This window comes from Emys orbicularis, chromosome 1 (assembly GCF_028017835.1).
Source record: "Emys orbicularis isolate rEmyOrb1 chromosome 1, rEmyOrb1.hap1, whole genome shotgun sequence".
Taxonomy (NCBI): Eukaryota; Metazoa; Chordata; order Testudines; family Emydidae; genus Emys; species Emys orbicularis.
The window spans coordinates 62,609,247-62,681,335 of record NC_088683.1 but is presented as its reverse complement, the minus strand read 5'-3'; positions in this window follow the sequence as shown (position 1 = coordinate 62,681,335).

Below are 72,089 nucleotides of genomic sequence, written 5' to 3'. Positions count from 1 at the left end.
TTTCATTTGCATGATGTGCTACCTGGAACTGGTAGCTGAATAAAAGGACATTTAAGTATATGCAAAAATGTTTGTTTTTCTATTTGAACCATGACAATAAAATAATTCACTTGAAGTATGCACCAAAACTAACATAATTTGGGGCAATGACAAGGCTTTAGCATAAACAAATACAAGGAAGGAAGAATGTATGATTGTGTTTGACTTCCATAGGAGGGGAGAGGATGTTTAATTACAAACTTACTATGTACTTTGTCCAAGGGTTAATAAGCTGATGCAGTGATATATATACAAACTAACTTTAAAGGACAAGATGGTTTAATCAAATGCTAATGTGTATTTTGCCATCCATTGTAAAAAAACTGGACCTGGAGAGATCAAAAACCTCCCTTTTCTTTAATGGAGGAAGTTTTTACTAACACAGGACACATCCTCCTATGAGCATATCACATTGCTATATCTCTCACAGTCATGGAGAGGCCTGACATTTCTACAATGGTACAGACAAGATAATCTTTGGATGTTCTGTAAAAAAGTTTAGAGCCTACATAAAGATTCTTATCACGTTATTTATGTAGGCACATATCAATTTACATTCCTTTTCTATTTTTTCTTCTCCCCCCCGCCCCCTAATTTGCTATAGCCTCACGGGATGCAGAGGAAAGTGATGTAGAGAAAGTCTACATGCCATGCTAAGGTTGTGGTCTTCCTCTAAAGCAGTGCCACTGAATAGCTGAGGAGCCCAAGAAGGTCCAGATCAACCCACTAAAGTATACAAAAGGCATGTTACATAATTCCAGAGTGGGACCCTCCCAGGCCAACTCACATGCACTGAACACAATAAAGAATCTGGGCTTTAACCCCAAATCTTAAGGAAACATGCCTTTAAATTATTTACTTCACTGAATCCCCATTTTCACCCCTCAAGAGCTATTTCTACCAGGCCTGGCACTATTCAGTGATCAACCTCCAATGCCCAAAGTCCACAATAAAAACAAAGAAACAAAAATATGCATTAGTTGAAGGTATCTTTCTATATTTCAACATCATCAGAGGAAAAGCTTTATACTCCAGATTATTTTTCTGTCAAGTGTGATAACATATAACAAAACAAGTGTTTTCCATCATTATTAGAAAATATAGATCAAAACAATTCAAATCACAAAAATCCAATATAATATCTGTAATAGGAAATGAAATACATTTTGCTTTTTTTACATATAGTAAGCTTGGAGAGGACAGAAATATAAAGACACTCATAATATTTCTATTATACCAATTAGCAAAAGGACACAGTAAAAATATGTGCACAAGAAACTAGGTAAATCATGTTTACCTGGAAGCTTAATAAATCAAGAGTAAACTCTGTTGAATGTAGGACATTGAGAACATCAATCTGAACAATGACTCTCCTGTCAGTTTCAGGATAGAAGTTTAATCAGTTCAGTAGCAAAAAGTCATGAGTCATGCTTTTCTCAAGTGACATATAGATACATATAGAGAGTAGACTGCTGTCATAGAGTCTTTATAATTCCTATTGAAGGTCAGCTTATACATAAAAACAAGATTTTATCAGAATGTTTTATTATATGAAATTTTGCATAATATGCTAAAATATGCAAAATACATTATACATGTATATATCTTGTGTGTATGAACTAGAGAGATAGAGAGGCTGCAGTAGAGGTTTATAATAGAAGATCTTTTGCATTTGCAAGTACCTGACAATGCAATGCAATGCAATACAATGCTGGAATCACACTTTGAGAGCATCATTGTCCACTGAAGGTCACTCTTTCATCCCACAAAACAATAATAGATTTCTACATATACAAAAATCTCAGCTCTAGAATATGTATGTATTATTATAATCTTTATAAATATATTTTTGCCTTAAACATGCTGAAGGTTTAAACCATAATCCTGTAATGAGTGCACATGGACTCCTGCTTCCACACTCAGCCCAACTGATCTCCATGGGACTCAATGTGGGGGGGTCTGTTCATGAGCACTCATGGCTGATGGATTGAACTTTTAGTAACATCTCCTAACAGGTCCAGGTGACTTTCTCAGTCAATAGTACAGCTCCAGCTGAAATAGCAGCAACCATCTTGGATAGTAGGATGTAAGTGAACATCTCTTCCATTTCCAGTTTCTGCCACTCAGACATATTTTTTAAATTTCATGTTTACTCAGAATGCTGCTGAGTACCCATCTTGGTCTTCCTGGAGGAAGTTTACAAATATTTTAATTTCTTTTATTTTTGCATTATTTTTCTTTTCTCTTGATATTTGCTTCCTATAGCCTGAGTAACTTAAAAAAAAAAGAAGCAGAAAAGCACCACATCATCAAAGTCAGATGTGGAAAAGGGCTACTAAGTCACCACTCAATCTCCCAGCTAGTGTAGGATTCTTCCCTTGAGCACATTAATTAGTAGTTAGTCATGTTTTAGGACCCTACAGTGAGTTACGGGGCAACTCTACTGGCTCATGGCAGAAGCAGAGTCAGTGGTTTTCATTAGTGAGACAGACCAGGTGGTATTCCAGTTCAGGAGCCTAAAAGATTTTGTATGTTTCTCGGAATCACAAGGGACTTGAGTAGTTCCCAGAAGACTCCTCTCTTGCCCCTTAGTCCTTGCTGACTAAAAGAGATACACAAAACCATTTACACTCTTGGATCGGAGCTAATGAGACTCCCCTGTTCTGGCAGATGAAGATGAAATTTTTGTCTAGTGAAAAACTTTGGTGATATGTTAAACTGAACTGGTCACATGACTGGTGATTAAAGACATGATGAAACAGAAGGGCTGCTGATTCTGACCATTTATGTATGTCAAGAACACCCACAGCCTTGGATAGGCACCAATGTGTTCTAAAAGAAATTCCACACCCAACTGAAATAAATAAATAATTCCATGTAGGGTGCTAGAACTAGACATCTTATCACACACAGTTACATTGTCTAATAGCAAAGCTATCCCTGGAAACATCTGATGGGTGACCACCACTCGCTATGCGAACACAATCATTTTATAAGTCTGTGTACTGTGAGTCTGATTTGAATCTTCCACATATTGTGTGTTTAAAGTACACAAACAGCTGGGCTATTTTTACTGTGAATTCAAGTTTGAGAATATTTTCCTATTATGAACAATGATAGAATTATCTGAGGAGAATTGTGATCAGGGGGTTGTTTTGTCTAGGTTAGGGAAATAAGCTGGGATGCCAGGTCACCAGGGACTGGTGAAACTAAACCATAACAGCAAGGCCCCCGCTATCAGCCACATTATGCACACGGATTCTGATTCCATACCAATTTTACACCATTTACTTTCATGGAGTTAGTCCTGACTTACACCAGTGTAAGTGAGAGGAATATCTGATTTATAGTATATAAAGTCTGTGACTATGGTATACTATACTATATATGGTAGACTATATATGTATACATTATACTATTGCATAGCACCTATGGTCTGGGTGCTGTACTGCAGTGTACAGCATCACCTGCTGACAGCTGGGACTCCTTGTGGTGGTGAGGATGGGGCTTTTCCAGATTCTGGAAACCCCAGTGGCCACTGTACACATGGCTGTCCTGTGGGTCTGCTGGTGGGCTTGAAACTGGGGGAGCTGGGTAGTGGGGAATGCTCAGGTGGAAAGGGGAAGGCTCTGAATTAGGGGGTTTGGAGTTGATGTGGAGGGAGGTTCTGAGCTGCAGGGGATTGTTAGGAAATGGGAGTGTACTTCTCCACCTGAAGGGAAGGGGTCTGAGCTTGGGTGGCAAGGGGCTCTGAGCCTGTGGGTTACCATGGAGGGAAGAAGATTTTAACAATGGGAGTGTTGCACTTGAGGAAGGCATAGGGACTTGAAAGAGGGAGATGGGTTGGCAGATTTGAGTGTGAATGAATGAGAGTGTGACTGAAGAAACACGGGTGTGAATGAAATGATGGGAGGTGTAGTTCAAGATAGTGTGCAGAAATTGGAGGCTAGAAATCAGTATGAACAGAGACAAACTAGTTCAAAGTTTGTCATGAGGAAAACTATAATTATGCACATTATGGATAGGCTTGTCACTAGTCTCTATATGGTCGTGCAAGGTAAGGGGATATGCCGGATGCCTGTACTAAGCCTTCCCATTTATGAGTCTACTGAGATGAGGGTAAAGGGAGAAAGTGTGCAGGGAGTCTTTGTACCCACCCAGTTCTCCTGCAAAGGAGTGGGGCCATTGGTGCTGTTGTCCTCTCCAAGGCATAACAGAGATGTGGCCATGATCAAACTCCCTTGCACAACAGGAAGTGGTTGCAAGGCTGCAGTGTGTTGGAGTCAATGCTACATTTGTCATCCACTATAGCTCTGGAGGCATTATTATGCAGTATTCAATTGGCTGCAGTCTCCACCCATTATGCTTCTGAACTATTGCTGTGAGCTTTTAAAGTGTGGCATACACTTACAGTATAATTCATGTTACTACTTGTAATAATTACCTATATTACCTGTAATTACACTGAACTAATACTTTTGAATCTTCCACTGAGTAAAGGAAAACTTCTTACTCTCTATCCTAAGCAGGGTTCCCAGATAAATAATTTTGTAGACTATTTTTACATGTCTTTTTGTCTACTTTTATACTTGGTCAAATTAAAACAATCCAGAAAGTTCCCACTTAAATGCACCACTGATATATTAACTCTAAAAATAATTAAAAGATTAAAAGTATTTTCTGAATTAGTCACTGGAATGTAAAAATTGATTTCTAAGCCTATAAGAGGAGCAGTGAAGATTTAAAAATATATAAATCTGCCTTTTCAGTAAGAAACTAGAATAATTTTAAAGTAGAATGTAAAGCTCTGGTTTTGGAAGGTGACCAACTTTTGTGCACACTTAACCATCCATACAAACACCTTTTGTAACACCAATATCTGTATGTGCAAGTAATAGCTTTTAACAAATGGGGTTAGCATGTGTAAAATGTATCTCCTGTCAATTCAAGCATTACGGCACAATCCAAAGCCCACTGAAGTCAACAGGAGGGTTCCTATGGGCTTTGGATTGTGAAAAATGCACATTCAGTTGTTTAAACACCCTTTCGAGTGGGGGTGAGGCCTTCTTTGAAAATCAGGCCCTGTAATTTTAGCATTATATTATGATGTTCGCTGTCTAATATTACTGGGGTTGACTTCTGCACTCAGTTACAGTACTTGTGCCATTATACTGTGTCAATGTGGTTGCACTTGGTGCACCGGGGGACACAATATGGCCCTTAATATTAATTAAATATGTATCAACATGCCTAAGCATATCTCACATATGTTTAGGTAAGAGAGTGTGGGGAAACATATAATTACCAAAATGTGTATGTATTATATTAACCCAATTACAGCACTGTTCTATTCTGAAGAATTGTATTAGATGTAACTAATCAGCTTTTGTCTACAGCTTCTACCCTCCAGATATCCACAGTAAGAGCTTTCCTAATCTGACTTTTTTATGACCAAAACTACAATCGGTAAACAAAAACCCAACAGTCACATAATCAAAATGGCATATCTTTTCAACATTTAGTTCTGTTAGATGCGGGGGGGGGGGGGGGGGGGGGGAATCAATGAAAGTAAAACTCCTTTGAGGCATGTGGGATAAAGCTAAGTGCAAGACAAAGCTGATCACCCAAAATTTTGATAAGCTCAAGACGAAAACTAACAGGTTTGCTCACAACTTTAGGTTGTAGTATGTAGATCTCAGCAACTTTGCCATGCCACTTCATAATTAAGTATCTCTAAAACTACAATAAAAGATCTCATTATGAATACAGCATGGGAGGTGGCTCTTATAGACAAGAACTATCAGCATAACCCATTGCTATGGGCTGTTAAATTCCAGTTGGATAACCTAGGCATAAAAGGCTAAATTGATTATTACAAGAGCCTTCAGTAATCCAATCAAACTTTTCCAGTCACTCACTACAAGTTACTGTAGCCTGGATCTGATCCAGTGGTGCAAGAAGAATTCATTTCTTACCAGTATGCTGCACCAGCTAAGGGGGGAGAGGGGGCACGTGACCTCCCCATGTGACTCCTCACGTGATCCTGCGCCCAGCCCCCAGTGCAGGGCCCTGGGCTCTTCTCCCCACCCCATGATCCATCCCACGTTACCTGGGGAGGGGAGGCTCTGTCCTCCTCCCGCTGCACCAGAGACTTCTGAACCACAGGGCTCTCTGGAACTGCAGCAGCGAAAGGAGCAGAATGTGGGACCGCCGGGCGGCCCCATGCTGGCAGCTCCTCCAGCGCAGCTGCACCGCCCCCAATCCCGCCTCCAGCCCTGTCCTTGCTGTACAGACTTGGACAGGGGACGCAGGCACGCAGCTGCGTCGAAGGGTTGGGTCTGGGGGGGGGGGTACAGCCGCACCAGAGGAGCTGCATATTCTTCTTCTTTCGCTGCTGCAGCTCCCTGCAGTTCAGTGGCAAAAGGAGCAGAACATGGGGCCACCGGGCAGCCCCTCGCTAGCAGCTCCTGCGATGCAGCTGTACCTCCCCCAGCCCTGTCCTCCGGCTGGGCTGCTGTACAGACCCCGGACAGGAGATGTGGGCATGCAGATGTGTCAAAGGGCTGGGGGCGGTACAATCGCGCAGGAGAAGCTGCCAGCGTGGGGCTGCCGGGCGGCCCCACGTTCTGCTCCTCCTGTGTCTTTTCAGTACACCATACCAGCTATAAGTAGCTTACTGGTATGGCGTACTAGACCATACCGCCCTACTGCACCACTGATCTTATCTGCATTAATAGCATCTCCAAGGTTCATTATACTAGACAAATTGCTTAATATAGTTAATCAAGAATTGCTTGACTTCCTAAAAAAGCATAACAGACATGTAATTATCTGCTGATTAACATGATTCAGAAGGAAAATATGTTTATGTTCTATTAGAAGAAAAATTACCTTTAATCACTCTTGAAAACCAAAGAAACAGGAGTAGGCCTTGAGTCTCTTCTTATGAATAACATTCATGTAATCTGGAAAGAATCTTGCAAAACTATAAATACGCCCTAGCAATAGCAATGTTGTTTACTTGGACTAGACAATCTGATTGTACTTGTGCTTCCTCTATAATTAGACAGAAAAATGATAAATTATAGTTAAATAGTCCAGATACACAACATATCTAAAAGCTTTCATAACAGAGATATTTGTTTAGCTGCACGTCACTCTACGAAGACCTTTAATTTGTCTATAAGCACAGCAAAGCATCTACTGATTTGCTCTAACTGACCATGCATACTTGCTCTAATGAGAAACAGTTCTTCCATATGCTACCATGTAACAGCAAAATCATTACTGCCAATAAAGCACTTGAAATGGAGTGCCTTCTTTAAACAAAAGATAAGAAAAGATGGCTTTATGGCAGCTTTGCACCACAGGGACCCTACTACAACCACAGATGAGGACTTTATTCTTAACAGTCAGAAAGAAATATATATTCCATCCAAACAAAACAATCTTAAATTTGACCCCAAAATGGTGGCTTCTTAATAGCATTATTTTTATTATCTTAATGTTTTTATTCAAATATTTTCTTTTATGGGACACTGCTAAGTAGGTAATATCAATTAATAGATTAACTGATAATAGATTTTTGCTATTTCTTGATAATAATGCTGTTTAAATAGTTGAGTAAAAAAAAGCATATAGCACTGCTGAAGTATGTGTCTAAGGTACGCCTATGACCTTGTTACCTGAGCGCCTCACCATCATTAATGTATTAATGATGTAAGGTAGGGAAGCTCTATTTTATACAGCTGGATAAATGAGGTACAAAGAGATAATGTAATTTGGCTGAGGTCACACAGGAAGCCTGTAGTAGAACAAAGAACTGAACACAGATCTATCAAATCCTAGACCTCCACCCTAACCACAAGCCCATCCTTCCTCTCACACACATACATTTCTATATGAAGCTGATCAATGTATCACTAATGTGTACGTGTATCATTTTTCTCTTTTCACAGTCTTTTTCAAGAAGTATTTTGCATTGTGTGTATGTTTTGAGATTCCTAATGAAATAATAGTATTGATTTGAGGTCTGTGTTAATGTTGCTGTATTGTGATGAAATATGCATTTCTTTGTGTTTGATACGAATACTGTGTCTATGTTTATCCTACTGGCACATTTATGAGATCCTTAACTATGCTGCCTGCCAGGGGCCCATATCCAAGACGTTACGGAGAGATTGTCAAGGATCATCCAGCCCTCTGACTACTACCCCATGCTACTCATCCATGTGGGCACTAATGCTACTGCGAGATATGACCCTCAGCAGATCAGAAGTGACTACAGAGCTCTGGGAGTAAGGGTGAGGGAGTTGGGAGAACAGGTGGAGTTATCTTCAGCCCTTCCAGTCAAGGGTAGGGGCCTCGGCAGAGACAGATGCATCCTGGAGGTGAATGCCTGGCTGCGAGGATGGTGTCGCCAGGAGGGCTTTGGCTTCCTTGACCACGGGATGCTGTTCCAGGAAAAAGGGCTGCTAAACAGAGATGGGGTCCACCTATCAGGGAAGGGGAAGACCACATTTGGCTACAGACTTCCTAACCTAGTGAGGAGGGCTTTAAACTAGTTTTGATGGAGGAAGGTGCCCAAAGCCCACAGGTAAGTCAAAAACATGGAGACCTGGGAGAAGGGTCGGAATCTGGGGGGAACATGGGCTGTTGTAGCAGAAATAAGGGAGAGACAAGACAGAACTGGGGGGGGGGAGGAGGAAATCAAATCAGTATCTTAGATGTCTGTATACTAATGTGAGAAGTATGGGGAATAAGCAGGAAGAACTCGAAATGCTAGGAAATAAACACAACTATGACGTAGTTGGCATCATGGAGACTTGGGATAATACGCATGACTGGAATATTGGTATAGAAGGATTCAGCTTGCTCAGGAAGAACAGGCAGGGAAAAGGGGAGGAGATGTTGCCTTATATATTAAAAATGTATACACTTGGACTGAGGTTGAGATAGAAATAAGAGACAGACTTGTTGAAAGTCTCTGGGTAAGGATAAAAGGGGTAAAAACCAAGGGTGATGTCATGGTAGGGGTCTACTACAGGCCACCAAACCAGGAAGAAGGGGTGGATGAGGCTTTTTTTAAACAACTAACAAAATCATCCAAAGCACAGGACTTGGTGGTGATGGGGGACTCCAACTACCCAGATATCTGTTGGGAAAATAACACAACAGGGCACAGACTATCCAACAAGTTCTTGGAATGTATTGGAGACTATTTTTTTATTTCAGAACATGGAGAAAGCTACTAGGGGGAAGGCTGTTCTAGATTTGATTTTGACAAATAGGGAGGAACTGGTTGAGAATTTGAAAGTAGAAGGCAACTTGGGTGAAAGTGATCATGAAATGGTAGAGTTCATGATTCTAAGGAATAATAGGAGGGAGAACATCACAATGAAGACAATGGATTTCAAGAAGGCAGATTTTAGCAAACTCAGAGTTGGTAGGTAAAATCCCATGGGAAGCAAGTCTAAGGGGAAAAACAATTGAAGACAGTTGGCAGTTTTTCAAAGAGACTTATTAAGGGCACAAGAGCAAACTATCCCACTGTGTAGGAAAGATAGGAAGTATGGCAGGACACCACTCTGGCTTAACCAGGAGATGTTCAATGATCTAAAACTCAAAAAAGAGTCCTACAAAAAGTGGAAACTCGGTCAAATTACAAAGGATGAATATAAACAAATACCACAAGTATGTAGGGACAAAATTAGAAAGGCCAAGGCACAAAATGAAATCAAACTAGCTAGGGACATAAAAGGAAACAAGAAAACATTCTACAACTACATTAGAAGCAAGAGAAAGACCAAAGACAGAGTAGGCCCATTACTCAATGAGGGGGGAAAGACAATAACAGAAAATGTGGACATGGCAGAGGTGCTTAATGACTTCTTTGTTTCGGTTTTCACCAAGAAGGTTGGTGGCAATTGGACATCTAACATAGTGAATGCCAGTGAAAATGAGCTAGGATCAGAGTCTAAAATAGGGAAAGAACAAGTCAAAAATTACTTAGACAAGTTAGATATCTTCAAATCACCAGGGCCTGATGAAATGCATCCTAGAATACTCAAGGAGCTGACTGAGGAGATATCTGAGCCATTAGCAATTATCTTTAAAAAGTCATGGAAGACAGGAGACATTCCAGAAGACTGGGAAAGGGCAAATATAGTGCCCATCTATAAAAAGGGAAATAAGGACAACCCAGGGAATTACAGACCAGTCAGCTTAACTTCTGTACACAGAAAGAGAATGGAGCAAATATTAAGCAATCAATTTGCAAACACCTAGAAGATAATAAGGTGATAAATAACAGTCAGCATGGATTTGTCGAGAACAAATCGTGTCAAACCAACCTGATAGCTTTCTTTGACAGGGTAACAAACCTTGTGCATGGGGGGAAGCAGTAGATGTGGTATATCTTGACTTTAGTAAGGCTTTTGATACTGTCTCGCATGACCTTCTCATAAACAAACTAGGGAAATACAACCTAGATGGAGCTATTATAAGGTGAGTGCATAACTGGTTGGAAAATCGTTCCCAGAGAGTAGTTATCACTGGTTCACAGTCATGCTGGAAGGGCATAACGAGTGGGGTCCCGCAGGGATCAGTTCTGGATCCAGTTCTATTCAATATCTTCATCAATTACTTATATCAGGGATCGGCAACCTTTGGCACACGGCCCGTCAGGGAAATCTGCTGATGGGCCGGGACAGTTTGTTTACCTGCAGTGTCCGCAGGTTCAGCCGATCACAGCTCCCACTGGCCGCGGTTCGCCGTTCCAGGCCAATGGGGGCTGCGGGAAGTGGCATGGGCCGAGGGATGTGCTGGCCGCCGCTTCCCACAGCCCCCATTGGCCTGGAATGGTGAACCGCAGCCAGTGGGAGCTGAGATCGGCCGAACCTGTGGACGCTGCAGTTAAGCAAACCGTCCTGACCCACCAGCGGATTTCCCTGATGGGCCGTGTGCCAAAGGTAGCCAATCCCTGACTTAGATAATGGCATAGAGAGTACACTTATAAAGTTTGCAGATGATACCAAGATGGGAGGAGTTGCAAGTGCTTTGGAGGACAGGATTAAAATTCAAAATGATCTGGACAAACTGGAGAAATGGTCTGAAGTAAATAGGATGAAATTCAATAAAGACAAATGCAAAGTACTCCACTGAGGAAGGAACAATCAGTTGCACACATACAAAATGGGAAATGACTGCCTAGGAAGGAGTACTGTGGAAAGGGATCTAGGGAGTCATAGTGGATCACAAGCTAAATATGAGTCAACAGTGTAACGCTGTTGCAAAAAAAGCAAACGTCATTCTGGGATGTATTAGCAGGAGTATTGTAAACAAGACACGAGAAGTAATTCTTCTGCTCTACTCCGTGCTGATTAAGCCTCAACTGGAGTATTGTGTCCAGTTCTGGGCGCCACATTTCAGAAAAGATGTGGAGAAATTGGAGCAAGTCCAGAGAAGAGCAACAGAAATGATTAAAGGTGTAGAAAACATGACCTATGAGGGAAGATTGAAAAAATTGGGTTTGTTTAGTCGAGAAGAGAAGACTGAGAGGGGACATGATAACAGTTTTCAAGTACATAAATGGTTGTTACAAGGAGGAGGGAGAAAAATTGTTCTTCTTAACCTCTGAGGATAGGACAAGAAGCAATGGGCTTAAATTACAGCAAGGGCGGTTTAGGTTGGACATTAGGAAAAACTTCCTAGTCAGAGTGGTTAGGCACTGGAATAAATTGCTTAGGGAGGTTGTGGAATCTCCATCATTGGGGATTTTTAAGAGCAGGTTGGACAAACACCTGTCAGGGATGGTCTAGATAATACTTAGTCCTGCCTTGAGTGCAGTAGACTGGACTAGATGACCTCTCGAGGTCCCTTCCAGTTCTATGATTCTATGACTTTTAAACATTTGTGCACTTTTAAGTACTTGCAATTTGTAAGTCATGTAAGATGAAAGGGAGGTCTTGTGATTAAAGGTACTGACTTGGGACTCAGGCCATCAGGGTTCATTCCCTGGCTCTGCTACAGCCTTTCTGTGTGACCTTAAGCACGTGTTCAAGTGCTTTGGTGGGGCCATTCATGTTCACTTTAGGTTTACGTGCTTTGCAGAACTGGAGCCTTTCTGCCTAAGTCAGTCATTTGAATCATGGTGTAGTAATACTTTCTCATCATTTAGGGGGTTGTGAGGCTAAATCTATTAAAGCTCAAAGTGCTCACATACTATAAACATGGGGGTCATACGGTCATGGATGACAGTGAGCTGGCTGAAGCTCAACCCACATGAGACTGAGGTGATGGGGGAGGGGTGGGGCAAGCAGCCCGAGGAAATGATGGTGGTAATATCAGCCCCTTTGATTGAGAGTGTGTTTGCCATCAGTTACTAGGTTTCAAACTTAGGGATCACTAAACTGCCCACTAGTCTCCAGTGAAATTCAAGGTGTTGGTTATGACCTATATAACCCTAAAGGGCCTGGGATTGCCTTATGTGAGGGATTGCCTCTCTTCCCGTGTCATACTGCCACAGCTACAGTCAGCAGGAATGATCAAGATGGATCCTCCTTGTTATAAAAGAGAGGAAGTGGCTGGCAGGGCATTCTGTGTGAGAGCTCTGAAACCCTGGAATTTTCTCCTCTCATCTGAAATAGTGCAAATGTGGTGACCTTGCAGGCATGCTCCAAAAAGAAACTTGAGATGGGTTCTGGAGAGTGCTGAAGGTATGTATCCCATATTGATGAACAGGTGTAAAGGAGCTTCTGTAGCTGGCTGAAGTCCTGTTGAATTGATTGTTTTAATTCTGTTGAGATTTAAGTATGATATTAATATATAGTATTAGTGTCCTGTGGGCCTTGAATAGGCATCTTTAGAGTTATTGTTTAAATCTAAATAAATAAAAGTCCATAGATAACTGAGTTTATTGTAATCATCTAGCAACATTAACTAGGTTTTTTAAACAAAGTTTTGGGATCATTTTGATTGTTTCTGAATTCCCCAGGGCTGTTTTTGTCAGTGTCTATTACATAGGTAAATGAAGATAAAGTTATTTGATATGTTATGAATAGGGGGTCACCCTATCTTTAAATTAAAGGGATGAGCTGAGCTGACCAAACTAATAATGGCTATAAAACAAAATCCATATTCCCCTAGCTATTTGGAAATTGTAGAAAGAATCTGTCACTAAAAATGCACTGTCTACAAGGAAAATATCACCCCAGCATTTTTAAAGGGTCATGAAAAGCTCTCGAAGAGAATGCATTTTATATAAGCACCAACTCTGGTATCTTTGTTTTGGCCACTGAAATAAATCACTGATGAGGGGGGCTATTGTGGAATATATTCTCTATTGGCTTTTTCTTTTCTCTATCAGTTTTCAGTGATGGAGAATTGTGTCTAGTTTTTCAATAGAAAATCCTTAAACGTTTTATTATTTCTGCCCTTGAAAATTGCGTCTTGCACAAGCCAATGTCAAAATCTATCTAATCTATCTGCATTTTGAAAGTGCTTATCACTCTTGTACTGTATAAAGATTAAAAAGCGACAGTAAGGCTGCCTGGGGATAGTCAGTAAAATCTATTTATGTTTTGAGTGTGGTGAGATAATGGTGTTTCACTGGGCTGGTAAAGGGACACAAGAAAGCCTCGGCACTACACAAAACTTTCCAAGAGTTATTTTGAAGGCTCCATTTGAAAAGAAGTATTTGGTTTATTCAGTGTCTTCAGAACAAATTTAATATGACTTAAACCTAGAAATGAGAAGACATCAAATCGTAGTTGTTTTATGCTGGGGCCTCAAAAACTGAGACTAAAAAACTGAGCTCATGTTTTTGAAAGTTTAGGCCATAGTGTCCAAGACTTCTCTCACTAAAGTAAATGGCAAAAAACTCCCACTGAAATCAGTTGGAACAGGATTGAAACTAAAACTATCCAAAGGAAATTAAACGAATAACTTGGTTTAATTGTAATTAATTTTCTTCGTTTTTGATCCAGCACACAAGTTTTCAAGATGTATGTATGTGGAAATTTCAAAGGGGGAACAGTAACAAGCCATTTTGAGCTACAGAACGAGACAAACACTAGGCAAAGTCAACATTTCAGATCATGAGAATTTTTAACGATCTAGCTCATAAATGATTAAAGCAAATTCTTAAGGCTTTGCAAAAATATTCTCCTGTGTCTTCAAAATAAATCTGACAATTTCCAGGATAATTAAATTTTCCAAACCAAAGTGGAGGGCAGCCTAGTAGCAACCTTGATAATGGGAAGCAACCACCTCTGTAAAATTCATCCCACTGTATTTCCCTAATGGAAGTCAACAGATGAGCTTTCCATTATAGTCTGAAGGTCAACAAATTAGGTATTCAAGAGACCAACAAGAAAGCAGATTCCAATGCCAAGGGCCTTGTACCAAGAATGCCCTGCATCTAGTCCCCCAGAGTTCCAGTCCAGGATACAGACGTAGCTCAGCTGATTTTAAGTGCTGCAAATTACCAGAAACAGAGAGGTGGACTGTAATTCAGCCAAGGCTCAGGACCCAAATCAGGTAGGGCTTTACACATGAAATCAAAGCCAGTGACACATCTGGAGAAGTAGTATTGTGTTTTACATTGCCTAGCAGAGATAAACAACAAAAAGCATTCTGCACAAGCCCAATTAATGTCTGTCTATATTTTGCAGTATATATATATGCCTGTTAAATAGAAAGAGGAAGAGGAAGGGAATTAGGCCTATTTTTAGTGTTAAAGCAGAATTTGTTCATAATGAAAAAATCAGAAGAGTTGCAACAGACAATACAGGAAAGCAATACATTTATTTCACTGATACATCAGAATGCTGTGTGCATAAACATTTCTTGAAGCTCTGATTGCATTTTGTCATTCACTCAGTCCACTGAACTTGTCACACACTTCTTATTTAACCGGTGTCCTTCATGTTTCCAATATTTTAATATCTATGCTAGCTCTCTCAAGGATACAGCTGGAGGACTCGATTGAGGATTCAGATAAAATATCTGACATCATAGTAGAACAAAGTCACCTCTGTATCCTTGTGACCAGAGCCTTGGTTCACCCTCATTGACTCTGCATGCACTTATGTTCTGTGTTAAATCAAGCAAGGGTAGGGGAAGGAGAGTTGTTTATGCAAGACAGTCTAGGCTGATTCAGGTTAAACCATGTACACTTGTTACAAAATAGGCAATCAACTTTCACCTCTCTGATTTTTACTTCTCACTTAGCTTATGGCTTCTTTGGCTTTTGTTGTTTGTTCACTTTTGTTCACTCAGAGAAAGCCTAATTCTATATTTTTTTACAGAAATCAGTGAAGCCAGGGTAGGCTTGTTTGTTAGTGTACAATATATAGCATTCAGAGAATTAAAAAAAAAAACTTTCATAACTAGTCCTCAGCATGATAATAATAATCTGTGACAAGCAACCAGAAATCCTTGAAAACTTTAACAGTTCCACAGGAAATGTTCTGAGTCTTTCAAGGAATAATAGATAGTGTTATTCATTTTTCATGAAGCTGAAAAGGTGGGGGGAAGACCCAAATGCTATTTTGAAATTTGCTGAAAATAGATGTTTTTTCCATGTATTTCAGGAAGAAACTTTTGACCTGTTCAGATTGGGTGCAGCCTATTGAGCCTCATCCAATGCACATTGAAATCAATGGAAGTACTTTCATTAACTTTAGGGAGAGTCGGAAAGGTCCAATAGAATATGCAGTTGCAAGTATGGAACTGTAGTATAAAATTGTCTTTTTTATTCTATTATTTGTTAAAGCTCTGTATGGATATAGATGGGGTCATCCCTCAGTTCTTCCAATTTCCATTCTCTCCTCAAACTAAGCAGTGCAGAGTGCAAAATGTTTCTGGAAAAGAACTGGAGCATATAACAATTTTCAACTGTGAAATCATCCAACAAATTTTGGAAAGGGCAATAAATAGTTCTGGGACAAACTGCTGGGTTTTATTTTATAGCTCTTCATCAATAAAGAATTGCTCAGAAATTTCACCTTAGAAGCAGAGCTTTTATTCTCTTGTAGGGTTATGATTCTTGAAAACTTTTACATCATTTAAATTCCCTTTCACAGCCTCCCAAACCTTTAACTTCTTGTCTGGGTATTCAGCACACACCAAGAGCTATGATCCCCTCATTGCTACAGTGAGATTCACTGTTTCCTGCAAAATATGCAGTCTTATGGGCTTGGTCTCACACAAGTTTCCCCTTACTATAAATATAACTAGAAAGTAAGATCATTGTAGATACTATAGGGATCAGAAACAACGCAGAAAACTGAGCAGCCAAAAGAGCTTTTATCCTATAGCAACAGCTCACCTTCTGGATCAAATTCCTTAGGACGGGCAAAAAAGCTATTTATATGTATCACTCAAGGGGCTGCATAATCTCCCCCAAACTTTATTTCCCCTCTCTAATTTAAAGTAGTCCAGGTTCCAAAGGTAGAAAAATCAAGGGTTCTTGATTGCTGACAAACTATACAAAACTATTCATAGATCTTCTTAGTTGGAGTTACAAGCAGCTAGAGTTTTAGCATGACTCACAGGCCCAACGTTATATGAAATGTTAATGATAACATGACAATAATGGAAGAAGATATGGTGGATGGAGGTAGGTGAATTAACAACTGCTTAGGTAATGGATAGAGGAAATGGAGTCTTAAAAAACCACAATGGATGAATTTTCAAAACACTACATTTCATGCCCAATTTTTGAGTAATATCATAAAAATAAAGAGGAGGATTGGTCTAGAAAGGAAGAATATTCTTGTTGTTTAAACCAGGACTCACAGGCCATGATTTTCAAAACTGATTACTGATATTTCAAAATTCTGTTTTTGTGAAATCAACTTGAAATACCTTAAAGGGGCTTATTTTCAGAAAATGTTGGGCATCTATGCTCTGACTCTGACCTGCTCTGCATTCATTTTGCACATCAGGCCTTGTGTGTGCAAGACAGTGAACAAAAACTGAACATACAAAGTTGCACACACAGAAATGGAGACTGGATTAAAAACCTTTTGAAAATGTGGCACTTGGAGTTTAAGTCTCCATCTATTTATATTGGAAGCACAGACCAGAACAGAGACACTCTTATTTTATGTTTGTACAGCTCCCAGCACCTTGGACTCCTGATTCTAACTGTGGCCCTTGGGTGTTGCCGTGGTATAACTAATAAATAACATCTTGTGCTACTGAGTAACATTTTGAAGATAAACCAATTCAAACTATTTGTAGTTTTCTTAATTGATGAGGCTGGAGGCTTTCATTTGGTAGTTATAAATTAACAAAGCAGCAATGGAAGCATTCTTTCACAGATATTTCAAAACCTAGTGGTACTGTAAAGTTTTATTCTTGGAATGTGTTACATTTGTTTCTTAATTAAAATTTTAAATTTTTAGGTACCACTAAAAATGCAAAACAATTTTCTTCCCTTAATGATTCTTTCTAGCCTGTGAATAAATGAATATCCAAATACCTGAAGAAAAATGTGCTTTTACAAAGGTATTTAAAGAAAGTGCTAGATGTGCCAACAGTGATACAGAACAGTGTCTGATCACTAACAATAATCAGTTGGCTCAGCCTAGAGAAATGAAGAAAACAAAACTTTAAATATTTAGCACATATAAATCTTCCTAGTCTATGGGTCCAGTCCAGTTCCCATTGAAGCCAAAGGAAAAATTCCATTGACTTAAACTGCAGCAGGAGCAGACTCTTTGTTAATAACATCAACAATGATGTCAAGAAAAGGTTTAATATTTTTACAGAGAAATATATCAGAGCTCAATCAGTGTTACAAACTACATAAATATGCACCCAAACTATTTGTTAGCCAGCATAATGAATTACATTTTACAATTTGAAAATTTTTCCTTTAAACTCAAATTACCAGCTTTGGAGGAATTCTGAAAACTCCTGTAATGTTTCGTACATATTGCATAACATGTTTTGAAAGATGACCCAACAACAAAGATAGTACTAAACTACAGTGACAAACATTAGAAATGAAGCCAAAAAAGAATTTTAAAAACATCTACACCCTCATTTTAATTTATTGTCCATTGTAAATAATCCCATACCTTACACAATTAGTTCCTCCCGTAATCAAACTGCAAAGCACTTTGCTACTACTTAAAATTAATGACTAATGGTCCACAAAGCCAACAAGGAAGTAAATTTATGCCAGCCGAGTAACAGGCTAAACCACTCTTAGCCAGTTACATCCAGATAAATTAAGAATGTCATGTGATACTATGTTAACGCTAACGTATAATTTTCCTACTTCCATTCAGGTGGTATGCATGTGACAAATACAACTTTAAGTTTCCAACAACAGATGTTGTTATAGCAACTGAATAGGGCACTCAAAGATACTGTGTGAAAGTCACAGATGACAAAAGTTATAAGGAAAGTCTTGATTTATAATTGTTTCACTGAACTTTAACTCTTGGAGTTTTGTAAAATGATTTCTATTACAGTTTCTGAAACTGCCAGGGAACATTAAAACTCCTACTGTAAAGTAAATACAATAAATGTAAATTTTCAGTCAGTGGGAAGGTGTCAGAAAAGGAGGCTAGCACTTTAATATAGGTTTTGAAAAACAAGGTTTGGACTAGAATGGAATATAGACCTTATTCTTATCTCATATTATTGTAATTCCATTGTCTTCAGTGTAGTTCCTCCTGCTTTACAGTGATATAAGAGTGATTGGAATCTGACCCTCCATGCACAAAGATTTTAGGATTGGTGGGAGGGAGTCAAAGGTGGATGTCTCCTGAAATTTCCATGAAGCAAAAATATTTTCATGTCTGGAGCTGTGTTCCTTCTAATTTTCCCCACACATGTGTGGAATGAATTTTGTTATGTGCACCAATATGCAAGTGATGTGCGACATATCACATTCATATTGGTTCACATAACAAAATTCATCTGGGGTGGGGGTGGGGCCGAGGGTTTGGGAGTGTGGGAGGGTGCAGGGGTGTGAGGGCTCTGGCCGGGATGTGGGCTCTGGGGTGGGGCTGGGGATGAGGGGTTTGGGGTGCAGGAGGGTGCTCCGGGGCTACAGCAGGGAGAGAGGACTCCCCCAGCTCTCTCTCCCCCAGCTCTCCTCCCCCCTGGGCTGGGGGGGGAAGGGGTTCCTCTCTCCACCGTGGCAGCTCCAGGGCTGGGGCTGTGGGATAGGCGCCCCTCCCCTGGTCACGGCAGGTTGGGGGCTGGGCTGGGGCCGGGGAAGGGGTGCCCCTCCCCCAGCCATGGCAGGTCCCAGCTGGGCAGGTTCCCTGAGCGCCTGCGCGGCGCTAAATAGGCTGCTGTGCAGCCACGCAGCTTACAGGGCACTTAGGTCTGGAGCCATATATGTGTTTAAATAAGTACTGTGATTTTAGTTATGAATGGGAAGGAGCATGTGCTCGCGGGAGAGGGAGAAATGAAGAAAATAATAAAGGAATATTGGAAGGCATAGAAGTTTAACATGCTGAACTCAGCAAAGAAATTCTGGGAGAGCAGAAGGAGTTAAAAAACAATAAGGACCTTCGAAAGTAATATGAAAATAAGTTAAAATATTTTTGTTACAAAAAATGAAAATGGATGGTCAGAGCTTTAGATTCTTCAAGCTGCTGAGCATTCCTATGACACAATGAGTGGCCTCAACTTCATTTGTCAGAGATGTTGGCATCCTTTTATCTGCGAGAGACAGTGGAAATTGCAGCCTATGATGTAGATGGTTTGCAATGTCTCATGTGACTGAATAGTCCAATCTGAGATTTGCATGACCTTTGGCAGTTGTTGCAAATGTATGTATCATAAAACCCTCTCCAGAGGTGCCCAATTACTTTTGTAGTATCACATTCTACATGACTCCACTCTCACACTTCTAACCCCATTGTAGTTCATGGAGTTACACCACTGTAAAATCGGTGTGAGAGCAGAATCAGGGGCCTTGTGTTTAATGCCTGCAATAAGGCATGCTGGCTGCTTAAGACAGGCTCCTAGCCCAGGAAAGCTCTATTCCCAGTTCAACCCAGAACAAAGGCATTCTGGAGGTTGTAGTTCCCAAAGGGACCATGAACATTGTAGGCAATAGCCAGGAATTCTGGAAAAAAAGGAGATAGGAATATAATTAAACTCTGTGCCCAGATAAGTAATGAGAGACCAGGGAGGGAGTAAGGCCTCATGTAGACATCTCTGCTAAGAGTGGCAGAGGCTCTGTCTCTCTCTAGTACAATGACCTGGAAAGAGGGCCTAAAAAGACAGCCAAGTGGCTGGGTAAAATACTCTGAGAGGGAGGGATTTTATTTTGGCTGGAGAGCCAGAAAAGGCCAAGTCCGAGAGGAGAATTAAAGGATTGTAGCAGAGTCAAAGGAATTAGCTCTAGGGGAAGAGAAGTTGGGGAGAGCTGGTGGTCTCACAGCTGTAATTTGTGCTTGTGAGCTCCTTTCTGATTCTGAGGGCCACCGGCGGATGTTGGTGTGGTATTTTGGATGGGTGGAAGATTTCAGTGAGGGATGTGACCCAGAGAGAGAAAGAGAGAATGAGTGGATGAGATGCAGTTATACCTGGAGAAGAAAGAAAACTGATAGGCTTTTGATGAGGGGCTGTTGCCCAGGGATAAGACAGGGTAGAAGTTTTAGATTTTTGTTACCCTGGAAGAGGAAACTCTTGGTGTAGCTGCAAAACTAAATTAGTCTATTAAGAGTGGGAAACTGAGGCATACCTACTTTTGTTTGATGGAAGGGTTGCAATGCCTTTCAGGGATTTCTCTTTCTTTCTTTAACCTTAGCCCTCCTACAGAGAAGGTACCAAACTGTCACTCCATATTGTAGGTTGCAGTGCAAATTAACCCTTCTCTTTAGATCCAATTCTGTGAATTGGCTGATGGGACTGTAATAGAAAGAGAGAGCCTGAGACAAGGGGCCTGGTGTAAGGCCTCAGGCCTGAACTAAAGTCAAGCCCTGCTGACATAAAGCAAAGCTAGCAAAAGTCAGGTCAAGTCAGGCCCTGCCCTGTTACACAGCAGATTCCTGCTTGCAGAATCACTGTCCAATACATGAACTTGGCAAGAACAGGGCTGGTGTTGCAAAAACACACCCACATTCCTAAGAAGTACTAAGCACAGGACACTTGTGCACACACATTCCAGAAGGGTTTACCAAATCACGCTCCCCAAAGATAAGGAGAACAGACTGATCCCTCCTAAAGACAAGGTCAGGATGACAGTGTGATGAATAGAGATGTTTTGATCAAACCAACATGTACAAGGTAATGGATGGTAACAAACCATGTCAGGGGGCAATAATTAACTACGTCAGCGGGGCAATATGTAACTTGTATATAAAGTGGTGTCTGAGAGGGAGTGTCTTTGGCCAGCCTTAGGGGGCAGTGGCTGATCCACTGACTGAGCTGTGTCCCTTGTCATGAGCATACATGTGCTAGTGTAACTGCAGACATTGATTTGGGGAGCTAAGACCGTGCTTCCTTGGCAATAAACCAGTCCTGGTGCCTTCACTGAAAACCGAGTCTGTGGATTTATTGGGCAGTCTAATTGAGGTCTGCTGTACGCGCTGTCTGCACAGAGCTGGGATGGCACACTGAGAAAACACACACACACACAGCCAAACCTCTGACCACAGGAAACATCATCTCTCCTGTTGAGACTGTACTTTGTGACATCTATGATACTCACAGCAAAGAGGGCTTTGCCTCTGTAATTTCCTCTCCATGCAATACAGACCACTGTGACTACTAGCAATGTCCAGCATTCCAACTGACCAGTGATAGCAGTATGTTCCTCAGTTTATATCCACTTCTTGAATTGCTGTAACTTTTATTACGAAGCTAATTACATTTTCCTACATTAATGTCTCAGACTGACTGCTTTTTCAGTCTGCTTAACCAGCTGAGCCTACAATTATGTACACTGCCATTTTCATCACATGCTGCTATTGCACAAGGAGTTCAGCCAGATGTTCATAGAATTATAGAATATTAGGATTGGAAGGGACCCCTCAGGAGATCATCTAGACCAACCTGCTGCTCAAAGCAGGACCAATCCCCAGACAGATTTTTTTTTTTTTACCCCAGTTCCCTAAATGGCCCCCTCAAGGATTGAACTCACAATGCTGGGTTTAGCAGTCCAATGTTCAAACCACTGAGCTATCTCCCCCCTGCTGTTAGTACATGCTACTAGTACATGCTGCTGATTTAAAACATCCATGCCAAGTTAGACATGAATAACATGAGATCATTGTGGACAAATATACTACTTACCAAGAAACAAAATATAATGCATTTTACATGAGAGGTAAAACACATCCTACAAGGCTTTTTTCATATAGTGTAATAAACCCCTTAACATTTTCACACAATGCTGCAACCCTTCATCAAGGATCAGAGGTGAGGTATTAAGTAATATAAGGTTAAACACTATGAGAGTTTAGTTATGCTAAAAGACATAATATACAGCATTTGATCAACTGATTGGTTGTTACAAATGAATTTCAGAATAATATCTGGGCTATTTATTTTACTTATTGCAGAAATTCCTTATTGAAAAAGCTACATTTATGTTTTATTATTATTCCCATATTTTAAAAAATCTACATTAAACTGGAGTTAAAATTAAGGTTGAGTATGTATCAGTTATTTCATGGTAAAAACATTTCAGAGATAATGTAATTATCCCTAAAACAAGTTTTACAGCTCCAGGAAATTCAAAGTTGAAGATAACATTAAAAGAAATCCAAACCTACTAAGGTAAGGAAATGCACGTAAGGCACCCAAACACCTTTAACTCCTGTATTGATGCTATGAAATGACAGTACAATTATGATTAATGCATAATCGTGTTTGTAGTCCCAGAGTAAATTAAAATAATTTGTAACGTCTCTTTTTCCCCCCCATTTTTCCTCCTTATTTTGTCACTATATGTATTTGGGTCAGGCTGGTGGGCAGCTGCATAACAATAAAAATGGTTTGTCCCTGAGACCATATTTACTCTTAAGATTCAAAAAGACATCAGTTTGTCCTCATCAAACAGATCTTTAAAGACACCTGCTTTCAGGGGTGGATATTAAGGCTCTCTGGGGATTTGGATGTATCCACGCTGCTCCACACTTCTCAGGTGAGATATTTCCACCTCTCCACCAGTTTAGACAAGATATCTAAACTTAGACAGTCCAATCCCATGTAGCCAAGCCTATCATGAACAGATTGGTCCTCGTTCTCTTACAGTGAACCAGTACTGGCCTCATCAAGCTTCTCTCTGCCCAGCCAGCATCAGAAAGTTTTAGAAAACTGACTTGTGGCTGTAGGAATTCTTACCTCCCACTTTCATGGTGTGTGCCCTTCCCCATGCTGTAATAATCAGCTGTCATCTTCATTCTAGACATTTTCTCAGTCCTCCTCCCTTCCTACAACATGTCATAGCAATCACTGACACACACCAGGACAGCATATTTCTAATTCCCACCCCCCACCCCTCACCCCCCCAACACTTTCCCTTTGGTAATGTAACATGACATTGTGACAGGGCATGAGGGCCATTAGGGGACTTCACGCCTCCATAGTAACTCTTCTGTTCTGGCTTTCCTAGTTCCTCCTCTGGATTCTCACCTCATGCCCCTTTCCCTCAGGTTACAATATGATCTAACATTGTATATGCATCTTCTTAAGAACATAAGAAACAGCCATGCTGGGTCAGACCAATGGTCTATCTAGCTCAGTATCCTATCTTCCAACAGTGGCCAATGCCAGGTGCTTCAGAGGGAATGAACAGAACATGTAATCATCAAGTGATCCATCCCCAGTCAACCATTCCCAACTTCTGGCAAGCTTCTTCTCTACTGAGTTTTAATTTTGGTCTCTTGGAAGCACAAGACCAGCCAGCAGCAATCATTCATGAGAGGTACCTCCTACTGTTGCTTCTCTGTTCTGCTATGACTCACTACTTGTTGCTGTGTCCCACTGATCCTTGGGCTCACACCAAATGCTGGCCTGAATTCTAATGGTGCATGATTTGTCCTCCCTGCCTGCTTTGCCCAGTAAAGGCAAACAGTAAATCAGATATGAAAACTAAGTCCAGAAACGTGGGCTGAATGCTCTCAGTATTCAGGCAGTAACATGAACTGTTTATAATTATTATTGTTATTCTGTGAACTCCTCTTATCCAGAATGCATCATTCTCTGACTTTGCAAATACCTGTGGTTTTGTGGCAACCCAGGGCACTGTTGATGTCACAGAATGATGCATTCTTGAATATTTTAACAAAGCTAGAAGTCTCAGAGAAAAACGAATTAGCAGTGAAACTAGAATACTAACTGATTCAGAGCTGCACTCATGTATTCCTGTTAAATTCTGTTAAAAAGCTTAAAGGGATGCATTAAGGATGTCAGTATTGTTCCTATTATAACATTTCCTGGGTCAAGTCTTAAAGGAAGGATATTCGCCTACATTTTTTACTCTACACTGATAAGTCTGTACTTTCCCCAACACTTGTAAGTCTGCAGTTTTCCCACTGAAATTATCATGGTTTTGGCAAAGATGCCATTTAACATAATCAATTTTGTGTAAATTTTAAATATAATAATGAACCTTCTGGCTCAATACTGGGTACCCTTGCTCGTTTGGAATGACCCAAAGGAAAAGCGTTGGGTTATTATAAATCATTCTAGGATGGGTAGGACTCAGGCTAGCATCTAGCCAGCAGAAAGAACTGTATGATCCAGAGTTACTGGGAAGAGCAAATAAAGGCACTATAAGGATTTTGGAGCAAGCACTGTGTCCAGAACAGCATATGGACCTACTGTGCAGCAATGTGGCAGGGAAGGATCCTCAGTGTGACAGTCAGAAGATGCCTAGAACACCAGAGACTGAAGAAGACTAGGCCTGTGAGACTGAAGGCCTAGGACTCTATCTCCTCACAGAGAGGTGCACATAATAAAGCTACTTGGATCTTAGACCCAGGGAACTCTGAGAGGTTAGCTTGTACTCCTTATTTGGATGTCCCCTAGTCTACATCTACACTACAAACCACTGGTAGCAGCTAGGGTGACCAGATGTCCCAATTTTATAGGGACAGTCCCGATTTTTGGGTCTTTTTCTTATATAGGCTCCTATTACCCCCCACCCCCGTCCCGATTTTTCACACTTGCTGTCTGGTCACCCTAGTAGCAGCACGGAGTGTATATGTAGCTACACTCTGAAGTGAAAAGCAGGCAGGGCCCACTTTGTTGTGGGTAGCTACAGATATCAGTGAAACACTCTGACAGAAGGGTGGTAGCGGGGAATGGTTTCAACAGCTCCCTGCTGCCAGAGCCTTTCACTGCAGCAAGGAAAGGCTCTGGTTCAGCCCTCCCCTGCTGCCTCCCTCCTGCCAGAGCCTTTTTCCCACTGCCTTTTCCCCACTTTTATGTTTCTCCCTGCTGTGAGGAAAGGCTCCAGCAATGGGGGGCTGACAGAGCCTTTTCCCACAGCTGGAGTCTTTTACTGTGGCAGGGAAGGGCTCCAGCAGCAGAGAGCTGCTTTCCCCACCGCCTTCCTTGCTGCTAGACCCTTTCCTCCCTGCCAGAGCCTTTTCCTGTGGTAGGGGTAGGCTCCAACAGTAGGGATTTGATGGAGCCTTTCCTTGCTATCAACTCTCCCCCGGAGTGTGCATGTGAGTACATACCCATACCCTTCAAGCATGTCTTTACTCTATTTGTCTCCTAAGCCATATCTTACTGGCTACACTGCTAATTACACCCGGGCTGGGGGGCTATGTGGGTATGTCCTCTACACGCTGCTGAAAGAAGTGTGCAGTGTAGACATACTTATTGTGGTGTAGTTTGGATATTATCTACTTTCCTTTTACAGCTAATGTGTGAGAATCCTACTTAATAAGTTTGCTTTCTTTCTTATCAACTGTAGTAAAGATTCCTTTTACTTTATAGTAGGACTCCACCAACGGACAGAGTCTGTAGAGTCCAGTGCTTGGCATGCCCGTAGTGCTTGTCACCAGCCTGTGGTACACAAAGCACCCTAACAAATAACTAGAAGCAATTGTGTACCACAGCAGTGAAAATGACACCGTGCAGTGGGCTCAGCAGAGGATCCTCTGCTCCTATTTTATTACAATGACTTTTATTATTTATACAGATGTCTTACAGACAAATGAAAACCACAGCCCTTGCCCTGAAGAATTTACAATCTCATGAGTACAATCTTGAATTTACAATCAAATGACCTAAAGATAATGTACAGCAGAGAAGAGGGGCAGGTGAGGGAGCTTCTAGGTTTGCATTAAATATGATCATGTGCTCTCTTGTGTTTACAGTGAATATATGTATCATGCTAGTTACACTTTTATTCATAGCTTTTTTATATATGTTGTTTTTATTATTAATTTGATGCAGGAGCATCAGTCTGCATTGTGAAGATGAGAGAACTGAAAGAAGTAATATTTCAGAAGGAACTTGTAGAAGGAGAGCATAGTTGCACAGTGTGCAAGACGACATGTAGAGGGCAGTGCAGGAAAAAGTACAGAGGAACTTATATTAAAAGGATGTAAAGGAAGCATAAAGGGAAATAGAACAGAACTGGAAGACAGCAGGGCATGAGGGGGTGGCGTGGTAGAAGATCCCCAGACATATGAAGGTGAGATCCCTAGACATATGAAGGAGTTCGCTTTTGATGTAGGAAGAGAAGACCCAGTGGAAAAGGTAGTGTTTGGAGTGGGGGAGGGGGTGGAGAGAAGCAATTAGAGAATGAGTAGATGATAAGGTTAGCAGTGGCATTTTTCAGAGACAAGAGGATGCAAGGTGAGAGTCAAGTAGGTCAAAGAATAAGAGGTTGGGGCAGTATAGGCAGGAGATTACAAGGTAACAGACAGAAGTGTTTGCATGAGGGACAGAATTACTTTTTTAAAAACTATGTATATTTGTATATGTAAATCAGGCATACACGCAGTTGCTTGATTTGCATGTACAAATCTAAGATGTGCGGGGCAGGCTGAGGAGTTCTCTTTTCATAATGTTGAGCTTGAAGTATCAAACAAACATCCAGGAATTGATATCTTAGAGCTTTGAAACTGGAAGAGGAGGAAAAGCCAAGATAAAGATGTTGATTTGGGAGTCATCAGTGCACATATGGTATGTGTAGATAAAATACTCTTATAAGCACTAGACTGATCCCAAGAACGGATAAAAATCACCCAGGAATAAGATGTAATATTAAGAATAAGGGGCTAAGTACAGAAATAGAGGCACACTGGTGGAGTGGGAGGGAGAAGAAACCAACAAAGGAGACACTAAAGGATTCGTTAGAGAGTTCTCAGAAAGAGAACCAAGATAGAGTGGTTGACTATGTAAAAGAGCAGAGTGATTGAGGAAGTTAAAGATCATCCAGCTGGTAGGAATGGAAGGGAGCAAAGAATAGAAAAATAGGGCTTTAAAAACTCAAAGTGGGGGAAGCAGCACTCCCACAACATGCTCCTCCCCTTCTTGAAAGCATTCAGAAGCCTCTGGACTGCAACTTCACAGGGTCAAGACTTTGTGGTTTAGTGAATAGTGGTGGTGGAGCAAGTGAACAATAATGTAATCCCAAGAGTGTAGTGGATATCTGCATTAGAGCTAATGTTGCTTTGTGCAACACATACTTTTGCTCCATATTTGCACCCCCTTGTTTTTACACAGCTGGAACCTGAACGCCACAGCCCATGCCTTCTCCTTAATCCTCAAACCTTTGACCCTGAGGGAATAGACATTTTCTGGGCTTTCTGTTCATCTTCAATAGGTTTATCTGTAGAAAGATATAGTACGGCTATGACGCTCCCCATGGGGACTCAGGGCTGTCAGATATCTCCCCACAACCTCTTAGTGTGAAGCAGCCTTGTCTGTGCCTGCTGTGGATCAGCTCCCTGATTACACCAGCCTCTGGCAACACAAGCACTGCCTTCCAGGCCTCGCTCTCTCTGTACAGATAGCAATAGGCACACGCCATCCCCTGAGTCCTCCAAGCATTCCCTGCCATGTCCAGACCCTTATCCACTGAACACTCACTGAATGACTGAGACATCAATGTGATGCAACCATGAAAAAGGTTAATGCATTCCTAGGTTGCATCAGGCGAATTTTTTCAGGTAGAGACAGGGAAGTGTTAGTACTGTTATACAAGGCTCTCGTGAGACCTCATCTGGAACACTGTGTGCAGTTCTGGTCTCACACATTTAAGTAAGATGAATTCAGACTGGAACAGGTGCAGAGAAGGGCTACTAGGATGATCCAAGGAACAGAAAACCTACCTTATGAGAGAAGACAAAGAGCTTGGTTTGTTAAGCCTAACCAAAAGAAGGCTGAGGGAGAGAAATGACTGCTCTCTATAAATATATCAGAGGGATAAATACCAGGGAGGGAAAGGAGTTATTTAAGTTAAGCACCAATGTGAACACAAGAACAAATGGATATAAACTGGCCATCAATGAATTTAGCCACAAAATTAGCGGAAGGTTTCTAACCATCAGAGGAGTGAAGTTCTGGAACAGCCTTCTAAGAGGAGCAGTGGGGGCAAAAAACCTAACTGGCTTCAAGACTAAGCTTGATAAATTTATGGAGGGGGTGGTATGATGGGACTGCCTAGGATGACATGTGGCCCATCGGCAACTGTCAGGAGCAAAAATCCCCAATGGCTGGAGATGGGACACTAGATGGGGAGGGCTCTGAGTTACTACAGAGAATTCTTTCCCAGGTATCTGCCTGGTGGGTCTTGTTCACATGCTCAGGATTTAACTGATCACCATATTTGGGGTCAGGAAGGAATTTCCCCCCAGGTCAGATTGGCAGAGACTCTGGGGGGCTTTCACCTTCCTCTGCAGCATGGGGCACAGGTCACTTGCAGGTTTAAACTAGTGTAAATTATGAATTCTCTGTAACTTGAAGTCTTTAAACCATGATTTGAGGACTTCAGTAACTCTGCCAGAGATTAGGGGTCTATTTAAGGAATGTGTGGATGGGGTTCTGTGGTCTGCAATGTGCAGGAGGTCAGACTAGATGATCACGATGGTCCCTTCTGACCTTAAAGTCCATGAGTCTATGAATTACTACATCTGCTGTTCCCAAAGGAACAGTACATACCAGCTTGTAAGATTCAGTTCAGGACCACCACCTTGCTTAACACCACAGCATTAGGAAATATTTATGGTGAAAACAAGTTTATTATAACAAATTTCAAGATTCAAGTTAGAGTGAATAAGACTCTTGGAAACAAATGGTTACATGTAAATCAAAATCTTGACACATTTTCTAGAGAGTAAACTTAACTAACAAATTACTCTCTTGTCTAAAGAAGTTCTCGCTCACCCAAAGTTCTCTTCACTGTTTTCAGCCAAGCCTGGCTCAGACCCCTTTTTCATGATGCAAACTTGCTGTCCTTTTGCTTCCTCAGTGAAGGATGCCTTGGTGTCTTCTTTGACCTCCCTCAACTATAGTCAAACAAACCTTTGAAGTGCTCCTACCAGACAGCATTCCCTTCCCCCTGCTGTTCTTCTCATCCTGTTAGATCTTTCTGAAGTCCCCACAATCCTTCATTTGCATTCAGTTTAGACTATTGATAGGAAGCCCATTGTAAATGAGATAATACTCTATTTACATGTCAACAGGTAGATGAATGAACCGCTCCTGTATGACAGAAATCCTGTTTTTCACCTTTGGTGGTGATCAATACCTACAGACTTTAAGACCATATTTTCAGTGTACATACATAATCATAGAATATCAGGGTTGGAAGAGACCTCAGGAGGTCATCTGCTCCAACCCTCTGCTCAAAGCAGGACCAATCCCCAACTAAATCATCCCAGCCAGGGCTTTGTCAAGCCTGACCTTAAAAACCTCTAAGGAAGGAGATTCCACCACCTCCCTAGGTAACCCATTCCAGTGCTTCACCACCCTCCTAGTGAAAAAGTTTTTCCTAATATCCAACCTAAACTTCCCCCACTGCAACTTGAGACCATTACTCCTTGTTCTGTCATCTGGTACCACTGAGAACAGTCTAGATCCATCCTCTTTGGAACCCCCTTTCAGGTAGTTCAAAGCAGCTATCAAATCCCCCCCATTCTTCTCTTCTGCTGACTAAATAATCCCAGTACCCATAACCTCTCCTCAGAAGGCATGTGCTCTAGCCCCCTAATCATTTTTGTTGCCCTCCACTGGACTCTTTCCAATTTTTCCACATCCTTCTTGTAGTATGGGGCCCAAAACTGGACATAGTACTCCAAATGAGGTCTCACCAATGCCGAATAGAAGGGAATGATCACTTCCCTCGATCTGCTGGCAATGTTCCTACTTATACAGCCCAAAATGCCATTAGCCTTCTTGGCAACAAGGGCACACTGTTGACTCATATCCAGCTTCTCTTCCACTGTAACCCCTAGATCCTTTTCTGCAGAACTGCTGCCTAGCCACTTGGTCCCTAGTCTGTAGCAGTGCATGGGATTCTTCCGTCCTAAGAGCAGGACTCTGCACTTGTCCTTGTTGAACCGCATCAGATTTCTTTTGGCCCAATCCTCTAATTTGTCTCCTTTCATAGCATTTGTACATACATTTTACAATGATACTGATGACCAGTGTGACACCAGCTTTTATTTAAGACTTCACATGACCTTCTTTGGTGAACCAGAAGGCACATACCAGAATCAGGAGATTTCTGGAGTCACTCTACACCCCTTTGTCAGTTGGCATTAAGAGGTTCTTGGGTCACAATGACCCTTCATACTCTTGCACCTGTGTCAGAGGTCCTCAACATTTTATTTTTAATATGATACAAAATTTACCAGCTAATAAAGGAGAAATTATTTATTATTCCCAAATATAAAAGATTAGGTAATACGTATTTCCTTGACTCAAGACAACTGTAAACTTCATCAAATGTAAAATATTTCTATAAGCTGTATATTGTAAAATGATAGTTAAGTTAATAGATAAAAAGATAAAAAATAAAAAATGGTCAAATAAGAAATACTATTTAAAAAAAAAAATCCACCCCATTATTAGCTACACTGAATAAAAATGAGCTAGCTATGGGCAATCAGGCTGGGAGCAAAGTTCTTCAGTGACTCAATGCTTCTAGGTATAATAACGGTTCAGTGTAGAGTCCTCCTGAACTTCAGCATGTGTTTAAGTGCTTTGCTGGATCATAGCCAGACTTCTCAGCACCTTATAAAATGGGACTCTAGGGGTGCAATATGGCTGGGTTGAAGATTGCATCCTCCCTTTGTTCTCCTGTGTACAGACCAGCCACATTGTGGCTGGTGAACACTGCTTTTGACACAAGCAATGCCTGTCTCCCCAAAAGAAGCAAGGCGGTGGTACAGGTGGCCAGTGACAGAAGGAAACATATGCTGTTCCCTCTCCCAGGGTAGAAGAGCTGCTGCAGCAGCACATGCTGCCCAGGAGGAATTCTAAGTCAATGCAGCCCCTCCAGTGGGGCCTGGCCCCTGGCTTTAAGCCACAAACTAGTCCTAGAGTTATAAATGTTTCTTAAGTAGATTACCTATTCCTTAAATAGCTCTGTTGCCTATAGTTTAGATCAGTTTGTGCAGGAAATTAACTAGCCAGTTCTTGAAATGCCTTTCTGTTTTAGTAGTAGGGGAAGGAGTGCCTGTTGACACCATAACACCATGGTGTTATGAACAGAACCTGAAACAACTGCTGATAGCTTCTCTCAAACTTCTTGCCCTTGAAGGAGAAAGTACTTTGTATTTATAATCACATGATAAAATGCAAAAAGGCCTCCATTACAATACCACTGAGGGTATTGCTCTTAATTATTCTACATTCCTGTGACAGTGGCTTTGACCATCAATTGACTTCTGAAAAGGCCAAGCTATTTCAAATTTAAAGGTTTATTATTAGGAGAAATTGGCAATAAATAGTATTTCCGGTATAACTGAAATATATGCTTTTCCATTTTTAATTAAAGGAATAATTATGTTAAAAGGGTTTCTGTTTCATAGATATATAGCATGCTCTTTGTTTTATTCCTAATCTATTGCTCTTAATAGTGTTGAAAGGCATAAACCTTCCCACCCCACTCATGGGGCCTCCAAAAAATTATTTTTACTGTAACTCCCTAATTAAAGGGATGCTCTCTGGTCAAATTTGACCCACAATTTACTATTTGTAAATGGACTTTTACAAAACCAAAAAACTAGGAGAAATGCTGCCTGGCACTTTCTCCCATAATGGAAATGTTTTAAAATACACTATTAAAGATCTATTCCCCTGTGGTATTTGCCACCCAACTTTGTAAAAGCAAAAAAGGGGAAAAAGCTTATGTGATCTGACAGAGCTCACTTTTGTTCACTCCACAGCCTGCTATAAGGGGCCTGTGTTCTCTTGGGCTTTCTCAGGGTGGCTTGACACATCTTGGGGTGGCCAGTTGCAGGCTGTTAATTTTTGAAGGGTTCTTAATTGTCAAGTTGGCAGTTTGTGATATTAATGGGCTATATTATGAAATGCCTTTCAGCAGAAAAATCTTTTGTCTTGATATTAGTTACAGCTAGTCAATTTTTTACAAGATATTTTGAAAAAAATTGTTTTCGTTTCCTTTGAAAATTTCCCCCCATTTTTGAAAGAAAATAAATCTAAACAAAGTTTTTCTAAATGAAATATTTTGAAAAAAAAAATCATTTTGAATTTTTAGGGTTTTTTCCCCCTCTCACCATTATTCCTTCCCCCCATTTTCCACTGGAAAAGTGAGGGAAAAGGGTATATATATTTTTTATGTTGGGTTTTACTTTTTTCACACTTTTGCAGTGGAAAAAAAATTAAAACTATGCAAAAGTGTCTTTTCCTTAATTTCACTTTTTACAAGATTTTCCAGTGAGGGAAGTTAAGAGGGGAAAACAAACAAACAAAAAAACAGGTCTGTAACCTTATTATTTACATCCCGCATCCCTCTTTAACTTTTTACCAGCCCTAATATTTATTTTAGTTTTGCACAGAAACTTGGAATTTTGATTGCTGCTCTCAATACACCTAATTAAATTAAATAATACATGAGAACCAAAAAGTAACATGGATTTGAAAATGTCTCTAAATAAAAATGAAACTGACCAATTCATTTTGATTGTCCAAGCAGAGAGAAACAAGTAAATTAAACAATTCCCTACCCCCTAGTTCTCATTATTAAAGTGTTTGAGCCCAGTCCTGGGGTCCTTACTCAGCCCTGGTCCATACTACGAACTTATGTCGGAATAAGTACGTCACTCAAAGGTGTGAAAAATCCACACCCCTGAGTGATGCAGTTATAACAACCGAACTCCCAGTGTAGACACTGCTGTCAATGGGAGGGCTTCTCCCGTCAACATAGCTACTGTTTCTCAGGAAGGTGGAGAACTTATGCCAATGGAAGAAACTTTCCATCAACATAGATAGTGTCTTCACTAAATGCTAAGCGTCACAGCTGCACCAGTGCAGCTGGGGCACTGCAGCACTGCAAGTATAGACAAGTCCTCAGACAAACTCTGACTTCAATAGTAATTTTACCTGAAAAGGACTGGAAGAGTCAGACCCTATATTTAAAACAAAGATATTCAGGTGACACCGTCACAGGACGTAATCACATGATATATGCCATCATGTTCCAGCAATGCCCCTCTGCTATGTACATTGGCCAAACCGGACAGTCTCTACGCAAAAGAATAAATGGACACAAATCTGACATCAGGAATCATAACATTCAAAAACCAGTAGGAGAACACTTCAACCTCTCTGGTCACTCAGTAACAGACTTAAAGGTGGCAATTTTGCAACAGAAAAGCTTCAAAAACAGACTCCAATGAGAAACTGCTGAACTAGAATTAATTTGCAAACTAGATACCATTAACTTGGGCTTGACTAGAGACTGGGAGTGGCTGGATCATTACACAAATTGAATCTATTTCCCCATGTTAAGTATCTTCACACCTTCTTGTCAACTGTCTGGAATGGGCCATCTTGATTATCACTACAAAAGTTTTTTTTCTCCTGCTGATAATCTTAATTAATTAGCCTCTTAGAGTTGGTATGACAACTTCCACATTTTCATGTTCTCTGTATGTATATATATCTTCTTACTATATGGTCCATTCTATGCATCTGATGAAGTGGGCTGTAGCCCACAAAAGCTTATGCTCAAATAAATTTGTTAGTCTCTAAGGTGCCACAAGTACTCCTGTTACTATGAATATAGTTATCTATACCATGCCAATTAATGTAGTATTTGAGTACTGTATGCCAAATATAATTATGAAGTTAAAAGGGGATTACAAAAGTGGATTGAACAGAAAATTCTACTGAGTTTTAAGTTGCAATATTGTCAGTGTCACTTTGGAGCTGTGCAAAAAAAACAAAACCAAAAAACAAAGCTGCAACTGAACAGTGCTGTAATTTTGCAGTGTATTTGTAGCCATGTCGGTCCCAGAATATTATAGAGACCAGGTGGGAGAAGTAACATCTCTTTTTGGACCAACTCCTGTTGGAGACACAGACAAATTGTCTAGCCACACCCCATTGCTCTTCAAGTCTGGGAAAGGTACTCCCAGATTCACAACAAAATGCAAGGTGGAACAAATTTGTTTAGTATAAGTAGTTATCACATATTGTAAGGGACCATGAAAGGTAGAATGGCCCATTAACACCTTTGCAGTCATAGGACAAGGGGGAGGGGAGGTTAGTGGGTTACAGAGAGTTGTAATAAGCAATAAATCCAGTCTCTCTGTTCAGGTTTCAGAGTTGTAGCCGTGTTAGTCTGTATCAGCAAAAACAACGAGGAGTCCTTGTGACACCTTAGAGACTAACAAATTTATTTGGGCATAAACTTTCATGAGCTAAAACCCACTTCATCAGATGCATGGAGTGAAAAATACAGTAAGCAGTATAAATATTACAGCACATGAAAAGATGGGAGTTGCCTTACCAAGTGGGGGATCAGTGCTAACGTAGGGTGACCAGACGTCCCGATATTATCGAAACAGTCCCGATTTTAACACATTTGTCCCGCGTCCCGACCGCACATTGGTCGGGACGCAATTTGTCCCGATATCAGGGACCGCTCACCATCACCGCCAGAGTCCAGGGGCTGGCGTGGCGGTGCTTCCTGGGGCAGCTCCCGGTGGCGCGCCCGCCCGCCGGCAGGAGCCTGCAGTGCTGGTGGCCCTAGGCACAGAGGTGGAGGGGGTCTCTACGTGCTGCACCGGCTCCCTCCTGCCCAATCAGAGCTGCAGGGGCAGGGCTTGCAGGCGTCAGCAACGGGCAGAGAGCCCTCTACCCAACCACCCGACCCTAGGAGCCAGAGGGACCTGCCGGATGCTTCCCGGGAGCCACCCCAGGTAAGCACCACTGGGACTCCCCACCTTGCCCCCCAGCAGGTCCCTCTGGCTCTTAGGGTTGGGGCCCCATTCGCAGCGCAGAGCACTGGAGAGCACCGCCCCGGGCTCCCGCCATCCCGGGAAGCGCAGCGAGCCGGCGTGGCTGCAAGCTGGGGGAGAAGCTTGCCCTGAAGTGGTGGTGCAATGCCACTGGGGGAGCCGCTGCCTCCTGGCTCCGGGCGGCTGGAGGGGGCCCCAGCCCCGCCCCGCCCCGCAGACCACATAGCTCCACTCCCCACTCACCGCGCAGACAGCTCCCTGTGGCGCGTGGGCTCCGTTCAGTGCTGGGCGCCGCATGCACCAATGAGGTAAATAGCTCCCTGGCCCCCGCCACGCCACCCCCATGCAGCCGCCCTGCCCGGGCCGCTGCCCGCCAACAGACGTGACCCAACGAGGGCGTTTGGCCGGGGATTGCAGCCTGCAGCAGCCGGAGGCGGGGAGGGCACCAAGGGGTCCGCGGCAGAGAGCAGGGGCAGGTGGTGCCTCGATGTGGGGCAGTTTCCCATGTGCCCCCCCCCCAACTATCTCCCGCAGTGGGGGTGGGGGTGATTATAAAGCCAGGTGGGAGAGTCAGTGGCCACTCTGGGTGAGTCTGCACCACAGTTTAAGTGCAGGGTTAGTGGGACTTGAGTCAGGTCCCAATATTAGAGGCTTTGTCTTATATAGGCAATTATTCCCCTCCACCCCGAAGAAAAAGTGTTCCGATTTTTTACACTTGCTATCTGGTCACCTTAGTGCTAACAAGACCAATTCGATTAAGGTGGAAGTGGCCTATTCTCAACAGTTGACAAGAAGGGGTGAATATCAAGAGAGGGGAAATTATTTGTGTAGTGCTAACAAGGCCAATGCAATCAAGGTGGATGTCAGCCATTTCCAGCAGTTGACAAGAAGGCGTGAGTATCAGCAGAGGGAAAATTACTTTTTGTAGTGACCCATCCACTCCCACTCTTTATTCAGGCCTAATTTGATGGTATCCAGTTTTCAAATTAATTCCAGATCTGCAGTTTCTCATTGAAGTTGAGTTTTGAAGTTTTTTTGTTGAAGAATTGCCACTTTTAAGTCTGTTATTGAGTGTCCAGGGAGACTGAAGTGTTCTCTCTGTTCAGTCCATGATTGTGTCTAGCAGAGTAAAGAATTTAAGTTCCTAGGCTCATCTTTTGAATGTGATGGTTTCCTTTGAGAACCTATCAATCCCCTTTTAACTTCATAATTATATTTTGCATATTCACACCCTTGGCTAAGTTCATAGTAGTTTATGCTGGCATCCTGCAGTGTAAACCCTGGCATAGGAAATGTCTACACTATGCAGCTTTTAGTGACACGGCTGTGCCACTACAGCCATGCCACTAAAAGGCGTGCAGTGTAGCCGCTGTTTGTCAGCACCAACAAAAAACGTCCACCCCCAATGAGCGGCATCAGCGTTGTCAGCAGGAGAGCACTCCTGCTGACAAAGCGCTGTTCACACCAGCGCTTGCCATTGACAAAACTTTTGTCTTTTGGGGGCATGTGTTTTTTTAACCTCTGAATGACAAAAGTTATGTCTTTCACTTGCCCATGTAGACAAAGCCATAGATTCATTAGGGGAAGAGGTTATAGTTAGGGCCCTGCCAAATTCACAGCTGTGAAATCTGATCTCTCTCGTGATATCTGGCTATTGTAGGGGAAGAGAGTCTGACCTCCCCTGTGCTGCTCGGGGTGCCCCTGCCAGGGGCTCCTACTGTGTGTCGGGCTCCAGCTTCTAGTTCTGGCCTGGTTGGGGAAGGACAGGAATTCCTCTTCCCCTGCAGGGGCCGCTCCTCTGGCCAGGTCAGACCCACCTCTGGGAACCTCCCCTGGCTGCAAGAAGCTCTGTGGCTGCGCTGCCTTCAGAGCCCAGCTCAACTCAGCTCTGAAGGCAGAACTCCCACCAGCAGCAGCACAGAAGTAAAGGTGGCAACCCTGTGACCCCCATGCAATAGCTTTGAATCACAGAATATCAGGGTTGGAAGGGACCTCAGAAGGTCATCTAGTCCAACCCCCTGCTCAAAGCAGGACTAATCCCCAGACTGATTTTTGCCCCAAATCCCTAAATGGCTCCCTCAAGGATTGAACTCACAACCCTGGGTTTAGCAGGCCAATGCTCAAACCACTGAGCTATCCTTCCCCGCCTTCCTCCCTCTTTTGGGTCCGGATATGGTTACAACACCGTGCCACTTCAGCTGTAAACATCTGAAACCATGAAATTTACTATTTTTAAAATTCTATGAGCATAAAATTTACCAAAATGGACCGTGATTTTGGTAGAATCCTAGTTACAGTAAAAAGAACAGGAGTACTTGTGGCACCTTAGAGACTAACAAATTTATTAGAGCATAAGCTATCGTGGGCTACAACCCACTTCTTCGGATGCATGGACAACTCCCACCTGTTCATGCTCTCTGTATGTGTGTGTATATATATCTCCTCAATATATGTTTCACTCTATATGCATCCGAAGAAGTGGGTTGTAGCCCACGAAAGCTTATGCTCTAATAAATTTGTTAGTCTCTAAGGTGCCACAAGTACTCCTGTTCTTTTTGCGGATACAGACTAACACGGCTGCTACTCTGAAACTAGTTACAGTAGTCAAATTGTGCTTGCTACTACATTGAAGGACATGGTATATTCATAGTAGATAACATCTTTTTTTTAAATAAAAGACCTAAGTCTGCAGTCCTTTTCTTATCCTATGCAGAGGCGTTAATGGGCCACTCTCTCTTGAATTGTCCCTTAGAATATGTGCTAACTACTTATGTTAAACAATCCATTCCACCTTGCATTTTGCTGTGATGCTGTGATGTTCCTTTCCTGACCTGAGGAAGAGCTCTGTGTAGCTCAAAAGCTTGTCTCTCTCACCAACAGAAGTAGGTCCAGTAACAGATATTATCTCAACCACCTTATCTCTCTACTGCTGTAATTAAACCAGCTTCTAAGTGCCCCTGCAATTCTCTCTCTCTCTCTTTTTTTTTTAAAGGAAGGGGCCTATTCTCCTACTAATTTTACTCCCGATTCTGTCTGTGATTATCCAAAAAAAAAAAAAAAAACCAGAGTGTGTGTGTGTGCGTGCGCTTGGGGTTGTCAGCTATGTTACTATGTGTCACCATATACTAATGGAAAATCTCAAGATAAATGTTATAAAGCAATGTTTAAACATCACACTATTATTATTTTATAATCTCTGTAACTCCCTGGTATACTCTCTCCTCCTTCTCCCTCTTTCCTTCCCTGTGCTTGCTGCTAAGTGGATTGGACATGGTGTTTCTTTTCTCCCTGGCATTTAGGAGGGAGATAGAAATGTTTTTTTCTCGCTCTTCACTTCTTCCACATCCTAGCTGTCTGAGGGGACAAGAAGGTATCCTGGAAACTCAATGTGGCACTCCAGAAGTAGCTTTGCATGAGACCAGTTAAAACAAGAGGAATACTAATCAACCATAGACTTTATTAAGGTTGCAGCACCCTGAAAAACTGTTGATGTCCCAGAGTCATTCCTTAGTGTAGATTTTGCAGGGAGTTTTGGTCATCTCCAACATGACTCATCTTTTTGCTGTCTTCCTCCAGGCCTGTGAGTATGGCGTTGCCTATCCTCAGTTTGGAAAGGCACATAACCCCATCCCAAAGTATGAATGAAACTGTGGTCCAGGCCATTGGTGAGAACTAGTGCTGGTCAAAAAACAAGGAGGTTTTTCTGCAATTCCCCTTCCCCCTACCCCCAAAAAATGTTGTTTTTTTTTCATAAGAAAAAGTTCAAAATGTGATATATTTGACCAGGTCTCGTGAGAACATCCATACTTTGAAACCACCAGTGACATTTTTCAGGAGGGGTGCACAAGTAGCTGCAGCCAGCAAGCATGTCTGAATGGAGACGCTCACATAGCAGTAGGAAGTATGAGGCATGATCATGTGGCTGTGGCTGGTATTGGTCCAGATGTACTCAGAGAGATCCAAGGAGCTCTGTGAGTGAAATTTGAAAGGCAGCTTTGTTTCCATGATTAAGCCTTCCTTCCCTGCCCCTCCTTCCTTTCTCTACTCTCCCTTGCTGCCTATAGCACTTGTGATTCCCCTATGAATCTAGGTCTACGTTGCCTTACAGGACCCAGGAGGACAAAGGCCGTTCCTTGTGCTCCCAGTGCCCTTGCTTATGGATACTGAGATGGCTACCCATGTCATTCCAGAGCCTCTGTCAATAGCAGGGAGAGGTTTTTCACAAGTGCCTAAGTCACTTAGGACACAAGTCCCACACCAAGTCAATGTAAATACTTTTGGAAATCTTGACCTATTGCCCTTTTTCATCATGCCTCACTTGCTCTGCTGGGCATTGAACAATGAGGGCCATTTTCACATCTCATGCAAATACACCTGCATGTACTGAAAATGCAGGGGCCAACCTGGAGTCTACACTTGACCTAACAAAAGCACAGCAGACACTTAAAGCAAAAGAAGGACTTTTCCAGAAGGGACAGGAAGAGCCTTAAAACTCGTCCTAGTTCATGGATTATCTAAGTCGGGGTTCTCAAACTGTGGGTCGGGTGACCAAAGTGGGTCGCGACCCCATTTTAATGGGGTGACCAAGGCTGGTGTTAGACTTGCTGAGGCCCGGGGCCGAAGCCCTAGTCCAAGCACCACCGCCTGGGGCTGAAGCTGAAGCCTGAGCCCCACCACCCAGGGCTACGGTTACATGCCCCCTGCCCAGGGCAGAAGCCCTTGGGCTTCAGCTTTGGCCCCCGCACCTGGGGCAGTGGGGCTCAGGTGGGCTTGGTCTTTGGTCCCCCCTCCTGGGGTCATGTAGTAATTTTTGTCGTCAGAAGGGGGTCACAGTGCAATGAAGTTTGAGAACCGCTGATCTAAGCCTTCCAAAATTAAGGATCTAGGCCCGGATCCCTAATTAAACCTGAGGCATCAAGTGTGTCAATATGATCCCACACCACAAAGTGTTCGTTTTTGGCCTGGCACTCTGCAGTATGTACAGAACACCAGTTATTTAAACTTTTCATTTATTAACATACTTTTAAAATCTGTTAGTGTGCTACATTCACCATAGCATGAGGCATTGAAATGTTCATTACGTGACATTGGTTCTGCCATGGGTATCACAGCAAAAACTTTATTTAAGCAGCCTTAATGGCAGTTGCTCAGAAACAAAGCAGTTTCTAATTTAAACTTGTGTCAATCACACAGAAAAAACCCTTTCCTATCCATCCTGCCCCTCCCCCCCAAATTCTAAATTATATCAGTACAGAAGCAATAAGGAGGATCAATAAAAAAGTGTAATGCAAGTTTCACAACATTATAATTAACTGTCTTACTTTTGCATAGTGTTCTGATAGCCATTGAAGTTACCTATATTTTGAGTTTTATATTTTAATACATTTACAGCTAGCTCCTCAGCAGGCGTAATTCAGCACACTTCTGTTGACTTCAAAGGAGCTGTGTTATACTACCTGAGGAGCTGGCTCTTAGGCCCTAATCCTGCACTATGGAAGTCAATGGGAGATTCAGCATCAGGCTTTCTGTCTCTAAACTGTTATAATATGGATTTCACAAAGACAACCCTAACAATCATCAATTTATCTTCATGAAAAACTCAGTCAACATTTTGCCTTAAATTGTGTGTAAACAGCTATTTGAAAATTACTGGTGCATTAGCTATTAGCAAAAAAAAAATAATTACTCTTTTACATAATGAATAAAACTGCTGTCACATGTGCTTCACTCAAAACCAATCTATTAATTTTAAAATGCCTGGAGCAAAAACTAGTGGTGGGAGACCGTTTCATTAAAACAGACTCTCATATTGTTTGCTTTGAAGAAACCTCTAGTCCCTTATTTTTAAAAAGGTTTAACATTGCAAAATGAACTGAATGTATAACTGCCCAATGTTGCTCAGTGTCCTGCATTTCGCTCGCTGTTTCTGTTTTACTGTGTTTTATATTCTGTTTTATGTCAGAGACAGATGTTATTATTGCTGTCTTCCCAAAGCCTTCATAAAAATAAAGATGCTTATCTCAAGAGCCCATCCCAGTAAGACCTTTTAAGTGAATATGTTAAAATGATTGTTTGCAGTGTAGGTCCAATAAAAGATATTACGTCACCCATCTTGTCTCTTTAAAATGATTGAACACTTTGAGGATGTACAGAGTTGATCTTCTTTGGCATCCTGGATTCTGGTCTTCCCTTCCCCACACTTGCACAAAAATCATCTACCTTGCATGCTGATTCGACCATGTCCAAATCCTTTTACTGGTCCTTCTCATCTTTTCCACAGTAGATGAAAGCTCACTCCTGCCTCTGTAACTTATTTCATATGTCCACTAATTCTGAAGCCCTTTTCCTGATCATATCTGCAGTGCTATTTCCCTTTATTTATTTTTTTAGTTCCTCTTTACAAGACTCATCTTTGATAAACACTTTCTCTTCAAAGAAGTATTAACAAAATATACAAAGAAAAGAGTCTGAACAAGGAAATGACAAGTTGTGTGAGTGCCACCACTGAACCATGCTATTTTTTGTTATAACTCTTTCAGACAAGATCCTTGTTTTCATACTTGTCTTTACAGTGGCATTATACAAGGAAATAATCATAATACTTTAGCATCACACATTACACAATATTCTGTATAACACTGGCTTGTTACCTTTAATAGCTCAGTTAGTTTCAAACTACTAGATAAATCCATGCAAGCTATCTGTTATCATTAAGCAAAGATAAAAGAAAATACAAAGTGATACATTACCTGGAAGAGGGCTGCTGTCCAAGCTAATAATCTAGTCTTGATACCTACAGGGACTTCAGATAGTCTGAGCATTTAAAGACTCTTTGTAGTCCTGATTGGTTTATGACCACACTTGATGTTTTTATTGTTTATTTCCAGCAACCAATAGCCAAAGGAACAGGCATCTCAAATTACATCTTCAAATGTATGAAGTTATGATGCTTCTGTCTCAGTGCTATTTCATTAGAGGGAAAGTTATGCAGTAAAACTGGTGTTCTTCCCTAATATTTATACAAGTCCACCTAGGATCTCTCATAAAGCTTCTTCATCTACTACAGAGGATTTTTCTGATTGTCACCATGTATCTTATAATTTATGAAAATCTACCTTTTATAAATTCTTCATGTTGCATGAACAGCAATTGTTTTAAAAATATGTAGAAAAAATTCAGACAAGAATCCAACATGAATGCCCACATTTAGGGGCAACTAGGGTTTTCAGTCTATTAATAATGTTAATAGGAGTTCTACATGCAGAGCTCATGGGACTTTTATGTCACTTAAGAAGTACAATGAGTGAAAATTATCACTAATTATTTCAGTTGACAGATCAAACAAACACTAAAGTTAACTATGCGGTAAATATCACATGCATACTCCTGAAAACATGAAATAGATATTCAAACTGCAACAACCATATGTTACAAAAAATGTATTTTTTTCTGATGTACACAAAATTATCCAGCAATTAACTATAAATATGGATTTATATTTCACAGATTTCTTTAGTCAGATTAATTCACAGACATACTAAAATTTCACATTAGGTTTTATAGTATAATTAGAACATTATATGTGTTAATAACCACTATTATCTGCTGCATTAATTTAAAAGATATCTTTCCATGTGTATACTACAGATTTTTGCTTTAGTTTTGCATGGTTTTTATTTTATTTTATTTCCAAAAACTCACACTTTTGAAGAAGGGTGAAATGTAATCATTTTGACTATATGTGGCAAAATGAATGAATGCATAAGAGGCAAAAATCTATCCAAAACAAGTTACAACTTTTCACTCTTTAGCCCCATATAAAAATGCATTCACCATTTTTGCACATAAGGATTTCCCTTTTTGATTGAAAAAATTACCACAATTTTTCTGTGAAAAATAGAAAAATAAAGAAAAAAGATTAAACGGTTTTTAATGTCATAAGATCAGTGAAAATATTGTTTTCCACAGTCCTCTATGTGCAGTTTGACTCAGCATACAATAAGAATGACTCAGTGCTGAAAGAGTTGATATTGCATGTCTAAATGACATGGAAAACAAATTCTGAAGCCTCAGGTACAGAAATAAATTGAAACCTAAACTTCCCTTAAATAGTCACTGTACAACTGATATTAATACCTCAAAGGTTTCACACCATCAATTATTTTGATTTGTGAATTTCGCCAGTGTCTGAAACAGATTTTATAAGAAAACTTCCCATTTTGCTCTGCCCAGCAGTTTTTGAAAGTTCACAGGGTCAGAAGCAATTCTCACTATGAATTAAATCTATCTAAAAATAACAATTAGTTACAATCGGCATTTCTAAGCCTGGTGGTTATCTTGCTAAAACACTGAAATTTGTTATGGGACTAGTATGTGCAAACCCAATATAAGAGTTTGTTTAAATAAAGAAATGTTTTTTTCCTCCTGTTTAAGACTCGTTTAATAATGAGAAAATATAATCATTTAATTAATCTCTGTGACGTCTGAAAGTTTAATTTGTATCTGACTTGGTTCCTTTAGGAGAGATGAAGTGTCCTGGAAGATAAAGGGGAATAGTGATAGGTAAGCCTCAGTTACCAAAGAAGTAGAAAGGACCGGGTAGAAGGGTGTTCAATTCTCTACTGAACACCACAGCAGGAGGGGATTATGTTTGCTGACATAAGTACATAAGGAAGAGGGCAGAGAGGTGGTAAACACAAAACACAGAGGGGTGGTAAACGCAAGTTGTTGAACTCTGACACAGCAGGAACAATAGCCTATTTCCTTTTTTTTTTTTTTTGGTCAGAAATAGGACACAGACTATTGTTACTGCTGGATGCTCTGTTACAGTTCAACAACTTCATTTATCTCTGGGTACTTCCTTTTTCTTATATATTTGTGTCAGCAAACATAATCCCCTCCTGCTGTGGCCTTCAGTAGAGGGTTACGCTTTCTTTCACAGGATCCCTACTTGCTGTCTTTTTTTTTTTTTTTTTTCTGTCTGGCGGGTAGGAGGAGCAGGGGGAGAGAAAATAGGGCCTTCTCCTGAAGATTTCCACGTCCACAAAAGGTAAACGTGAGGCGAGGGAGTAGCTGCAGGCACCACCCTTGAAGGAAGATAGAAGGAAGATCTGCAGGTCTCCTCTGAAGGAAGAGAGCAACCTCATGATAAGGTCACCAAAAGCAAGACTATGAAGGAGGAGGTCAGTCACTGGAAGGGAGGATACTGAGAGGAACAGCCAGTTAGAGAAGTCATTAGTGGAAGACAGACAGAGACTCTAGAACAGTGGATCTCAAACTTTTTTACTGGCAAACCTTTTCACATCACAAGCCTCTGGGTGCGCCCCCCCCAATAAATTAAACACCCTTTTTAATATATTTAACACCATTATAAATGCTGGAGGCAAGCGGGGTTTGGAGTCAGGGCTGGCTCCAGGCACCAGCTGAGCAAGCAGGTGCTTGGGGCGGCCAAGGGGAAGAGGCGGCACGTCGGGGCTCTTCGGTGGCAATGCGGTGGAGGGTCCCTGTCCCTCTCGGAGGGAAGTACCTGCCGCCGAAGAAGAAAGCGGCGCGGTGGAGCTGCCGCTGATCGCGATCGCGGGGGGTGGGGGTGGTTTTTTTCCCCGCCGCTTGGGGCAGCAAAAACCCTGGAGCCGGCCCTGTTTGGAGTGGAGGTTGACAGCTTTGCGACTCCCCATGTAATGACCCCCTGAGGGGTCCTGACCCTCAGTTTGAGAACCCCTGCTCTAGAAAGAAGTGGAGGTGGTGTCCAGGAGATCATGAGAAATCTTTAAATAAATTTCCAGTTAATATTCATACTTTCAGAAACCCAGCTGAACCTCCCAACCAGATGAGGTTCACTTCTCACTACTATCTGTTCCATACAATTCACAATTTATTCATAGATACTATTAATTTTCAGACTGTGGTGCTCATAACTGACATATTATTGCCTTTCATTTTATTTTCCCATATCATATCCTTCTGTCACAATCCAGCTATGTCACTAATAAGATCACTAATCATCATAATACATTATAGCAGGAGTGGCAGCAACCACTATACTTAATGCTGTATAATTTATGTTCTAACTACCTGCTTTTGGACACTCACAATTTACTTTTAAGCTGATAATTTTCAGGCTTGTTTTCTGTTTTAAGATTTATTTATGTATTTATTTATTTTAAGTTTGAGCAGAATCAGTATAGCCATGTTGGTGTAAGAGGAGAGTGAATGTTTTCTACAATGAACATGAACCTCTACCTCGATATAACGTGACCCGATATAACACGAATTCGGATATAACACGGTAAAGCAGTGCTCCGGGGGGGGCGGGGCTGCGCACTCCGGTGGATCAAAGCAAGTTCGATATAACGCAGTTTCACCTATAACATGGTAAGATTTTTGGCTCCCGAGGACACCGTTATATCGAGGTAGAGGTGTATTATGATTTTCTTTGAAACAAATCCACAGTCACATTGGCATGGTGTTGAAAGCTGAAATTTGGCATAGGAATAGCATTCTCGTGTGCTGCAGAGAAAATTGATTTCAATTTGACCGAGTTATGAGCCTTTGAAAATCACATGCAGCACAGTACATTGTGTTCAGGATTTTGTTTTGCTATGCTTGTAAAATGTGCAACTCAGGAAGTCTGCAATATGTATATCTGTCCAGCTAATTTTAGCTATGTCATGGAAAGTATATAGATGTTGTGTATAGGCCGGGTCCTGCTTTCTATGAATATGGTAGCCATCTAGCTTTACTAATGCAAGTACTCTTGAAAACTGAATTTTATGTACTCTTTGGTAAACACAAATTTTGACTTGTCTAGTTAACCAACAACAGTTCAAATTTAAAATTTTAGACTTGTAAATGCAATTCAAAATTCACACCGTTTGCTTGCTATATAAGTCATCCAAGCGAGCAATGATCAGACCCTTGAACAATAACCAGTGCCTTATGTAATAGCATTTACATGGACTATTCACAATGAACTGCTCACAACTGACTTGCAGTACAAGAATTATTAGGTGAAGACACATTTTTAACAACAAATTCAAGAATCCCTTAGTTTATTCATTCTCTGAAAAAGAGGCAAAATTCATCCAATAAAATGTTCATTATGAATTATTTTACCAGGTCTAACATTTAGGAATGACGATTTGTTAGCTTAGATAACAGCAGAGTCTTTGTCTACACTAGCACTTTTGTTGGCAAAACTTTTGTCAGTCAGGGGTGTGATTGAGACAAATTTCACCAACAAATGCGCTGGTGTGGACAGTGCTCTGTTGGTGGGAGATGTTCTCCCATCGACAATGCTACCGCCACTCACTGGGGGTGGTTTAATTATGCCGACGGGAGAGCCGCTGGCATAGAGCAGCTACACGGGAGACCTTACAGCAGGGTAGCTGCAGCAGTACAGCTGTGCCGCTGTAAGTCTGTAGTGTAGACATCGCCTGAGATGCCAGAACCAAATAACAAGATCTGACAGGGGGTGAGACATCATTCAACAACAACATGTTTGAGTGTGTTGCAGATGAGGAAAATTCAAGTCTGAAAATTAAACAATATGTCATATTTCCCAGTGTTGTGTGCCCTGGCCCTTATGCATTGTGGTGTGTTCCATGGGGGTGCAAAGGAGCAGCATAAAGAACCTTGTATGGCCCATGTAAAAACCAGACAGAATTACAGCACCTGGGTCCTGAAGAGGCAAAGAGAGTTCCTACATCTGCACAGTGCCCCCAAAGGAACAGGAAAGAATGGGGAAGCAGCTGGGCAATAACTTTGACCCCCTCATTCTCCAGCCAGCCAGACTGGCCAAACACATGGGAGGGGTAAGCCCGCAGACAGGGGAATTAGTGGCTGAACAATCTAAGGAGATTTCTCATGACTCCCTGCAATTGATTCCTTGGTACCCCATGATTGTACCCAAACCAGCTGCCAATGTCTCTGATCCCCCAACCAACAATTTACCACCATTTCCCCACAAATCCCCAGAATCAACCCCACCTCTGCTTCAGCCTCTGCCACTGGTACTCCTGTCGCCCATGTTCCTCTGTTCACTTTTGTCTCACAATCTCACCCACCCTGAGATGCTGGCTGCCTCATCTCCCCCTACTATAACTGTTCTCATCCAGCCAGTGCCTTAATAACACAGCACCACACAAAGTCCATGTTAAAAAGAGACTCCTGTACAACCGAATGTGAAGCCCTGATCACCACAAGACTCCATGGCAGATGACTCTGCTACAGCTCTACTTCTCCCTCAGTCTTCCCAATTTTTCATCTATTAATGAACTTTTCTCTTTAAGTTATCCAGATTCCCTAGAGCCCAAATTTAAACGAACACAAACTGTACAGTACTGTACTTTCTTAGTCATTTTGAGATGACTACATAGCTGTAACTCTATTAGGGCAGAGTTAAAGGTGTGGTTGTTATCTGAATGTAAGCCAATGCCTCAACTGAGAAGGGAAGCCATAAAACTCTACATTTCTAACTTATTTTCTAAACAGTGTAATTCTTGCAAAGTAGCATAAACTCAGGCCATTGATATGTGTCCACAACTTTTCTAGTCTATTCAGTCCTTTTTGGATTCTTTTACCACCACCATTGTAACAGAGCTCTTTCATTTCACTTTAACTAAGTGTGTGTGTGCGCGCGCACATGTGTGTCTAAATATCTTTCTAAGCTCAAAGTTCAGATTTTGTATTTGAGTATGATTCTGAGGAACTGAATGTGTTCACTGGACATGACTGCATATTAGAAAGGAAAGAGTGTTTGCTATGGAGGCAAGGAGACGGTGAGCGCATTTGGGCCCTGTGACAGTGAGGGTTGAGGAGTTGCTCTGGACACAGGAAGCGACAACCCCTTGTTCCTGCTGGGCACGATCCCAATGGACAGAGGGTTCAAAATGGAGCAACTCAGCTCAATCTGGGCTGACTAAGCAGGAGAGAAGGTGGGTGCTGCAGCCTTCTGCAGCGGAGCTGCTGAGGCTTCCAAGAGCTGGGACTAGGCCTCAGAGTCAAGCTGCTGCAGACCCTTCAGCCATGGATGCCAAACTGCCACAGAAAGAGGGAAACCATTCAGACAGTGGCCTCAAAGAACTCCAAGGGGGACCTCAAGACAGACCAGTGATACCAGAAGAGGATCTAAAGCTGGGATACAAAGTAGACCAGACAGCAGAGGTAGGGGTGCCCATCTCCTATGCTGTGCAATTTGAATTATTGTTTCTTTGAGCCCTGGATTGGAACTTGATGGAACAGGTAGGGCTGGGTTCCCCTTCCCCTGGCCACTGGGTGACACAGCTGCTGAATCCTGCTGCTAGGCTAAGGCAGCCACTGACTCTTGCTACTGGGTGACACAGTCCAGAGGATAGCCAGTAGATCAGCAGTTCTCAACTGGGGGTCTGCGGTCCCCCGGGGGTCCATGAGCCCTTTCAAGGGGGCTGTGTGGCCCCGTGGCTGAAGCCCTAATGCCTGGCGCCCCCCGCAGGGCTGAAACCGGGAGGCACGGGGCTGAAGCCCTGATCCCCAGGGGTTCACCTAGGGAGGTGGTGGAATCTCCATCCTTAGAGGTTTTTACAGCCCAGCTTGACAAAGCCCTGGCTGGAATGATTTAGTTGGGGTTGGTCCTGCTTTGAGCAGGAAGTTGGAGTAGTTGATCTCCTGAGGTCTCTTCCAAACCTAATCTTCTATGATTCTATGAAGCCCTGATCCCCAGCGCCCCCATGGGGCTGAAGCTGGGAGGCGTGGGGCTGAAGCCCCAATCCCCGATGCCCCCCATGGGGCTGAACCCCGATCCCCGGCGCCCCCTGCGGGGCTGTAGCTGGGAGGTGCGGGACTGAATCCCAGAGCCCCGAGCCCTGGTGCTCCCTGTGGGGCAGAAGCCCTGAGCCCATGGGCAGAGCTGGGGACATGGAGGGCATTGCCCCCCACCCCCGAAACTGCAGCGCAAGATCACGGCAGTCCCAGGGGCAGCTCTACACCTCCCCCCCAAGCTCCTCTACCTGCCCCCTGGCCAGGTCAGAGGCAGGAAGCTGGAGCCGGACAGTGCGGGGCAGCTGCTGCTCTGGCTGGTGCCATGGAGCAGGCAGCAGCAGTGTTCCTTGCTCTCCTGCTGGCGCTCCAGGTGGAAGCTGCTCTTCAGCTCCCAGCCCCCTTTGCTCCCACAGAGGTAGTCGTAAGAGCCCCCCAGGGGGAGGGGGGGAGACCCGGCTCCATTGCTGGTAGACCCCTTCAGGAACAGGGGCTGCAGGGGAGTCCTCCTAGGATACCGCCCCTAATACCCTCTCCTAACACCCTGAGCTATGACCTCTGTGCACCCTGATCTATCCCCTGCATGCACACAGCCCCTAGCCACCCTTGTCCCTGCACCCACAGCCACCCCCTGTGTGCACACAGCCCCAGCTACCCCCTCCCTGCAAGTTCAGCTACCCCCTTGCCCACACACAGCCCCTAGCTACCACCCTCTCTGCACCCTCAGCTACCCCCTGTCTGCACACAGCCCCAGGTACCCCTCCCTGCACCCTAAGCTGTTTTCAAACTTTTTGAGCTAAGGCCCCCACCTTTGAGTTATAATTTTTTAGGGTTACCATACGTCCGAATTTTCCCGGACATGTCCGGCTTTTTAGTTCTTAAATTGCTGTCTGGGAGGAATTTTTAAATATCTAAAAACGTCCGGGAAAATACGGACGTATGGTAACCCTAAGGCCAAAGTCCCGGGGCTGGCAGCACTTCCTGGGGCATCTCCCGGCGCCCGCCCGCTGGCAGGAGCCTGCAGTGTGGGCGGCTCCTAGGCACAGAGGCGGAGGGGGTCTCCGCGTGCTGCACTGGCTCCCTCCTGCCCAATCAGAGCTGTGGGGGCAGGGCTTGCAGGCGCCGGCAGCGGGCAGAGAGCCCTCTGCCCCCACCCCGACCCGACCTTAGGATCCAGAGGGACCTGCCAGATGCTTCCCAGGAGCTGCCCCAGGTAAGCACCCCCGGGACTCCCCACCTTGTCCCCCGGCAGGTCTCTCTGGCTCTTAGAGTCAGGTCGGATTGGGTCGGGGGGACGGAGGGCTCTCTGCACGCTGCCGGCACCTGCAAGCCCCACTCCGCGGCTCCGGCAGCTCCCATTGGCACTTTTCCTGGCCAATGGGAGCCATGGAGCTCGCGCTTGTGGCGAGCGCAGCACGTGGAGACCCCTTGGCTGCCCCTGATCCTAGGAGCCAGAGGGACCTGCAACAGGAGGGGTGAGTAGGTGAGCAGGGTGGGGTGAAGAGGCGAGCGGTGAGCAGCTGGGGTTGAGTAGGTGAGGGGTGAGTAGGTGAGTGGGGGTGTGTGTGAAAAGGCCAGCGGCGGGCAGCAGGAGTTGAAGAGGCGAGTGGCGAGGGAGCCAGCGGTGGGCGGGGGTGAGGAGGCAAGAAGTGGCGAGCCAGCGGCAGGCGGGGGTTCTCGGGATGGGCATGGGGGTTTCTGGCAGGAGAGTGAGGAGGTGAGTGGCAGGTGGGAGGAGGCGAGTGCGGGGTGGGGGACTGAGGAGGGACGCAGCAAGCCAGCGGCAGGCCAGGGGGTTAGGAGGGGTGCGGTGGCAGGGCCAAGTGGGGAGGGGACGGGACCTGGGGCAGAGTGGGGGCAAAGCATGGGAGGAGCAGGGGTGGACTGTGGGCGGGGCCGATACCCCCCGTGGAGTGTCCTCTTTTTTGAATGTTCAAATATGGTAACCCTAAATTTTTGGTTACATGCCCCTCTTCCCACCAACCCAGACAGGCTGGGTGGCCTGCTGAGGTGAGTCAGGGGGTGGAGGTGGCACTCCCTCCCTGGACCCCGCCATGCGGAGGTGGCTTGACCCACTGGCCCCTGCCCCCCCATAGAAGTCAAACTACGCCTATGCCCAAGGCCCCTGCCCCGAGGACCTCCCCCCACCCCCGCTGGGCCCTGGAGTTTGTATAGCATGTTGAGGGGGAGGCCTCAGAGAGAAAAAGGTTGAGAACCCCTTCACTAGATTATGGTACCGCTGGCCTTGGACTCAAAACCTCCTTTGACTGGCACTGTGATGTGTGGGTGGTAGAGAGAGGTGAATTGAGATTTTGAGATTGGGTGGGATGTTAACACTGCCTTTACTGGCAACCTCCTTGATTGTTAATGGCTGTGTTGTTCTGAAATTCACTTCAGCATCCTTAAAGCTAAGTTAGCAAGGTTTGTGGGTGTGAATTTATTATTTGTTAAGCACTAACACTATTCTCAGCACTGTACAGCACATGTAGAAGAGATGGTCCCTAGCCCCAGGAGCTTACAATCTAAACTGAGATATCTGAATCTACATAGCTTACAGCCTTGTGGTTGTGGGAGGCAGTCTCAGTTTTTTCCAGACAAGTTTGGATTTGATTAAGGTAGATAGTAAAAAAATAAAATAAAATGTAGATGGACACTACACTAAGAGCTAGGGTTTCATTTTGATATGTTTTAAACATACAAGTCTAGTGATGCTGCAGAATATTTGGAAATTGAAATAGTGACTTTGTTTATAGACAGGTGCCTGATTCACCCCATAGTCATAAAGAGGTAGGGTGTAATTTCTATCCACTGTGCCTACAAGGGAAGCTGTACTTGTAAAGCACCCACTCCCAGAGAACTATAGTTGGCTGTAGGTTCCACCAGGAGAGGACAGCTTTATTTTGGTGTCAGGGATCCATAGAAGCCCTAATGACGGGCCTGAATGCAGCCAGGCCAACACCTTTTCTTCCCATCCCAGCTTCTCCTAATTTCTGGATTGTGCCAGTCTCTTCCAAGCCACCCAGTGGAAAAAGGGTTTTAGGCAGCTTGAGCTACTGACTCATAGTAAGATTATGACCATGGCCTGCAGTGTGGCAGAAATCAGAAAGTCAATGAATGTGATGCTGGATTGACCCAAAGTAAGAAGCAAATCCACCTTAGACCCATGTAAAATAAATGTCCTGTCTTCACTTTCAAGGCTCTGTACCATTTAGTTCCTCCCTTTCTCTCTTCTTGTATCACTTCTGCTTACTCCCAATGAAAATGTCAATACTACACTAACCTGGAACAAAGAATCACCAATCCCTCGAAGGAAACAAAATTACAAACACATTTTAACAAGTCCCTCTCTCTTTAGGTCAAGAAACAGTTCTTCAGGGCAGTCAATTTTTCTCCCCAGAAGCATCAAAATAAACAGTTCAAGTAGGTGGGGAAAAAGCAGGGGGATTCCCTTATGATAGGGTCAAAGGAGCAGTCACCCTTGGTCCAGAGTTTAACCAAATACAAAAATTTTTCCCTTCTCTGTAGGGTTCAGCTAAACAATTCAGGTCCATCCTTTCGGGAAAACAAATATGAAGAGTCCCCTTCTCAGGGGGTGACAGAAATAAACACACACAGTTAATGAAGCTAATAGGGATCAACTAAAGAATTCAAATTCTCCTCTGTAGCAGTGGCAATAACTAAAAGACCAATAATCTCAGCCACATGGCTCCAGAAAACACAGTCCTCTCTGCTTAGACTGGAAGAATAATCACCTCCTTGCTTGCAGGAGCCCTTAACTCTTATGGGACTAGTATTACTACGGAGCCCCAACTGAAGAGCCATCCTTCAAAGTCTGACAGCAGATGTGGTCACTGTGAGGAGTGGAAGGCAGAGAATCTCTTCGCTCACCCATACTGAAGGAATTTAACCTCTTCAGTGTCGTGCAAGGCACACACACATCCCATCACACTCCCACTCACTCTTCATTTCCTTCACCCAAGCCTCTATCTCTCATCTTCATGCTTGCTCCATGCTGCCCCCTATGTGCGGAACCACCTCCCTTTCCTTGTACATCATGGCCCAAATCCTTTCCAATGCACAAAGCCTGACTACATTAACTTTGCACAGGGATGTTCCACAGGAACCAAAGGGTATCCTTCCATCTAGTGGAAATATTCCACTACTATTACTGTATCCTGTGTACTTTAATAGCATCCTATTTGGGGGACGGTAGTGGATCTGATTACTCCAGCCTCTTCATGCCCCAAACCTCTCTGGGCTACTATGGACGGACCACCCAGGCAGAGCACAGCTCTGTGCAAAAAGACTCTTTGTGGCATTCCCTAGACCCCACCACGATTGCTTACAATGCCTTTTAGGTAAGACGAGAAGAACACAACAATCATCCTCTCCTTATTCAAATATTTCATTAATACACACTTCTTATGTGAAAACATTCAATGGTAGTCCATCAGTGGGGGGTCAGAGAAAGAAAGGAACAATAAAAATACCTGCACTGCTTCAAGACTGGACTCCAGTCTCTGGATATCTAGTTTGTAATGTGTCTCAACTTTACTGTATGTTCAGCTCAAATTAGGGTGACCAGATGAGATGAAGAAAATATCGGGACACCGGGGGTGGGAGTGGGGGTGGGGAGGGAAACAACTGAGTGCTGCCGGCCGAGCAGAAAAAAAAAAAAAAATGAGTCCTGCTGGCGGAGCACTGCTGGGGGGAGCAAAATATCAGGACAAATTGCCTCCCGACCTGAGATCGGTCGGGACGCAAGACAAACAGCTAAAAATCGGGACGGTCCCCATTTTATCGGGACGTCTGGTCACCCTAGCTCAAGTGGTACAGAACTGTGCTTTGAAGCTTGAAGGCTGGGGTTCATCCCCTCTGGGACACTACTTAAAAATACAGTGCATAAATTCTAGAATACAGTATATTATTGCATGATTATAGAATGACTGCTCATAATTTACTAATGCAGTAATATTCCAAGGCAACCTAAGTCACTAGTAATACAGAGGAAATGCGTAGGCAGTAGTTATATGGTTTGTACAAAACCAGGACTGGTTCCTTGGAAATGGGGTGAGAGTGAAAATAATAATTTCTAAACCTCTTTTTTGCCTCTTTTTTAAAAATTGTATTTGTGGATTCAAGCTTTCAAAATGTTTAAAAATATAATATATTGTGTGTTCTGGGTATGTTATATGGCTTCTTCCTGAAATTATACCTCTAATAACAGCCTTTTTTAATCACCCATCACTTTTATTATCCTTTTTTCTTTCCATCTACAACTCTCCCATTCTCCTGTGTTATCTTAATCTGCTCTCACTTTTGTGAGAGCTAGTTTCCCACCCCCCCCAATCCTGTCTTCCCTCAATCTGTTCTCTTCTCTCCCCTTTACATTCTTTGTTTCCCTCCCCACACTCTGTATTTTCTGCTTTCCTTCTCTTCATTCTATACTCACATATTCAAAGTGTCAAGAGAGAGCATTTAGATGATATCCTTGATGCTGGAGCACAGAAAGAATGAGGAAAGAGAAATCAAACCAACCAGGATATAATTGTTCTCTGTTGACTACACTGTTTGTTGGCACTTAAGAGACTTCAGTTCTTTTTAGAGTCACTTTGCCTACTCCTCCATAATAATAAACATAGTAATAGTAAATAATGATAGCACTCATATCTTTATCTTACCTGATGACCTCAAAGCTTTTTACAAAGGTGGGTAGCTATTATACACCCCATTGTGTAGATAGGAAACTCTAGTATGGAAAGGTTAAATGATTTGCCCAAAGTCACATAGTGAATCAAACAGAGCCAGGAATAAAAGCCAGGTCTTCTGACTTTTAGATCAGCACTCCATTTACTAGACCAATGTATACTGCCCCTACATTTGCAATTTTTAAAATGTTTTTAGGATACAATGAGCAACGTATAAATATGGATATACAAATGTAGTTATAATATTGCAATGGATTAGCTAGTAAGTATACATCACAGTCCTCTAGCAGATGAAATCAGATCTTCTAAGGTGCATGTTGTAGGCTAGGGCTGTCAATTAATTGCAGTTAACTCAAGCAATTAACTCAAAACAAATTAACTTGATTTTAAAAATTAACTGTGATTAATCGCAGTTTTAATCGCACTGTTAAAAAATAATAGAATACCAATAGAAATTTATTATAAATATTTTGGATGTTTTTCTACATTTTCAAATATATTGATTTCAATTACAACATAAAATACAAAGTGTTCATATCTTGTTATTTTTTATTACAAACATTTGCACTGTTAAAAAAGATAAACAAAAGAAATCGTATTTTTCAATTCACCTCACACAAGTACTGTAGTGCAATCTCTTTATCATCAAAGTGCAACTTACAAATGCAGATTTTTTTTGTTACATAACTGCACTCAAAAACAAAACAATGTAAAACTTTAGAAGCTACAAGTCCACTCAGTCCTACTTCTCGTTCAGCCAATCGCTAAGAGAAACAAGTTTGTTTATATTTATGGGAGATGATGATGCCTGCTTCTTATTTACAATGTCACCTGAAAATGATAGCAGGCATTCACACGGCACTTTTGTAGCCAGCATTGCAAGCTATTTACGTGCCAAATGCTAAACATTTATATGCCCCTTCATGCTTCAGCCACCATTCCCGATGACATGCTTCCATGTTGATGACGTTCATTAAAAAAATAATGTATTAATTACATTTGTGACTGAACTCCTTGGGAAAGAATTGTATGTCTCCTGCTCTGTGGTTTTACCTACATTCTGCCATATATTTCATAATATGGCAATCTCAGATAACGACCCAGCACATGTTGTTTGATTTAAGAGCACTTTCACTGAAGATTTGACAACAAAATGCAAAGAAGATACCAATGTGAGATTTCTAAAGATCAGGGCCGGCTCCAGGGTTTTTGCTGCCCCAAATGGAAAAAGAAAAAAGAAAAAAAAGCCGCGATCGCAATCGCGATCTGCGGCGGCAATTCAGCGGAAGGTCCTTCGCTCCAAGTGGGAGTGAGGGACCATCCGCCGAATTGCCGCCGAATAGCTGGATGTGCCGCCCCTCTCCAGAGTGGCTGCCCCAAGCACCTGCTTGGCAAGCTGGTGCCTGGAGCTGGCCCTGCTAAAGATAGCTACAGCACTTGACCCAAGGTTTAAGAATCTGAAGTGCCTTCCAAAATCTGAGAGGGACGAGGTGTGGAACATGCTTTCAGAAGTCTTAAAAGAGCAGCACTCAGAGGCAGAAACTGCAGAACCCGAACCACCAAAAAAGAAAATCAATTTTCTGTTGGTGGCATCTGACTCAGATGATGAAAATAAACATGCCTCAGTCCGCAATGCCCTAGATCATTATTGAGCAGAACCCATCATTAACATGGAAGCATGTATTCTGGAATGGTGGGCGAAGCATGAAGGGGTATACAAACATAGGCGCGGACTTCCCCTCTGCCCGGTGGGTGCTCGACCCCCCCCCCCCGCCTGGCCCCACCCTTGCCCCGCCTCTTCCCACCCCTGCACCACCCTCACCCCACCCCCATTCCTCCCCTTCCCTAAAGTCCCCACCCCCTTCTCCCAAGTCCCTGCCCCCGCCCCGCTTCTTCCCCTAAGCGCGCCACGTCCCCACTCCTCCCCCTCCTTCCCAGAAAGTCATAAGCACTGCCAAACAGTTGTTAGGTGGCAGGAAGCGCTGGGAGGGAGGGGAAGGAGTGGGGATGCGGCGCACTCGGTAGCGGGGAGAAGGAGGCGAGGAGGGGGGAGTTTGGTTTTTCCCCATGGGTGCTCCAGCCCTGGAGCATCCACGGAGTCAGCGCTTATGTATACAAATGTTTATCATATCTGGCATGTAAATACCTTGCAACATAATTACCTTGCAATGTAAATTTTGCACAAGGCAAATATAGCTGAAGGATAAATATAATTTACTATAAAATACGTTATTCAGTATACAACTGATTTCATCCAATAAGAATGTTAGTTGGAAGAAGGAATGGCTTTGAAAGCAGTATTCAGACTTCAGTAATTATGAGATAACAACCTACTTAACTAGGGTTCAGTAACATTGAAATGAAGGATCCCAATTTAGACACCTAATTTAGATTTGACAAGATAATTATTGGGCAGTGTGCTAAAGAAACAATGTATTGCTCTGAATAAATATGTCTCTAATAAACTATGTTCTGCTTATGCATCTGTGATAGGGTTCCTAAATGTAAAAAAATAACCAGTCAGTAAATCATATAATTCCCTTATTAAAGTTAAATACATATTTTGTACCCTTCCTGTAAAGAATTGTTCAGGCTTCTATAAACGTGATTAGCAATTTGTCAACAAAAACTTCAGCTCAGCTTGTATCTGACAATTGAAATACTTTTGCCTAATTTGCCAACAAATAGGTACACCTCTACCCCGATATAACGCAACCCAATATAACACAAATTCAGATATAACGCGGTAAAGCAGCGCTCCGGGGAGGCGGGGCTGCGCACTCCAGTGGATCAAAGCAAGTTCGATATAATACGGTTTCACCTATAACGCGGTAATTTTTTGGCTCCCGAGGACAGCGTTATATCGGGGTAGAGGTGTATAAAGAAATTTAAAATTTCATACAGCGTCACTGAAATACATGTCCATTGGTAAGAACAATATTAATTAAGTGGGACAGCTAGACAAACAAAATTTCTGCACACTATGGCACATTTTATCCAGAGATACAGGTTGTTTAACTAGTTAAACAAGAATGTCTTCTTACATTAACAATGATCAGTGCAAGCATATTAATAACAAGTACTATTAATAGTTTAGTTTAAATAAATGAAATAAAAAGAACAGGCAAGTTTTTTTATCCCATTATGACACAAATTACTATAAAATATTTCTGAAGTATAAAAGCACTGGTCAGTGCTAGTGTAGTTAATGACCTGGTTGTATTTTTTTTTTTACCACGGCCGTCGATTAATCGCAGTTAACTCAAAAAAATTAATCACAGCTTTAATCACACTGTTAAACAATAGAATACCAATTGAAATTTATTAACTATTTTGGATGTTTTTCTACAGTTTCATATATATTGTATTCTGTGTTATAATTGAAATCAAAATGTATATTATTTTTTATTACAAATATTTGCAGTGTAAAAATGATAAACAAAAGAAATAGTATCAATTCACCTCATACAAGTACTGTAGCGCAATCTCTTTGTCATGAAAGTGCAACTTACAAATGTAGATTTTTTTTGTCACATAACTGCACTCAAAAACAAAACAATGTAAAACTTCGGAGCCTACAAGTCCACTCAGTCCTACTTCATGTTCAGCCAATCCCTAAGACAAACAAGTTTGTTCACATTTACAGGAGTTAATGCTTCCTGCTTCTTGTTTATAATATCACCTGAAACTGAGAATAGGCACTGTTATAACCGGAGTCGCAAGATACTTATGTGCCAGATATGCTAAACATTTGTATGCCCCTTCCTGAGGACATGCTTCCATGCTGATGATGCTCATTAAAAAAATGTTAACTAAATTTGTGACTGAACACCTTGGGGGAGAATTGTATGTCCCCTGCTCTGTTTTACCCACTTTCTGCCATATATTTCATGTTATAGCCATCTCATATGATGACCCAGCACATTATTCATTTTAAGAACATACGAGCGGCCATATTGGGTCAGATCAAAGGTCCATTTAGCTCATTATCCTGTCTTCCAACAGTGGCCAATGCCAGGTGCCCCTGCAAACGGATGCTTCTGGCAAACAGAGGCTAGGAACACCATCCCTGCCCATGCTAGCTAATAGCCATTGATGGATCTATCCTCCATGAACTTATCTAGTTCTTTTTTGAACCCTATTATAGTCTTGGACTTCACAACATCCACTGTCAAGGAGTTCTAGAGGTTGACTGTGTGTTGTGTGAAAAAATACTTCCTTTTGTTTGTTTTAAACCTGCTGTCTATTAATTTCATTTGGTGACCCCTAGTTCTTGTGTTATGAGAAGGAATAAATAACACTTCCTTATTTACTTTCTCCCCACCAGTCAAGATTTTATAAACCTCAATCATATCACCCCTTAATCATCCCTTTTCCAAGCTGAAAAGTCCAAGGCTTATTAATCTCTCCTCATACGGAAGCCATTCCATACTCCCTAATCATTTTTGTTGCCCTTTTCTATACCTTTTCCAATTCCAATATATATTTTTGAGATGGGGCCATCATATTTGCACGCAGTATTGAAGATGTGGGCATACCATGGATTTATATATGGGCAATATGATATTTTCTGTCTTATTATCGATCCCTTTCTTAATGATTCCCAACATTCAGTTTGCTTTTTTGACTGTCGGTGCACATTGAGTGGATGTTTTCAGAGAACTATCCACAATGACTCCAAGATCTTTTTCTTGAGTGGCAACAGCTAATTTATACCCCATCATTTTATATGTATAGTTAGGATTATGTTTTCCAATGTGCATTTCTTTGCGTTTATCAACACTGAATTTCATCTGCCATTTTGTTGCCCAGTCACCAAGTTTTGAGAGATCCTTTTGTAGCTCTTCACAGTCTGCCTGGGACTTAACTAGCTTGAGAAGTTTTGAATCACCTCACTGTTTACCCCTTTTTCCCAATCATTTATGAATAAGTTGAATAGGACTGGTCCCAGTACAGACCCCTGGGTGACACCACTATTTACCTCTCTCCATTCTGGAAACTGACATTTATTCCTACCCTTTGTTCATAGAATATCAAGGTTAGAAGATACCTCAGGAGGTCATCTAGTCCAACCCCCTGCTCAAAGCAGGACCAATCCCCAGACAGATTTTTGCCCCAGATCCCTAAGTGGCACCCTCAAGGATTGAACTCACAACCCTGGGTTTAGCAGGCCAATGCTCAAACCACTGAGCTATCCCTCCCCCCTATCTTTGACTATCTTTCCTATCTTTAACCAGTTACCAATCCATGAGAGGTCCTTCCCTCTTATCCTATGACTGCTTACTTTGATAAGAGCCTTTAGTGAGGGACCTTGTCAATGGCTTTCTGAAAATCTAAGTACACTATGTCCACTGGATCCCCCTTGTCCACATGCTTGTTGACCCCCTCAAAGAATTCTAGTAGATTGGTGAGGCATGATTTCCCTTTACAAAACACATTGACTCCTCCCCAACAAATTATGTTCATCTATGTGTCTGACAATTTTGTTCTTTGCTATAGTTTCAACCCAGTTTACCTGGTACTGAAGTCAGGCTTACCGACCTGTAATTGCCAGGATCACCTCTGGAACCCTTTTTAAAATTGGTGTTAAATTAGCTATCCTCCAGTGATTTGGTACAGAAGCTGATTTAAATGATAGGTTACAGACTACAGTTAGAACACTTTCACTGCAGATTTGACAAAACGCAAAGAAGGTACCAATGTGAGATTTCTAAAGACAGCTATAACACTCAACCCAAGGTTTAAGAATCTGAAGTGCCTTCCAGAATCTGAGAGGGATGAGGTGTGGAGCATGCTTTCAGAAGTCTTAAAAGAGCAACACTCTGATGGGGAAACTGCAGAACCAGAACCACCAAAAAAGAAAATCAACCTTCTGCTGATGGCATCTGACTCAGTTGATGAAAATGAACATGCGTCAGTCCGCACTGCTTTGGATCGTTATCGAGCAGAACCCGTCATCAGCATGGATGCATGTCCTCTGGAATGGTGATTGAAGCATGAAGGGACATATGAATCTTTAGCGCATCTGGCACATAAATATCTTGCCACACTGGCTACAACAGTGCTATGCGAATGCCTGTTCTCACTTTCAGGTGATACTGTAAACAAGAAGCGGGCAGCATTATTTCCTGCAAATGTAAACGAACTTGTTTGTCTGAGCGACTGGCTGAACAAGAAATAGGACTGAGTTGACTTGGAGGCTCTAAAATTTTACATTATTTAGTTTTGAATGCAGTCTTTTTGTACATAACTTTACATTTGTAAGTTCAACTTTCATGATAAAGAGATTGAACTACAGTACTTGTATTAGGTGAAATGAAAAATACTATTTCTTTTGTTTTTTACAGTGCAAACATTTGTAATCAAAAATAAATATAAAGTGAACACTGTATACTTTGTATTCTGTGTTGTAATTGAAATCAATATATTTGAAAATGTAGAAAATATCCAAAAATATTTTAAAATAGTATTCTATTATTGTTTAGTGGTGCAGTTAATCGCACGATTAATCACGATTTTTTAAATCACTTGACAGCCCTATTTTTTACCAAATATTATTTTCAAGATTTTTTTAAACATTATAATAATAACTGGCTGAAAGCTTCAATTTGGAAGAACACTTTTTTTTTTAATCACAAGGATAATTTACGGTAAGGATTAGAGTTACGCATAGAATGGATTTTTTTGGTTTGGGGACTGACACGCCCCCAACCAAAAAAAAAAAGATCTAGTTTGATTCACCAAAATCATTTTCCTTTTTTAAATTTTTTTATTGAAGAACTTTAAACAATTTCACTTTGAATGGACTGAAACATTTCAAGTTGATTCTAAATGAAATTTTTTTGGGGGAGGGGTTTGATTCATTTTGAGTCAACCAAAATGTTTTAGCCAACTCAACACAATTTTTAAAAAGATTTTCATTTTGATTTGGCAGTTTTCAGGTGTTTTTCATGCTTTTGTGTGATTTAAAAAAACTGGCTATTTTTTAATTCAAAATGTCATTTTAAAATGAAATATGTCAAAATGAAAAAGCTGAAACAATGTTTTGATTTAAAAAAAACATTTTTTCTTGGCTGAAATTCTTTGTTGAATTCAACTCAATTTTACAAATAGTTTTGGATCATGGGAAACGTATTTGTTGATGAAAAAGCTATTCATCATAAATTTTTTGCCCAGATGTAGTCGGGATCCTGCAACTGGATTCACATAGGTGGATTCTTGTGTGTGCACAAAGCCCCATTGTAGTCAAACATCCCTATGGACCAATTGCAGGATCTAGCCCTTAGTAATTTTTACAGTTCCTTTTTACATAGCATTCCTATAACTCAATATATTTTCAAGTTCTAGGACAAATATACATTGTATAACTAGAGACGTGTCTTTTATTTTTTCAAATTGCATTAAGTTTGAGACTCATGTTAGTCACTTGTTCATTAATTTTTCTCTTATGCATATTAAAATTGTATCGGTATTAGCATCATAACTGATCGATGTTTTACAAAATAGCAAAGCCAAGGGCTGAAGAACAACTTTGTGATGGAATGACTCATGATTCATCAATAAGCACAACCTTGCAATGGCATACAAGTAGCTAATGTAGCTACCTAAACAATAAAATAAGATAAAGCTGAAAACAACTAAAAAGCATATTATTGAAAAATTGATCTTCTATTCTACATTAGCTAACCTGAGAAGATAAAGGTCTAGGAAATCCCTGCAAGTAATAATATTTCCCCCAGGATGAAACTCACCCAGCCTTCCACTTTGACTTTTACCTTTCACCCTCTGATGTTTGTCATGCCTCTTTTAAGATTATATTCCCTCGTTAGCCTAACTGTAACCCCTGAAGGCTATGATAAGAAAACAGAAGGGGGAAATGTAAAGGTGTATTTTGTAGGATAAATTTGGGTGGAACAAACACAGATACTGAGTATTCTGGTACAGCAACATTTTTATGATAAAGGAAATGACTTCTAACTGGGGGCAGTCCTGACAACTATTGCTTTTATTGTGGAAAACAGACAAGATAAAATCACTAAGATAAAAGCTCAATACTACATTAAATAAACTACCACTAACTCCTCATACAGTTATTACTCCATACTAAGTTACACACTTAAGAGAAATATCTAATAGAAAAAGCCATCCTCAACTCTCTTCTGATGAACCTGATACTTATCAGTTTCTATCCCTCAAAGTTAATTTATAAATTCATTTTAATGGTTAGAGAAACTGAATCTATTCAGCATTCTTGATCAAAAAGAATATCAGAAATCTTCAATATTAAAGAACTTTAATATGCAATCTAGAACTAAAGGAGGGGGAGACGGTTCTCTTTTTAAAAAAATTATGTATCTTATTAATATTCCCAAATATAACTAACTTAAACATAAACCATTTTCCTTCCTTTATTGGCCCTCTCTTGTAATTTCTTTCTACTTTTTCTATCTGTCCAAAATATTTGCCTTTAAGCATGACCTTCATATGATTCAACTCTCTTTAGACCTGGGCTGGTATGTTGCTAGGCTTATCTGCTGTGCTGTTGAGTTTACAGCCCCATTCCTGCAAATGAAGCTGTGTGCACCTATTTCATTATTATTTGATAAGTAGCTTGAGCTACAGCAATGCAAAGAATTACTATTGAGACCAATGAAACATATAAGGAAGGCTCCACAAGCCAGTGACCTCAGTTTGTTCAGATGTTTTAACCACACAGGCTTTCAACAATTATCTCAGTAAGTTTCCTACTTCACCAATGGGCACATGATGCACTCTGCATGTCTGAACTGTCCCTGCCTTAGATGTGAAAACTCAGGGGGACTCATTCCTATGTTGATATTGTGCCTGGGACAGAGACTGAGGAGATAATGTGCCTTCTAGATTGTGCCTGGGACAGAGACTGAGGAGATAATGTGCCTTCTAGATACTAGGACTGCCAGGGGACAGTTAAACCTAGCATGGGTTAGCAGCGGGCAGCTTCTTGGCCTGCTCTAAACTTGTGCTTCAGCTGTAACATTATATGGGCCATTCCAGCAGCCAAAAATAGCTGAGGCATGGCAGTGCCTCACTGATGCCCCGTGTACCAGGGCACCCTGCAACAGAATCAGGGTGGTAGTGCAGGGCTAATTATGCTCCTCCTGCTAAGGAAGCCCCTTAAATTGGAAACATTCCCTGAAGGAACTTTAGGACTACTTTGCACCCGTTATATCTGGAAGTATGCTGAAGTATATGAAGTAGCTGCAGTAACAAAATGAACTCCCCCATGTTTACTTCTCCCTTTATACACTGCCAGTGACACCGTTGGATCAATAAATATCAACCACCATAACCAACACCAGAATGATTGTAGTAGTAATCAGAGCAATATAATACACAGAGCTGCAGAATCGGGAGACTTATTCTGGCCGAATTTCCCCACAGCTCAGAGAGGGCTGCCGGGACAGGATCTCTATTTCCTTCAGCCCCACCTCTCATAACAATAAGTTGATCGGGTTTTTTTTTTTTTAGAAGTTCCCACGTTTCCCTCTGGAGCGCTCCCCTGTGTGCAAGTGCCTTTGTAGAGTGTGAGCTAGAGTCGGGCAGTCTCCGGGCGGGAGGCAGCACAGCCACCCCCAGGGAGCCCTTGCCAGGCGTATGCTGAGTGAACTCAGCACTGCAGGGCTGCGTTCCACGCGACCTCAGCTTCCCCTGAACGAACCAACTGAGCGATGCCAGGTGGCCGAGCCCACCTCCCCTCCCAGGCGGATCCGGTTCCCGTCCTCATCCTCCATTCCTCTCCAGCTGCTTCCACCGCCTCCGCGCCGTTTCCTATTGGCCACCGCGCGGGGGGTCGGGGGGGAGAGAGAGAGAAGCAGCAGCAGCAACACACGCTGAGCATCGCCAGCCGCCGCCCCCGGCCCAGCCCTGTCTGGCAGCTGCACCCCACGGCTCTGTCCCTGGGCAGGCTCAAGGGCCAGTCGCTGAAGGGCGCTGACAACGGGACGGGCGACGCCAGCCCAACGCTGGCCCGTGGTCTGCCCAGTAGCACGCCCAGCCTGGGGCAGCTCCAGCGCGGGGGAGGAGAAAGGGGCCGGGCTGTGTGATGAGAGGCCTAAGGAGGCACGCGGGGATGCTACCGCCGCCTCCCCCTGCTGCAGCGCAGACACAAAGGCGTGAGCCAAGCGCGCTCACCTCCTCTCCCCTGCAGCGCTGCCAAGCAGCGGATCCCACCGCAGGTAGCTACCCACAGTAACCGGCAGTCCCGGGAATGGCCCCGGCCTCGTGGTCAGAGAAACATCCCCCGACGGATGGAGCAGTCCCGCCTACAGCGCGCCATGGTGCGGGGCAGCGCAGCGGGGGCGGCTTCTGCGCTTCTCTTCGCCGCTCAGGAGACTGGGGTGGGGCTGCCGGGTGCCCAACCACTGCCACAGGGACACTTCAGCTTGCGGGGATGGGAGCGAGCACTGGGCACGACCCAAGGGCAGCCGCTCTTTGTGTGCTGCGGCAGCGGCTAGGAGTGCGGCTCGGGGGTGGCGGACCTGCAGCTCACAAACACTCCAAGAGCAGCAGCAGCTGTAACGGTGCCGTGTGTGTGTGTGTGATTGAGTCTGTCACGTGCTAGGGTACCCGCCCCTTGCCCACAACCCAAGGGCAGCAGCAATTGTGGTGGTGCCCGTGTGTGTGTGTGTGCGTGTGAGTGACTAAGGCTGTGCTGGGTTACCTGCCCCTTGCCCACAACCCAAAGGCAGCAGCTCGTGTCTGGGGTGTGTGTCAGTGGCAATGAGTGAGGCTGCTGGGGCATCCTCTCCTCGCACCCAAGCCAATGGCAGCCGCTGTTTCTGCAGGGTGTGTGTCAGTATGTGAGACCACTAGGCCGCCTGTAGCCCACACACACTCTAACGGCGGCAGCAGCAGCGCTTGAGTGCGTGTCTGAGAGCGACCCCTGCGCAGCACGCAGCCTGCCCGCTACCCACCGGGGGCAGCAGCTGGTACACACAATGGGCACGAACACTAGCCCTGGCGCCAGCCCCCTTCGCTCCTCGGGCCCTCCCCGGCAGGGGCCACGATAAGCAGCCTCCTCCTCCTCCCTCCTGAGGGGTCGGTTACGTTACCTGGTCTCTAGCTTGGGCTGGATCTAATCCCGCCGCCGCCGCCGGCTCCTCTCACTGCCACTGGGTGAGTGGATTTATTTATTTATTTATTCCCCATGACGTGTCCCCAGCAGCAGGAGGACGGAGCCTTGTGTTTGTCTGGGCCAGGCGGCTGCCCCTGCTGCTCCCGGACCTGCTGCCGCTCCCGGCCCGCAGTACAAGGCGCCGGTTTCCTGGGGAATGGTGACAAAGGGGCAGCCGCTGCGGCGACTATAGCAGCAGCCAGGTGGCTGGGCGGAGGCTGCTGCCGGAGCCGCCTCCTGGGCTACCCAACCGGGCTCCTGACCCTGCCTGATGGAACGGGGGGGGGGGGGGGAGCGGGGGGCGAGGAGACCGAGAAGGCGGAGTGGGGGAGAATGGGTGTCAGACCAGAGGGGCAGTAGCGGGAGGGGAGCAGGTGTCGGGCCAGAGGGGTAGTAGCAGAGGGGAGCGGGTGTCATACGAGAGGGGTAGTAGTGGGTGGGGAGTGAGTGTCAGACCAAAGGGGCAGTAGTCAGAGGGGAGCGGGTGTCAGACCAGAGGGCCAGTAGCGGGAGGGGAGTGGGTGTCAGACTGTGGGGCAGTATTGTGGGGGGAGCAGGTGTCAGACCAGAGGGACAGTAGTGGGAGGGGAGTGGGTGTCATACAAGAGGGGTAGTAGCAGGAGGGGAGCAGGTGTCGGGCCAGAGGGGTAGTAGCAGAGGGGAGCAGGTGTCATACGAGAGGGGTAGTAGTGGGAGGGGAGTGAGTGTCAGACCAGAGGGACAGTAGCTGGATGGGAGCGGGTGTCAGACCAGAGGGACAGTAGCTGGATGGGAGCGGGTGTCAGACCAGAGGGGCAGTAGTGGGAGGGGAGTGGGTGTCAGACCAGAGGGGCAGTAGCGGGACAGGAGCGGGTGTTAGACCAGAGGGGCAGTAGTGGGAGGGGAGCGAGTGTCGGGCTAGAAGAGTAGTAGTCGTGGGCAGCCTCCTCAACTTCCTAGATTCCCAGACCCAACAAGGCCTCCAAGATCAATTGACCTATTCACTCCTCTACATGGAGAAGAGCTTACACACACACACACACACACACACACACACACACACACACACACACACACAGAGAACAGGGGTGGACAAACTTTTCGGCCCGAGGGCCACATCAGGGAATAGAAATTGTATGGAGGACCATGAATGCTCACAAAATTGGGGTTGGGGTGTGGGAGAGGGTGAGGGTGAGGGCTCTGCTTGGGGTTGCAGGCTCTGGGATGGGGCTGGGGATGAGGAGTTTGGGGCATAGGAGGGTGTTCTGGCCTGGGACCGAGGGGTTCAGAGTGGGATCAGGCCTGGGGCAGGGGTGCGGGAAGGGGTGCATGTTCCGGCTGGGGGTGTGGGCTCTGGGGATGAGAGGTTTGGGGTGCAGAAGGGTGGTCCGTGCTGGGATCGAGGGGTTTGGAGAGTGGGAGGGGGATCAGGGCTGGGGCAGGGGGTTGGGGCGTGGGGAGAGGCTCAGGGGTGCAGGCTCTGAGTGGCGCTTACTTCAAGCGGCTCCTGGAAGCAGTGGCATGTCCCTTCTCCAGCTCCTACGTGTGGAGTGGCCCCGACCCTCAGAGCGGGACCATGCCACGGCTTACGGGAGCTGCATGGTGTGGCCCCCAACCCGGCGCCCCAGCTGGAGCGCCAGAGTGGGGCCAACCCACGTGTTGCAGCCCCCAACCCAGCGCCCCAGCAGGAGCTTGCAGGCTGGCTTAAAATAAATAAATGGAGATATACCTAGCTCATAGAGCCAGAAGGGACCTTGAAAGGTCATTGAGTCCAGCCCTCTCCCTTCACTAGCAGGACCAAGTACTGATTTTGCCCCAGATACTTAAGTGACCCTCTCAATGATTGAGCTCACAACCCTGGGTTTAGCAGGCCAATGCTCAAACCACTGAGCTATCTCTCCCCCTATAGTTTGCCCTCCTCTGATCTACAGGATAAGCTGAGACCCCCAACCCTCCCATAAGCCTGGACCAAATAATTGTATGATGTGGTTTTGTTTTGTTTTTTTAAGGTGGAGAAGGAGAAGACAAGGGCACTTGGCCCATCAAAACCTATCAAGTGTGACACCTTTCACATGACACTCATGCTTTTGGCAGGCAAAGTGTCAAACTCTCCCAGCCCTTAGTATTACACACCTGACACTTCCCAGTACATGATCCAGTTTTCAGCTGCTCATATCTTTGCAGCACTATAACCTTTAGGGCTGAATTTTTCCATGCCTGGTGTCTGCGTCAGGCTGAAGTATTTTGGAGAGTTTGGAAGCTAAAATGGTTCAGCTGTTTCTGAGAATGAGGTTACAGAAAAATTCATTATTTTACCCGTGCTAAAAATAAATTCTGATGACCTTTTCCTTGAAGAGCTTTACCATCTGCATACTTGGGGCCAGGACTTTGAAATTTGGCAGTGTGGTGCCCTTTTTGATAGTGACATGCCTTGTTCCATCATTGTGAAAATCAGCCCAAATCTGGCCAAGTTATAAACTTCACTAAAAAAGTTTCAAGTTCACACATGTTCAGTAGATGTTTGTTAGAGTGGCAGCTAAATTTTCTGAAGATTCCATCCTTAAGCCAGGGGTCTTGTGGAAAAAATAATATGTGATCATGTAATCAAAGACTGCATCATAATACAGATGCACAAGAGGGCCAAATTAAGGTTTCGTGAGCAATCTTGATTCTAGCATTTCCTAATTTTGTGTAAGACTTTGCAATCTTAAAGTATTTTTATTGTAATTTTAAACTAAAAGATAAAGAAATTCCAAATGTCCTTTATACTGGGGAAATCTGCACTGGGCTGGGAGCCAGAAGGTTTGGTCTCAACGACTGAATACTGGTAATATTTCTGTAAAGATCACAGGTCTTATTATTGACCTCACATCTTCAGCTCCAGAGGTAGAAACTATCATTCCTCCATTTTATATATAGGAAAACAGAGGTTATGCAAGGTCTGGCAGACCTGAATATTAACACAGTTAGGAAGAGAACCCAGGTCTCTAACATTACAGCCTCAAGTCCCTTCCACTCAACCTTTCGAAATAAATGTGCCAAAATGATGAGCTTAGTTATTCTGCTACTAAACCACACTCTGCTCCCAGAGCCAGGAACAGAACCAAGGATCATACCCACCATTTCACTGCTGTCTCACAAATAAGAGCAGCCATACTGGGTCAGACTAATGGTCCATCTAGCTCAGTATCCTATCTTCCAACAGTGGCCAATGCCAGATGCATCAAAGGAATTAACAGAACAGGACAATTATCAAGTGATTCATCCCCTTTTCTCCATTCCCAGCATCTTGCAGTCAGAGGCTTAGGGACACCCAGAGCATGGGGTTGTATCCTTGACCATCTTGGCTAATAGCCATTGGTGGACCTATCCTCCATAAACTTACCTAATTTTTTTTTTTTGTACCCAGTTATAGTTCTGGCCTTCACAAAACATACAGTGAACCTGTGGAACTCATTGCCAGGGATGTTGTGAAGAAGTACTTTCTTATGTTTGTTTTAAACCTGCTGCCTATTAATTTAATTGGATGACCCCTGGTTCCTGTGTTATGTGAAGGGGTAAATAACACTTCCATGATCACTTTCTCCACACCATTCATGATTTTGTAGACCTCTATCTTATCCCTCCCTTAGTCATCTCTTTTCCAAGATGAAAAGACCCAGTCTTTTCAATCTCTCCTCATACAGAAGCTGTTCCATACCCCTCGTCATTTTTGTTGCCCTTTTCTGTACCTTTTCCATTACTAATATATCTTTTTTGAGATGGGGTGACCAGAACTGCACACAGTATTGTGGACATACCATCCATTTGTATAGTGGCATGATATTTACTGTCTCATTTTTTTATCCCATTCCTGATGGTTCCTAACATTTAGTTTTTTGACTGCTGCTGCCCATTGAGCAGATGCTTTCAGAGAACTAGTCACAATTACTCCAAGATGTCCTTCTTGAGTGGTAATAGCTTATTTAGACCCCATCATTTTGTCTGTATAGTTGAGATTAGGATTTCCAATATCATTACTTTGCATGTATCAACACTGAATTTTATTTGCCATGTTGTTGCATAGTCACCCAGTTTTGTGAGATCCCTTTGTAACTCTTTGTGGTTTGCTTTGGCCTTAACTATCTTGAGTAATTTTGTATCATCTGCAAACTTTGCCACCTCACTGTTTACCCCTTTTTCCAGATCATGTATGAATATGTTGAACAGTATTGATTCCAGTACAGATCCCTGCGGGACACTGCTATTTACTTCTCTCCATTCTGAAAACTGACCATTTATACCTTCCTTTGTTTTCTGTCTTTTAAGCAGTTATTGATTCTTGGGAGGACATTTCCTCTTATCCCATGACTGTTTACTTTGCTTAAGAGCCTTTGGTGAGGGACATTGTCAAAGGCTTTCTGAAAGTCCAAATACACTGTGACGGGTTCCCCCGGGGTGCCACTTGGAACTGGGGTACCACTGAGCGTACCTGACCCACCAGCCTGGGCCCTTTCACTGTACTGATGAGGCAAGCCAGCCAAGCCCTCCCTCAGGCTTTAGACTTCACTTAACCAGCACACATACAGGTAAGGGACACACCCATCTGCAGCGTTACACACACATGCTGAGGTCAGCTAGAGAACTGCCCAGTACTCAAGTACACACCCCACTCTGGAGTACACACCCAAAATTATACTGTCTTTTGCTGCACAGAGAACTGTACAGCATAAACTCATGAAATTTGCCCTCTTCCTCAATGTGGAGAGAGATATGCAACAGCTTTTGCCCCCCAGTTATGAATTCTACACACTGGGTTTTAGATAAAACAAAAACAAGTTTATTAACTACAAAAGATATCCCTTATAATCACATAAAATCTAGCAAATAGATCAAAGCATATTACCCAGCAAATAAAACATAATCTAAGATTAATATACTAAAGAAATTGGTTACAAGTGGCTAATTCTCACCCTAACTGATGTTTTAGGCAGATTGCAGAGACTTGCTTGCAGCTTAAAACTCCAGATATTTCTTTCACAGGCCAGACACTCTCTAGCTTGGGCTCAGCCCTTCCACCCCAGCTCAGTCCTTTTTTTCTTGGATGTTTCCAGCAGCCTTCTTTCTTGGGCGGGAAGTTAGTGAAAAATGAACTATGATGGGGATGGGGAGGGATAGCTCAGTGGTCTGAGCATTGGCCTGCTAAACCCAGCGTTGTGAACTCAATCCTTGAGAGGGCCATTTAGGGATCTGGGGCAAAAATCTGTCTGGGGATTAGTCCTGCTTTGAGCTGGTGGTTGGACTAGATGACCTCCTGAGGTCCCCTCCAACCCTGATATTCTATGATGTCACTTCCCTCCCTTAAGTAGGCTTTGTGTATATCTGGAATCCTTTGTCTCCCAGTTTGATTCCCACCCCCAGTCAGGGGAAGAATACTAATATTATTATGGAGTCCAGTACCAGGTGACTTGGTCACATGTCCCTGCAGCCATAACTCAGGCATTGGCTACACTTGCGAGTTACAGCGCTGTAAAGGCTCCCCCAGCGCTGTAACTCACTCCCTGTCCACACTGGCAAGGCATTTGCAGCGCTGTATCTCTTTGGTTGCAGCGCTGCATGTACTCCACCTCTCCGAGAGGAATAGCGAGTATTGCGCTGGCGCTGCGGCGCCAATGTGGCCGCCCAATGCACTGTGAATGGCCTCCAGAATTATTCAGCAGTATCCCACAATGCCTGTTCTAGCCACTCTGGTCATCAGTTCAAACTCTACTGCCCTGGCCTCAGGTAACCAACCATGTGACCGACCCTTTACATTCCCTGGGAATTTTAAAAATCCCCTTCCTGTTTGCTCAGCCCGGCATGGCATGGAGTGCTATCAGCGAATCTTTCCAGGTGACCATGCCTCCACGCGCCAAGCGAGCCCCAGCATGGAGCAGTGGCGAGTTGCTGGACCTCATCAGTGTTTGGGGGGAGGAAGCTGTCCAGTCCCAGCTGCGCTCCAGCCGTAGGAATTACGATACCTTCGGGAAGGTATCAAAGGACATGATGGAAAGGGGCCATGACCGGGACGCCCTGCAGTGCAGGATTAAAGTGAAGGAGCTGCGGAGTGCCTAC